This window comes from Macrotis lagotis, chromosome 2 (genome assembly GCF_037893015.1).
Source record: "Macrotis lagotis isolate mMagLag1 chromosome 2, bilby.v1.9.chrom.fasta, whole genome shotgun sequence".
NCBI classification, from domain to species: Eukaryota; Metazoa; Chordata; class Mammalia; order Peramelemorphia; family Peramelidae; genus Macrotis; species Macrotis lagotis.
In genome coordinates this window covers 66,219,005-66,291,093 of record NC_133659.1, presented here as the reverse complement: position 1 = coordinate 66,291,093, position 72,089 = coordinate 66,219,005, and the positions used below count along the sequence as shown (strand labels likewise).

General features: G+C 35.4%; 1 long non-coding RNA gene and 1 pseudogene across 1 annotated transcript; one reads left to right on the top strand and one right to left on the bottom strand.

The window, feature by feature from the left end:
- Positions 1-19,213: 19,213 nt before the first annotated feature.
- On the bottom strand, positions 19,214-49,979 carry LOC141511035 (uncharacterized). The gene is made up of 3 exons (XR_012475248.1): positions 49,649-49,979; positions 29,600-29,713; positions 19,214-19,628 (listed from the first exon to the last, which is right to left on the bottom strand). It is a non-coding gene; the product is annotated as an uncharacterized LOC141511035 (long non-coding RNA).
- Positions 43,328-43,846, top strand: LOC141511034 (small ribosomal subunit protein eS24 pseudogene; annotated as a pseudogene).
- Positions 49,980-72,089: the final 22,110 nt, after the last annotated feature.

Here is a 72,089-nt window from a genome sequence, read left to right as displayed (position 1 = left end):
TTATCATCATAGAAATAGTAATTGAATCCATGGTAACTAATGATATCACTAAATGAGATAGTATGACGTTAAAAGAGAAGAGGCCCCCATTGTCACTAAGCATGGCATGCATGAACGACTTGTCAGACAGCAAGGAGGGGAAAAAAATTTGAAGTAGGATGATAAAAACCTAGAAAGGAGAGAATCTCCTCAAGAAGAAAATGATCAATAGTGTTGAATGCTGAAGAGATATCAAGAAAGATGAGCATTGAGAAAAGTGGATTAGATTTGGTAGATAAGAGATCATTGACAACTTCAGAGAAGGCAACCGAAGATAGGTATCTAAATGTGATCCCTGATACTTTCTAGTTATTTGATAGATAGCAAATGACTCCAGTCATTTCTCTGAACCTCAGTTTTCTTATGTGTAAAATAGACATAATAAGAAAGGATATTAATGAAAATAAAATGAGTTAAGTATCTCATAGAGTTGTAGTAAGCAAAGTACCTTGTTAAAGTCTATAGAATGGGCAGCTAGGTGGTGCAGTGGATAGAGCACCGGCCCTGCAATCAGGAGGACCTGAGTTCAAATCCAGCCTCAGACACTTAATAATTACCTAGCTGTGTGGCCTTGGGCAAGCCACTTAACCCCATTTCCTTGTAAAAACTAAAAAAAAAGTCTATAGAAATGTGAATTAATAATAAACAATCAACAAACAGTACCTAAGCATCTATTGTATGTCAGTCACTATTCTAGGACTTAGAATAAAAAGTCTCTAAAAATGAATCAATAACTACCATTAAGGAGCATCTATTCAATTAGGGGAACATCATTTACATATACAAATATATGAAAAATAAATCTATTCAGAATAAACACAAAGTAAATAAATGTTGGTTAAATACTTGCTAGTTTGAAAGATAAGACACTAGCTGTTTGAGGGGAAAGAAAGATTTTATATAGAAGTCTGTGTAAGATAGAGAGAAGAGGGATCTGGAGTCAGGAAGATTTCAATTTAAACTTGACTTTAGTTACAAATTATGTAACCCTAGGTGAGTCATCTTTCCTCTGGAAGTCTAAATATAAGAATAAATTGGTGATAATAAAGCATTCAACTCCCAGAGTTCTTGAGAGGATTAAATGAGATAATATTTGTATAATATTTATTTTTGTACTTGGATTATAATAAACACTTTAATTGTCTGTTTCTTTCCCTCTCTCCCTCCTTTCCACCCACCTTCCTTCCTTCCTTTCTTATTCCCCTCCCTTTCTCTTTTTTCCTCCTTTCATCTTTTCTCCCTCCTTCTCTTCCTTCCATCCTCTTTCCCTTCCTTTCTTCCTTCTTTCTTTTCTATCTTCCATCCTCCTCTCCCACTCACCCTCCCTCCTTTCTTTCATTCTCCTTCCCTTCCCCTCTTTATTTCTTCTTTCCTTCTCTTTCTTCTCTCCCTCCCTCCCTCCTTCCCTTCCTTCCTTCCTTCCTTCCTTCCTTCCTTCCTTCCTTCCTTCCTCCCTCCCTCCCTCCCTCCCTCCCTCCCTCCCTTCCTTCCTTCCTTCCTTCCTTCCTTCCTTCCTTCCTTCCTTTCTTCCTTCCTTCCCTCCTTCCTTCTTCCTTTCTTCCTTCCATTGCTATTTTTTGAAGGAAGTTGGCATTTCTATTGGGCAAAGATATTGAAAGAGTACTTTCCAGGTTTAGGAAACAACCAGTGAAAAACCATGAAGATAAGTAGAGAGCCATGTATAAGGAACACAGAGAAGGCCATTTCCACTGGATTGCAGAGTACAGGAAGACCAGTGACATATAAAGAGGCTAGAAAACTAGATTTGGGGGCAAGTTCTTATACTTAGGATACTGTTACGATATAGCTTAAAATTGACTTATGAGTTAGTCTGCCAATATTACTCAAAATGATAGGCCAATGCAAGTTTTCAAATGAATGTGTTGTGATTGCATGGGCTAGTGATGCTATTTCATAGACCTTCTTGTAGTACCTCCCACACAAATAGTTGTGTGTCCCTTTATAAATTGATTACATTTCTTAATGATAGAAGTTTCTGGTTTATACTAATCCTGTGTGTAATAAAAGACTCCATGGGACGTTAACAAATATTCTAAGGTCATGAGGAGTTCTACCTCTAGCTATACAGATGGGAAGTGTGGGCAAACCAGTCTGGTCTAGTTGTTCTGGTGATGGAAAGAAGGAAAACTGATTGTGCCATACTGAAACATAGGTGGATTTCAGAATATCCTGAGAAAAATACATTGAAGACATGAGCTATTGCCATTGTGTTAGAGTTGATGGGAGTGATCATAAGCTTTGACTCCCTTTCCTTCTGGTATCGGGGTGCTGGATTCTTTAGTTTTTTTCAAGTGTCAGGGTAATTTGTATGACCTAATGCTTGTTACTGGAAGGATATTTGGGGATAATTTGCCCAGCCTCCAAAGGACTCAGTGGAAAATAGTGACTACATTGAGAGTATGCAGTCTAGTCAGGGGGAAAAAAAAGAAACAATGGAATCAAATCACTCTAATTTACTTGGGAGTAAAGGTTGGCGACTTTGGGTCAAAATGGATGATTCAGGAGATTTTCACAGACTTCTGAGGTTGCCTTTGGTATACTACTCTGGTGGGATCTTGGGATCCCTAAACCCCAAGAGAGACATTAATGAAATATTGCCTTTGGCTATGTCATTGCAATAGGTCATTCCTGAGGAAAATAGGGAAGTACAAAGAGCATAGTGAGAAAATAGTCAAGTGCATCCCTCCATTAACAATGTTTGTCTTGACAATCTTCCCAGCAAAGACCTCTGCTTTGTCATGACTTAGCATTTAGAGAAAGAGTTTCTATGAGTAACTCTTAGTATTTTCCCTTGAATGGTGTAGTATTGGTTTAATAATAATTGAAAGAATTATACCTCTCAACAAATACTGGGAGGAAATCAAATTACAGTCTCAAGGAGTTCTACTTTTCAATTTCAAGATCAATGTTATAACCAAGAGTAGGGGATAATTTTTCTCAGGTTAAAAGCAGTATCAATAAATTAACAATAAATAACAATTTATAAAAACATATAAGAACATACTAAAAACGTTTTTTTATTTTCTAGTTTAACACATCCTGATGTAAAAATCAATTATTAAAATTAAGAAAATAATTATATTGTGAAATTTTTCTTATAAAGTAGATGCAGGATAGTTATTCAAAAATCAAGAAGAGCACTGATTAATTCTCTACAGATTGATGAATTGTAAATCAACTCTGAAAGAGAAACAAAAAGACTCAGAGGTAACTTTATATAAAATGTCAATTGAAGTATAATTTTTTCCAGATAGTTTTTATAAAATTGATAATCAGTGATCAGATAATTCATCATATAAATAATGTTTATACTATAATAATGGAGTTAACTTGGTGGTTCCGTGAATAGAATATTATACCTATAATCAGGAAGACCTGAGTTCCCTTATGGCCTTAGATACTTAGTGACTAATGCTTGATGTGTGATCCTGGGCAAGTCATTTAATCCTGTTTACCTGAGTTTTCTCATCTGTAAAATGAGTTTGAGAAGGAAATGGTAAACAATCTGATATCTCTGCCAATAAAACCTCTAATGGGGTTACAAAAAGTCAGGCTCAATTGAGCAATAAGAAATCTTCAGAGTACCTTTATAGTTATCTCATTGCCTTTTAATTGTGTTTCAAATCAGAGTAAATGATTTCTCATTTCTTTTAGTTGTGTCTCTATTATTTCTGATTCTAACTAATCCCAGCATGAGCTTTGAAAATTCCATAATCATACTTCTTTCCATATAATGATTCAGGATACACATTTTTTCTTATTCATTCTGTACTTTTCTGCTTTTACACATCCAATCTATTACCAAGCCTTGTTGATCCTTTCTCCACCTCAGATGGATAGGCCAAGTCAATATAATAAAAATTCAAATATTACTTAATTAATCAAATACCTTACATAAATTCAGTTTCATACTAATCAAACTACCAAAGAATATTTTATAGAGTGATAAAAATAATAAAATACATCTGAAAGAACAAAAGATTAAGAATATTAAGAAAATCAATGAAAAAAATTGGAAGGAAAAATGGATTAGAAATGGTCTTAATTTCTAGCAAAACCAGTCTCAAACTGTATTACTAAATGCTAATCATCATAACAATTTGGTATTAGATAGAATGGTTGATCAATAAAATGGATTAAATGCACAATATATAGAAGTAAGTGAGCACAGCAGTTTAATGTGTGATAAACCTAAAGATCTCAGCTACTGGGGTAAGACTTCACTATTGGACAAAAACTGCTGAGAAAACTAGAGATAGTTTGACAGAAACGAAGCATAGATAAAATTCTCTCACTATATATATATATATATATATATATATATATATATATCTCAAAATAAACTGAAAATGGTCATATGATTTAGACGTAAAGTGTGTAAATTAAGGGATCATGTCAGCTCTATGGAGAGGGGAAGAATTCATGACCAAGCAAAAGATAGCTTCACAGGAGGTAAAAATAGATTATTTTGATTATACAAAATTTAAATGTTTTTTATAAACAAAACAATGCAGTCAAAATTAGAAGAAAACAAAAAACTGAGGAAAATTTGTAGCTCATTTCTCTGATAAATTTCTGTGATACAAAGAACAGCCAATTTTTTTTTTAAAATGGGAACCATTCTTCCATTGATGGATAGAAAAAGGATATGAGCAGAATGTTTTTAGAGTAAAAAATTAAAACTGTCAATAGTCATTGAAAAAAATGCCTAGAATCACTAATAATTAGATAAATGAAAATTAAAATAACTTTCAGATGCTACCTCACACTCATTAGACTGACCAAGAGGACAGAAAGGAAAATGACAAAAGATGGAGGGATGGAGGGAAAAATGGAGACACTAATGCACTGTTGGTAGAGTTATGATGTTTAAATGTGATGGAATAATATTGAATTCTATGAAATGATTAAGGGAATGGTTTCTGGAAATACCTTAGAAGATACATGAAATGATACAGAGTGAAGTGAACAGTACCAGAAGAGTAGTTAAGGCAATATTTGAAGGAAAATCAACTGTGAAAGACTTAGTAACTTTGATCAGTGTGATGATCCATCACAACTCTCACAGATTCTTTTTTTTTTGTTTGTTTTTTAGTTTTTGCAAGGCAAAGGGTTAAGTGGCTTGCCCAAGGCCACACATCTAGGTAATTAGTAAGTGTTTGAGGTTGGATTTGAACTCAGGTACTCCTGACTCCAGGGTCGGTGCTCTATCCACTGCACCACCTAGCTGCCCCTCACTGATTCTTGATATAAAATATTTGCTATCTCCAGAGGGCAAGTTGAAGCATTTTTTCCTTTCCTTAATTTTTCTTGCTTTTCCTCCCTACAATATGGCTTATGTGGAAATAAGTTTTGCATGACTGTATTTGAGTATCAGAGTTCTTGTCTTCTCAATGGATAGGGAAAGAGGTAGAGGGAGAACAAGAAACTGGAACAAAAAATAAGAATAAAATTAAAATTAAAAATTTTTTTATCCATATCTCTTGCATTTCTTGAGTATGAGCCTTTGCACAAATTGTTCCCCAAACCTGGACTTTATTCTTCCTCATTTATAGCTTTTAGAATTTTAGGTTTCCTTCAAAATTTAGCTCAGAAATTTCCATATATTCATATTTATTTCTATATCTTCCTTCTCCCTCAAATTACCTTGCATTATATTTTGAATATATATATATATATATATATATATATTCCTCAATATAATAATATAATGTATATTCTTTGTCAGCAGGAACTATTTAATTTCTGCCTTTCTATCTCCAGGACCTAGAATAATGCCTGGGACATAGGAGACCCAATGAATGCTTGTCGTTTGATGGTTTAGTTTCTGTGCTAGAGGTCTGTAGGCTAGCCTATCTTTCTGTAAATTTGAAAAGGGGAGAATCATAGAGGGGAGCTACTACTATTAATTTATTTCAATGACATAATCCTGTTCAACTTTAATTCCCTAGGTTTATATCCTAATTTATTTCATTTTGAGATCTAGATTTATCAGACTTCAGATTTTAATGAAATGTTTTAAGTCTGTTTTTATAGGAGGTTAGTGGATTTTTAGATTTTTATTTCAGGAGACACAAGTTCTTCACTTACTTTCTCCAAGTCTTAGCTTCTGCCCCCAATTCTGACTCAGAAATACAGAACATAAAACTAACAAACATTGAAAGTTATGCTGCAATCTTCATGTTCTACTTCTTGCTTACAGATTGACATGCTGCCTGACTCCCTCCCACCATCACTACTGCTAGAACTCTTTCAGACAGTCTTGGATCTTGTCCCAGAATTCTGGTTTAGGAAGAAGTTATAAGTCTTATTGTCACTGGCTTTTTTTCCTTTCAAAGGTTATTTCAATTAACTTCACATTTATTGTTAATACATTATGCTATATGAAGGTGATATAAAGACAAACAAACAAAAAAGGAAGAAGAAACTAAAATTATTCTCAAGAAATGTACAATATTATAGAGGACCCTATTTGAATTCATCTAATAATTCAGTCACTTATAATACCTGTATGTACCCAAATTGAGTATATCATCAAACATCTCTGGACCTCAGTTTCCTTATTTGTAAAATAAGAGCATTGGAATTACTGACTTTTGGGGTCTTTTCTAGCTTGATATCTATGATTCCTCAATAATTTGCTGAAGAAGAGGAATTTATTCAATGAAGACTTGAAGGCTGATGGGAGTTCTATGTATAGGAGAATAATAGTCTATGTTTGTCTAGGAAATAACACATGATATGCAACACTTCAAAATATTAGCTTCAGACAGTTTGGGTGCCAAGATGGAAGAGTGAAGAAAACATCCTCTGAAGCCAAAACATCCTCTGAAGTCCTAAATTCCCCTCTAAATAATTAGAAAACCACCTCAGAATTGATTAAGAAGCAGGGAAGCAGCACCCCCAGCTTAGCAGAGTGGTCTGTCACACTAAATTGGGTGGGGCGCAGGGTCTAAGAGCAACAATAGCAGCAGTCAGTCTTGTAGTAAGAGCATCTGCAGCAATGCTACAATTCTGGTACAATCCAGAAACATCATGGCCAAATTTCAGAGTTCACAGATCAAGGAGAAAGGATTAGAACCAGTCAAAAAGAAACCATTCAATTATCATGGAGCCACAGTCAGGATTACATAGGATTTGGCAGCTTCCATATTAAAGGGCTCAGAATAGGAAATAGCAGAAGGCAGAGGAACCACAAATCAACTATGCAGCAAAACTGAACATAATATTTTAGGGGGTGAAAGTTGACATTTAGTGAAATAGAAGATTTTCAAGCATTTCTAATTAAAGGATCAGAGTTGTATAAAAAATTTGAGGGCGGCTAGGTGTTGTAGTGGATAGAGCACCTGTCCTGGAGTTAGGAGTACCTGAGGTTAAATCCGGCCTCAGACACTTAATAATTTCCTAGCTGTGTGGCCTTGGGTAAGCTACTTAACCCTATTTACCATGCAAAAAACCTAAAAAAAAATTGACCTCCAAATGCAAGACTAAAGGAAAATAAACAAAAAAAAAAACCAAGAGAAAAAATAAGAAATTCATTGAGGTTAAACTATTTATATAGCTATATGACTTGATGTTTATAACTCAACTATTTTATTATTATAAGAGCAATTAAGAGGAGTACATGTAACAGAGGGAGTGGATGTAAGAAGACTTTGATGGAATGGTACCCCCAAAAAACAAAATAAAGGAAGGGGTAAGTTAAGGTAAAGAAAGGTAGGAGATTGAAAGGGGTAAATAATTCCACAGAAAAGAGAATAATGAATGGGGTAAATAATCCTACATAAAGAGAGATTATAATGGAGGGGAAGATCATGGGGAGTGGTGGGCAAAGTTTAAATTTGACTCTTATCAAAACTCGCCCAATGAGGGTATAACATATACACTCAGTTGGATATAGAAATCTTAATCTATAAGAAAGTAAAAAGGAATGGGGATAGTAGGAGAGGAGGGGAACTGATAAAAGGGAGAGTACATTGGAGAAGGCTGTGATCAGAAATAAAATACTTGTGAGATGGGCAATGTTGGTGGGTAAGAGAGAGAAGGGGGATAAGCACAGGAAAATAGCATGGAAGGAAGTACAGTTAATTATCACAACCATAAATGTGAATGGAATAAACTTACCCATAAAAAAGAAGTGGATTGCAGAATGGATTAAAAACCAGAATCCTATAATATATTGTTTACAAGAAGCACATTTGAACCAGAGAGATACACATGGGGTAAAGGTAAAGGACTGGAATAGAATCTATTATGTTTCAGTTGAAGCAAAGAAAGTAGAGGTAGCAATCATGAAATCAGACAAAACAAAAACAAAAATAGATCCAAATAAAAGATTTAAAGAAGGAAACTTCTTGCTGAAGGAAGCCATAGACAATGAAGCTATATCAATACTAAACAATATGAACCAAATGGTATAACATCTAAATTTTTGAAGAAGAATATGAATAGTTACTTGAGAAAATAAATAAAACTATCCTAGTGGGGAAACTCAATTTTTCTCCTCTCAGAAATAGATAAATCTAACCAAAAATAAACTAGAAAGAAGTTTAGGAGGTGAATGAAATTCTCTAAAAGTTAGATATGATAGCTCTCTGGAGAAAACCGAATGGGAATGAAAAAGAATATTCCTTTTTCTCATACTATATGGCATCTACACAAAAACTGATTTAAGTATTAGGAAATAAAAACCTTACAACCAAATGCTAAAATGCAGAATAGTAAATATATCCTTTTTATATTATAATGCAAAAAATTATATTCGGTAATGGACAATAGAGAGATTTATTAAAAATTAATTGGAAATTAAAACTCTAATCCTAAAAATCTAGTGGGTCAAAGATCAAATCATAGAAAAAAGAAATAATTTCATTAAAGGAAATGACAGCAATGAGACTGTATGGCATACAAACAAAGAGGTCTTTAGGGGAAAATTTAAATCTCTAATTATATCAATAAAATCAATAAAATAGAGTAAAATAGATCAATGAATTGAGCATACAAAATATTCTTAGCCATCACAGAACACTTTTGTATAAATAGATCTTTTCACTTTCCCTCCTTTTTTGGGGGGTGTGTTTTGGGATACAGATTTAGTGGTGGTATTGTTTCAGTCACATAGTTTCAAATTACTCCCCAGAATGATTGAATCAGTTCACAATTCCATCATCAGTGATGTGTCCCAGTTTTCTCACATCCCCTCCAATATCTAACATTTTCCTTTTTTGTGACATAAGCCATTCTGATAGGCATAAGATGGTATCTCATGGTTGTTTTAATTTACATTTCTGTGATCAATTGCATTTTTTCATGACTATAGATAGCTTTGATTTCTTTATCTGAAAACTATCTGTTCATATCCTTTTACTCTTTATCAATTCAGAAATAACATATTTTTATAAATTTGACTCATATATATTTAAGAAATGGGGCCTTTATAAGAGATACTTATTAGAAAATCGCACACTTTTCTGCTTTCCTTATACTTTTGTATGCACTGATTTTGTTTATGCAAACCTTTTAAATTTTGCATAATCAAATATGACTATACATAGTGAAGTGAAAAGAGCCAGGAGGACATTGTATACAGTAGCAGCAATATTGTTCATAATAGAACTGTGAATGACTTAGTTATTCTCAGAAATACAACAATTCAAGACAATCCTAAAAGACTAATGATAAATCATACTTTCCACCTAAAAAAAGAACCAATATTGAATAATACAGACTGAAGTGTGTGAATTTTCATTTTATCTTTTATTCATTTTCTTGTGCAAAATGACTAATATGGAAATATTATACATAATTGAACATATACAACATATCTGATTGCTTCTCATTTCAGATAAGGGGAAGGGGATAAAGGGAGGAAGGGATAAAATTTGGAGCTCAAAACTTTAAATAAAAGTATTTTTAAAAATTAGAAAAAAATATGGTAGAGATACCCTTCTGCTAGTTACTAGCCACAATATAGAGGATTTAAATATTTCATTGAAGGATTGGTATTGAATTTTCCAGATCAGTGTTGTCATAATTGAATAGGTTGCAGGTTGCCTTAGAAAACTTTACACATTAACATTGAACATGTTCTATTGTAATTTTATTTATTTTGTTAAGTATTTCCCAATTACACATACTTCTGGCTCCCTCAGCATACATTTGATGCCTCTGCTCCTCTGCCCCTACATTTCCTCTGTCTCTTCGCAGTGGGTTTCAGAATGATATTTTGTTTTTGGATTATGCTTTAGAACTAGTCCATTAGTCTTCCCCATTTTTTTAATCTAAATGCCACTTGGCAGGGTTTAAATTAGGTCTCTCTATATCACTGCCACCAGGGGATAACCAAATTGCAGATTCTTAGGATTTCTCTGATTTATTGGATAACTTTTGTTAGCTCTAACCAAAGAAAACCCTTTTGGTCAAATACACCCTTCATCAGTTTTAATTTAATTAATTAATTTAATAGTTAATTAATTAGCTGTTTCATGAGGGATTGTGACTCTTATGCAGAAATGAAGCCAGGTTTCATTCCACAGTGTTTTGTGCTTCTCCACCCACTTTGTTCTAACTGTAATTTACAGGCACTTTCCTTTGAAACAAACTCTCAGTGATGAAAACCTCAGGATGCCCAGGGCTAGGATCCAACATTAGGGTGCTGAATACATGGTAGGAGTTGTTTAATTACTTAAGTAATTACTTATGTAATGAAAGATCACCAAAATGAGTGGGTTGGCTAGCTGTTATCTAAAGTTCTTGTTAGTGTTAACATTCTGGGGTTTTCCCCTCTCCCACCTATTCATTCTACTCTTCCTTATCTCTATTACCACTACCAGCCCCCATCACTACCCCAGTTCTACTAACCAAAACCCAGTCAGTGAAATTTTACAGGCTAATATCATTGACTATTTACACCTGTTGGAATATTGTTGCGCCAAACCAAGAAGCTGGTGGCAAAGGTTTAGGAGCAGTACCGAGTGGCAAATAGAGAACCCACATTAGAGGCAGGATGATCTGGATTCAAGACCGTCCTCCAACATATTCTAGTTGAATCAAGGACAAATTGACTGACTTCTCAGTACCCCAGGTAACTCTGTAATATTAAACATTCTAGAAGAGTTTCTCACATGCATCAATGTAGGACTTTTCCACAATAGAAATTATATACAACAATAAAATCACACACCAACCAGCTTCTAGCACATTTCAAAAATTTTCTTAACTCTTTTTTCTATCTGAGATAAGTATAACTAATATTATTATTATTAATTCAATTTTGCAGACAAAAAATGAAAAGTTAAATGAATAATGGCTACAAATGTTAAATGATTCACCTTTATCAGACATCCAGTTCAGGGCAGAGATGGAATTTAAAGTGTGCTCTTCCTGACTCCAAGTCTAAAAGTACATGTAAAGGTAAAAAGAAATGTTATGGTTATTTAGACCAAACATTTCACATTACAGATATAAATCCTGATGCTCAATGACATTCAATCATTTGCCAACGTTTACAAGGTATATGTTGAAGATTTAAAATTTGAAATTCTCTGACTTCAAATCCAGTATTTTTTTTTTCATGTGGGTTATTTCTTTGAAGAAAAGGGGACTAATTTGTATCTAAAAGCACTTAAAGTAGACACAAGACATATCTCACCATCACAATGGTACAGAAAAAATGTAAAAGATTGATTAAATGGGACAGACTATCATTATCAAGTTTGAACAAGTGAAGTCAGAGCTCAGGTTGGACTGTGACAATGTCAAGTTCCCTCTGGGGCAAAGAGTCTATGTTTCTACCATCTTCGTTTCTTTATCTTTACTCAGGGAGACTATTTTGTGTTGCTTTATTGGGAACCCTGATATAAATAGTCTATTACATTCATTTATGGAATCAGTCCCAGCTGAGTTAGACTGTTTGGTAGTATAGCTTTTAATTATTAGCCTAGCACATCTTTCTGGAGATAGGGAACTGCTTATCAATGTCTAAACTACCTATCAGTGTTCTTGCAGGATTCCTTGCTGTTTCTGGCTGCACATATGTGTCAGAGAGTGCAGGCCAATGGCCAACACTCTTGGTGATTGAACTGAAGTCTTATCTTAGTAAGGTCTTTCCTCCTAAGTAGTTTGGAAATGACCTCACGTCATAGGACACATCTATCTTCCTCCTTTGCATCATATTTCCATAGTCACACCTTCTTTTTCCACTCTTCCAAGTCTTGGCCATCTTTCACTCTCTTGCCTTGAAGGTATGGTCAGATGACAGCATAATTATATAGGATGACCCTTCTGAACCTTATTAATGAAGTAGGAAAGATGGGGAAAGGGGGCTTGAGGGAGGGGATATGGCAAAGGGAGACCTGGTCCTCTAATACTGACTCCTGAAAAAAGAATATCTTTGGCCAAAACTAAGGTCTACCAGCCCTTCTTCCCACATCCTCTTAGGAAGAAAGAGAGGTAGGGCATCAGTTGGTTATGGTGTAGGAGTAGGAAGGTGGAGCTGTTTGATATGTGGGTAAGAGAGACTTGGCAAGGAAAGCTGAGGACAATGAGGGAAGCCCTACCCTAATGACTGTACAAAAGCTATATTTCATCAGCACCCAAATTACAACACCTACTGATGTTTTTCACATTTGAACTTTAACTTACCACATATAAGATTATTAATAAATGTAGAGTATAGTAAATATATACAGTAAATAAGTAAAAATATACAGTAAGTGAAGAGATAGCCATTGTTATTTTTTCCATGGGTTCTAGTACCAAGAAGCTCAGATAATTTAGGGTTACTCCTAGCAGGAGCTGGTATCCTTGTGAAGGGTAGTGAGGCCACATCATCTTGAACAGCCCTGTGTCAGCATCTCTCATGCTGCACAATCAATTCTGTGTGAGTTCTCCAAAAAATATTTTTTTTGGAAGGCATACACTTGACATTCTAACATTGTGGCCAATCCTTCATAATTTCACTCTCTGGAGTAGTTTGAATGCTTGACAGTTTATCTGGAGAAAGGCCCTCAGTGTCTGATATCTTATCCTGCCAGGTGATCTTTAGAATCTTCCTAAAACTATTTAAATGGAAGTGATTCAGTTGCTTGGCATGGTGCTGGTCGACCCTCCAGTTTTCACAGTTGGCACAATGGATCTATAGACTTTCAGTTAGCAGTCAATCTAATTTCTCTTCTCTCTCACAAGTTCTTTTGGGGCCTCCCAAATACTGAGCTAGCTCTGGCAAAGCATTTGTCAATCTCACTATCAATATATACCTCTCTAGAAAGTATACTGCTAAGGTAAATTAACTTATCCACAGTATTCAAAAATTCTCCATTTGCTATAACTTATGGTTCCCCATTTGAATGATGTTGTTGATTGATGGAGCACCTATGTTTTCTTGGTACTGAGCACAAGTAGTAGAGAAGTGATCCATACTTTGTTGCATTTCACCTTCAGAAACTACATTGAGACCACAATCTTCTACAATCAGAAAATCACGCACCAACACTAGCTCCACTTGGCTTATTGCCTTCTGTGGAAATTGACCACAATGCCATGGTCATCACCAATGAATGGCAAAAACATCATCTTAAAAATAAAGCAAGGAAGGACATAGCCTTTTTCACTTCATCGGTGGCCAGGAAATCACCAAATCATTGTCCACTACCTAGAACCAGGGCAAGTGTGCCATCATGAAATTGACATGAAATGGCTCTTGCCATTTTTCCTGGAGTTCTCAGGTAGCAAACATCTTATCCACTGTTCTTGATGCTTTCTGAAGTCAAACTGCCTCTCAGGTGGATCACTATCTTCCAGCTGAAGGATCAGTCTATTAAAGAAGACTCTGGCAAGTATCTTGCCAGCAATGACTAATAAAGAATATCTCTGTGATTGTCACAGTACAATCTATTTCCTTTACTTTTATAAGGTGAAAAATTTGAGCAATCTTTTGAATGAGCAATGGATCCCCCCCCCTGCCCACCTTGCAGATCTCAATAAGACTAGAATAAGCACTAGGTGCTTTACCATATAAAAGTAGCCCAATGGCATTCAGAAACCTCTTTTTCAGTGTCAACTTCAGCTAGTGAAGGGTTAACTTCAACTTGAGATGAACAGACAATGGCTACTGCATTGATTGATCATGGTCTGTTAAGAACACTATGGAAGCATTCAGTTCATTTCTCTAGGATCATGTCCTTATCTAATGAGTATGACTCCATTCTTACTAAGTTGTTGAGATGTAACATATGCTTTTGATCCATAAATAGCTTTCAGGGCATCATAAAAGCATTTTGGACTGTTGCTATCCACATAAAACTGAATTTCATCTGTCTTCTTGCTGAGCCAAGAATCCTGTCTTCTTCTAGGCATCAGTTGTACTTTAATTCTGATGGAATTAAAGATGCCTCCTTAAAAATGGATAAACTATTCTGCTGGCCAGTGTTCTGGCTCAGATGAGGAAAATGCAGTGCTGTATACCAGATCTCTGAAAGCTATTCACTTCTTTTCTGCTCCATTGTTGCCAATTATATGTTGACCCAATTTTTCCTACAAGTTAGAAACAAACTGTTCCCACCCAGAGAAGCACTCTAATCTACTTACATTAATTATTCTGGAAGTCATTTTGCCTTAGGGACACCAACTTGGTTGTATGTGAATATTTAGCTTAGAGAGAATGAGTCTATGATCAGTTCAGCACTCTGCACCACACATTGCCTTTGTCTCACATCTAGACTATCTCTTCTCTTACAATCACATAGTTTATTAGATACCAATGTTTTCTGTGAGGGTCCATCCAGGAAGTTTGCCTTTAGAATGGAAGACAGTGTTTGTGATGAGGTTATGAGATGCACAAGTTTTCAGTAGTAAGTGACCATTGCTGTTGCTATTTCCAATTTCAATACTCCCAAGGACTCCCTGCCACATCTGAACCTATACTAGCATTAAAGTCATCCAGAATTATAACCTTATCATTTTTTGGTACATTGATTATAAAGGTCTCCAGGTCTTTATAAATTTTTTCTTTGACCTCTTTAGGGTTCATCATGATGAGAGCAAAAGCACTGATAATAGTGGCATGGCATTTTCCTGCAAGTGGCAATCACATTGTCGTGAGCCTTTTGTTCACTTCTTTTGGTAGTCATACAGCTTATTGGCTAGATTAGTTATGAAAAACCTACCTCAGCTTCATGATACTCCCCTTCACTGCAGTAACTCCAGGAAAAAGTATATCCATCTCCAACTTTAGTAAATTGATCTTAATTTGCCAGCCTTGTTTCCCTCAGGGCTGCTTTTTGCAAATGATACCTTTTAAGTTCTCTTGCAACAAAAGCTATGTGTATTTTAGGTCTATTGGATCTTGTGTTGCTTATGTATGCACATTCCATGAACCGATGGTGAGAAGAATCTCTTTTGAGAAAGTTTTGCACATTTTTTGTGTTCTTTTGTACTTGTATATTTTCAGTCCAAAGTGGAATCCCTACTTCCAATAGTAATCAGGCCATGGGTGGGTAAGCAGACAAATTGAGGGCACCTTTTCTAGCCCCTTCTCACACAAGGAGGTGAGCAGTGCCATCCTTAAAAAGCTGCTCAGATATTCAGGGGGCCATCAAATCTCACTGCTGCTTTCAGCGAGGGGAAAACCCTATGTCTTGGACCATTTGTGTATAGGGTTGTGACTACAGCTCCCAGTGTATCTGCACCTGCTGCTTCATCACTTGTTTGTTGCCAGAGGACTTTTAGAGTCATAACTGAGAGTCAGGTGGACATCAAAGGTGGAAAGCAGTTCTGAAAAGTGTTTGGCATCCCTCAGAATTGAGGTAGTAGTCTTCCTTGAATACACCTTAGGTCCTATGCCATTAGTAATAGCTAGAGAAACTACCATCTAAAGAAGATTCCTCTTCAATTTGTACTCTATGCAATATATGGTGGCAAATACCTTTGGTGAGCATTTACCTATGCCTGTTGGGTTGATTTACTTGAAAATTGTTGAGCAAAATTATTTCTGGGGTTATATCTTTCAGGAAATATTATATGGTTTTGACATAATTGGAGGAAGAAAACATTTAAAGTTAACATTTTGCTGCATTTCATCAAGTTGTTTTTATTATTGAGTTCTCCCCCCCCCCCCCCCATAAATGATATATATAGAGAATCAAAGAAGTGGACAGTGATGAATCAATCTTTCCAAAGATGCTATCACTTAATGGCATCTCAGTTGAAAAAGGCCCCTTCCAACCATTATAGAATGTCCACAAATTCTACCTTCTTCCCCATCCTCTTCCATGTTGGGGGAGGTACCACTCAAACAAATTGATGGGTTCTTCTCATGGGTGAGACTCCTATTGTACTGATAACAATTATAATAATGACAAGAAACATAGCATATTAGAGAGTTGACCTCAACATCAGAAGAGCTAGGGTTCAGGTCCTATTTCTGATAATGAGTGACTATTGCTTAAGTTCTCAGTACTTATAAGGAATTCTCTTTAAGATATTGGCCAATTGTTGATCTTCATTGGTAGATGGAATTTTTTCAACCTGAAAATTTCCTATATCACTGAAATAACTGACTCAGATGGTCTCCACTATAAACAAAAAAAGTATAGTTGTATGCTGACACCAAAGCAAATTATGGTTTGTAAAGCATTTTAGATACATCATATCATTTGGTTCTAAAGTCAAGTTAAGCCAATAAGCATTTTTAAGAGCTTATTTCTGTGATGAAGAAAGGATGATTTTTATTCTTATAGATATAAATTCATTTTATAGTAGGAGAAATTAAAGATCAGAGAAATTATGTGGCAATTATGCAATTGTATAATAAATACAATATAGAACTGAGCCATGAACCCAGATCATCTGTTTTCCCAGTCCATTAGTAATATTCTACTGAATCAGTAAATTCTACTGAATCAGAATCATGAAGTTCTATAAAATGAGTGGTAAAATTATTGTCCCCATTTTATAGATGACGAAACATGGAGTGTGAGGTTTCACTGATTATGCACATCTGTTATCAATGGAAAACTTGAGATTAATGCGACAAAGGAAGATAATTTCCTCTCTCCTTCCACCCACCCTTGCCAGTAAATTCTTTCCCATGTGGAGTTAATAAGTTTCAGATGTTTCTCTTGGATATATAGCTGCAGTCCTTGCCCATTGATGTCTCTTCTCTAAGTCAGGCTTGATATTAATTTAGAACATTCAAACACCTTAAACTTATAAATTAAGGAAATTAAACTATTTATTGTACTAAAGCCTAAGGCTAAGGAGAAGATACTATACAAGGACCTTGAGGCAACTTGACTCTGATTTTGGCTTTGCTACTTACTACCAATGTGATTCCCAAGATCCTCTCTCTTTATCTCAATTTCAGCTCTAAGCAGAGCTATGAATCCCAGTTGTCACTTATGCACAGATTCATTTTCCTTATCTATCATATAGGGAAGGGAATGGGAATGAATTGAATGCCTATATATTATCAGTTTTGTGGCACTGTGCTAAATAAAGTGCTTTACAAATATGTCATTTGACTCTCTCTGTAACTTTGTGAAGAGGTGCTATTATTCCCATTTTATAGTTGAGGAAACATATTAAGTATAACACACCTGGAGTCTGAGGATAGATTTGAACTCAGGTCTCCCTGACTCTAGTCTCAGTGTTCTACACCTTGATGTCTAGGAATATAAGGACAACAAAATCTGTTCAGCCTCCTCCCAGAATACTTAAGATGATCCAGTGAACTAATAGATGTTAATGTGAATGACTTCAACTTTGGGAAATTCAAACCTTATAGAATCTTTATTATTTAAGAAAACAAAGAAAAGGTATCAAAGGCTAGAAGAGGGACTACAACAACTTGGGGTCCTCAGAAAGGAAAGCGTTGGTTACCAAAAATACTTTTATGTCAGACACCCTAGAAAAACTGAGTGATTAAAGCAGAGCAACAAAAACTGATTGAGAAGAATTTACACAACAACCCCCCTCACTTTAATCCAAATTACATGCACATCATATTACCTCCTTGATGTCACGGTCTTCTTCAAGTTGAAGCACATCTACCTACCTAAACTTGGGAAGAAAAGAACCATCTCAATGATGAATAATTTTCAATAATGAAAACTGTGAGAAAAATCCCATAGTGAAGGAAATAAATAGTATTATAGCAAATTCTTCATTGGTTCATAAAACACCAATGGAACAAATGTCAGAGACAATCCCATGAACAATCAGAGGGTTAAATGAAAAAAATATATAAATACTTTTGAGGGAAATCAACAAATCTTGCAAATTTGGAACAAAATAAATAAGAAACAGTAGCAATCCAAAAGAGTAATTCAGCATTTGACAAACCTAAGAATATAAATTACTGGGGAAACGACTTCTTTTTGATGAGAAATACTGAGAAATCTGGGAAATAACTTGATAGAAATTGAGTAAGATAAACATTTTATATCATATGCTAAAATAAGCAAAAGATGGGTACAAAGGACTAGGAAGAGAACATTTAACCAAACTAAAACCTTGAATTGTCCATTCTGATCTTTGAAACTAAACTATTGATAGTGTTCTATAAGGACTCATTCCTACTTTGTAGGACAAAGACTCTGACCATTCCGTTGCTCTGACCTCCTTACCACCCAAAGAGAAGATCAGAGAAGGCAAAATATACCATTTTGACTACACAAAAAAATTTAAAAATGTTTCTTACATGAATAAAATCAAGTACTGAAGAATATTTTAAGTTATAAAGTAGAAAAATATTTGTATGAAATATCACCACTAAAAATTTGATATCCAAAATATTAAAGGTTAGGATACAAATATTAATCAATAAGAGCCATTTTGCAATTTCTATTAATAAAATACAAACCAATACATTAAAAAAAATTTATTTATTTAAAGCAATGGGGTTAAGTGACTTGCCCAAGATCACATAGCTAGGCAATTATGAAGTGTCTGAGGTCGGATTTGAACTCAGGTCCTTCTGACTCCAGGGCTGGTACTCCATCCACTATACCACCTAGCTGCCCCAAAACTAAAACTTTTTAAAAGAACTAATACAAAGTATAAAAGAATGTCATTAATAATAAAAAATGCAAAATTAAGGAATTCTTAGAATTTATCTTATACTATAAAAATTTATAAAGATCACAAAAACTGGAGATAGTCAATAATGGAAAAATGTAGAAAGTCAGTCATTCTAGTATAGTATCAATGAAGTTGCAAAATGGACCTTCAATTTTTTTTATTAATTTGTAATTCTGCCAAAATGTTTAAAATTTTCATACAAGATAACCTCAAAGTTGTAGTGTAGTTTTAACTGCACTGAGACTTAGAGGTACCCTGTAATTTTACCCAACAATCCTTCTACTGGACAGAAAGTCAAAGACAGAAATAAAGGAGATATAGAAACATAGAGGAACAGATATATACATGTGTAGATAATATAGAGATACAGATATCTATTTTAGTGTAGATTTATATATACATACATACATATGTATTTGAAAGCTGTCTTTGCTTATTTATTTTTCTTTGTCACAATCTTCGGAAAGGTGGGATAAAACTTGCCTCCTCCTCTGAAAAGACAATAATGCAATAGAAAAAGACATTAATAAAACACTTTAAAAGGATTTGTTATTTTGGTAGATTCTGATTTAAAAAGAACTTCAACAGTTGTCTAGTCAACTCCATGGCTCTTTAGCTTACCTGACAAGGGAACAGCCAACTTCTTAAAGACCAGTGGGAAAGAAGACCACTTCTGAAGATGACCCATTCCCCTTTCAGGTAGCTCTACTTAGGAATGTATCACAGCACTCACAGATCTCAAGATCTGATTGATAAAATTTTCAATGTGAGCCTTTACACCTAGGAAATCAACCAACTTTATAAATTGATGCTTGATTTATTGATATATTATTTAGACTTAAGTGAAAGATGAAAAAATGTTAATAATGCAAATTGACATAAGTACTTTTTTCCCCTTGAGAGAGTCAACTGTTAAACATTTATCAGTACACCACTGGCTCTAATTGTGAGTAGTTTCATAGTTGGAAAGGAGGTTGTGAAGAGAGGCTAAGGGGTGACTAGTGTAGAAATGAAACTAGTACATTTCTAGTCTACATCTAAAGATGTTGTAACTAAGGGCCAAAAGGTTAGTATCAGAGAGGGGTTAAGGGAAGAAATTTAATTCTGAGGAGGGAAGGATTGGATGATAGTAATCAATTTAAAGAGCTGTTCATCCCTCCTAAGCTGATTTCCCCCTGCAGAATTTTGGTCCACAGGGGTCTAAGTAGCTTTTTCAGTACCCTTTGAAACCGATTCTGTCAAAATATAGGAAGCAAATAAAATTTCCTTTTTGATGTTATCAAAATTCTAAAGTAGAGATTTTCCTCAAGATTCCCATCAATACCACCCCCAGCAACTCTTTCTGTCCTGTTGGTGAGAATCAAATATTTTACTGGTTGATTCCTATATAAAATGGCTAAAATATCATTTTTACAGGAAGATCTAAATTTTAGTGCCTTCTCTTGATTGGTTATCTCCAGTTTTTTTAATCTATAGTTTTGTTTGTACATTTTATTTTGCATATCGATTCCCTCATTAGATGATGAGCTACTTGAGGGTGTCTTTTGCCTTTATATCCCAAGCTCTTAGTACATTGTCTCTCACATAGTAAACACTTAAATGTTTATTACTTATCTGATTGCAACTTCCGCTGATTGGAAGATAAAATTCCCACTTCGGAAAATTGGCATGACTAGAGTGATCCATGTTATTTAAATGTCATATATAAAGGAAACAATGTGGAACAGACAAAAGAACAAGGGATATTGATTGTCTGGGCTCAAATTGTTTGTCTGTGACTTACTATTTTTGTAACCCTGGTCAAATCGATTCTGTGAGCCTCAGTTTCCTCAATTCTTATAAAGAGAGAGATGAACCAAGTGATGTTTTAGGAATCCTTATCCAATAAATCTTTCCTGATTCTGATTTGTTTTGTCAAAATAGAAAGACCCCATCATTTGGCAATTTAATAAATCTCTTCAGGTGGTCTCACTATAATCAACATAACAGATTCAGGAAGCTAATTAAACTATTCTTTTTCTATAACTTGATGTCTCAGAGAAATAATGGTTACTCATGGATCACAGTGCTAGAGAATACATGGAATTAATGCAAAGAGCCTGAGATTCAGTGCATGCTAAGACAGGACTCTGGGAAGCTTAGGAAGTCCTTTGGTGATACCTACACCTCTCTCTTTAGTGAGGTATGAGGTTCTGCTGCACGTACACAGCTATCCCCACCCACAGGAAGAGGTGAGTTCATATTGGAGTTTTACCCTAAGGCTGGCTTCTCATTAAAACTAATATTGATAATATGCAAGACTGAGGTGTGGTTGCAAACTCTGACAGCAAGCAATGGTAGCTGGCATGCTCAGATACTTTCATTCTCCTTTACTGACTGGGATTAAGATGATGGGGAATGAATGCTGTAAATGACTTGCACTATCATTTTTATCCAGGACTTATATTAGATATTACCAAATGTCTCCTTTTCCCTTCTATCCTCTATGTTCTCTTGGTTATTGTCCAGAATGTTTCACCAAGATTTATAAGCAGGATAATTGCAATGAGAAAAGATAAACAATTCTTCCCCAGACCATTCCAACTTTTTTCTATCCCCATCCTTTTCTCAATTTAAACATTGTTTTCCATAGTTCAAAAGAATCCTACACCTTCATCTTTCCCTATGCTCACCCTAAACATTCCTTTCAAAGGGAAGAGAGGTAGAAAAGGAATATAGGCACTATCTTAATAGATCCTCACAATACCTTGAGAAGTAGCACTAGAATCTGCATTTTGTAGTTAAAATCATGATAGACAGAAGTCATTTGACTTGCCCAAGATCACATAACTAGTTAATGTCTGAGGTCATATTTTGAGCTTAAGTTTTTCTGACTATAGTTCAGGGCTTTATATGCTGTGCCTTCTAACTGCCTCATGTGGAGAAGATAAATCCTTTGATATCATCTCCCACCCTTTCCTTCTTTCATCCAGTGTCCTTTGCAAGGACAACCACTTTTCATATGTCCTTGATTTGATCCTCCTCATCTTCTCCAGCAAATTACAACTCCGATTATCCCCTTTCTCTTTCTAATCTTCATTTTTCTCTCTATCTATTGAATTTTTCCATAATGCTTCAAAATGGGGTGTAGGATGTGTTCAAGGAAGACTAGTACCTCCGGTGTGAGAGTGGCTGAGCCTTTTTCAGGGCTAAAATCTACCTTTTATGTCCACCTAAGTCATCTAACTCCCTGGTGGCTCCAAGAAGTTGTAACATGCACACCCCAGGAGTAAACCAGGTTGAGGGTAACCAAGGGAGTTTCAAACTCATCAGTGAGTTGTCGGGGTGTCTACCCCAAACATGTGAAGTCTTCCACCAGTGGAATGGGAAGATGAGAACACTTTATTCCAACAGCCATGAAGGCAGCTGAAGCAGGTGCTGTGGAGTGCTTAGAACTTAGATAGTGAAGACTTCAAGGTGATGCATTGCATCTACAGCCATCATCAGTTGTCTTGACTCTCATTTGTCAATGGACCATGATGACTTTGGAAGAGAGAGTAAGGTCAATGACTTTGTGCAACTCTACCTCACTTAAGTCCAATTTATGCACACATCAAAAGACATCACCCATACCACTTTATCATTCCTCCTGTGGCAACAGACCATTGACGAAACAGCAGGTACAGAGTCACTGGGAACTATAATCACAACCCTACACACAGGTGGCCCAGGTCATACGGTTGTCTCCTCATTGGAATCAGCAGTGGGATTCAGAAGCCCCTGGGTGTCTGAGCTGCCTTTTAAGGATCACACTACTCATCTCCAGGGGTGAAAAAGGGGCTAGAAAAGATGCCCTAAATTTGTCTGATTACCCAACCCTGACCTGATTACTATAGCAAAAGGGGAATCCCACATCATAGTCAAGACACACACACACACATAAAAAACTACAAAAATTTCCTCAAAGAAGATTCCATTCACTATCAGAGCACTCTTCAACACAAAATCCAATACTCCTTAAAGAAGAACATCTCTTGTTAGAGAAGAACTTAGCAGGTATCATATCTGAATAGCAAACCTGAGTGAAATAAGGCTGGCAAGTGAAGGTCAGTTTACTGAAACTGGAGCTGGATACAGGTTTTCGTGAAATGGTCACAGTGAAGGAGAGTGCCATGAAGTTGAGGTAGGTTTTGCAATCAAAACTAATCTAGCTTGAATGCTTACTAAAAGGAGTGAATGACAGGGTCGTGAAAATGAGACTGCCACTTTCAGGAAAATGCCAGGCCACCAACATCAGTGCCTATACTCCTATCATGACAAACCCTAATGAGGTCAAGGAAAAGTTCCATGAAGACCTGGAGACCCTTATCATCAGTGTACCAAAGGAAGATGAGTTTGCAATTCTGTTTGACTTTAATGCTAGCATGGTCTCAGATTATCAGACATGGTAAGGAATCATTGAGAGGAATAGAGTTGGAAAAAGCAACAACAATGGTCACCTACCATTGAAGAATTGTACATCTCATGATCTTCCCATCATACTCACACTATACTCCATTTATCTAAATGCAATAAAACTTTCTGGATGCACACTTATAGCAAAGATTGGCATCTAATAGACTATGTGATTATAAGGAGAAGAGACAGCAGGGTGTGAGAGTGACAAAGGCAATGTGTGGTGCAGAGTGCTGGACTGATCACAGACTCATCTTCTTCAAGCTAAATATCCACATTCAACTGAAGCAGTGTCCCCAAGGCCAAATGACTACTAGAAGAATTAATGTCAAGAGATTAGAGTGTCTCTCTGAGAGGGAACAGTTTGTTGCTAACTTGGAGGGAAAACTGAGCCATCACACAATTGACAACAGTATAGCAGAAAAAGTAAAGTTTTCAGAGATCTGGTGTACAGTACTGGAGTTATTCATCTGGGCCAAAACAGTGTGAGCAGTTCTCAATTTCTATTACTGGATCTTCATTCAGGTCATACCTACTAAGCTTGAGGGTCCCACAAAGCTCTTTCTCTGGTTCTATTATCTTTTCCCTTTATACCATTTCATTTGATTACTTCAATTCCTATGGATTCAATTATTATCTCAATGCTGATGATGCTCAGATCTACTTATCTAATTTTAACCTCTCGAACTTTGATCTTTGATCTCGAACTTTGATGTCTATTAGTCATCATCAACTAGATGCCCCATAGACATATTACATAAGTTCAGCTGAACTCATTCTTCTTTGTCCTCAAATTCCACCTTCTTCCTGATTTCCCTAATACTGTTAAAGCTGTCACTGTCCTCCCAATCACCCAGGTTTGAAATTTAGATGTCATTCATGACTCTTCACTCTATCACCTCCCATAGTTACCAAGTCATATTTATTTTATCTTTATAATATTTCTCATAAATGACTTCTCTTCTCTGACACTATTACCAGACTATTACTACATCAGCTCATGCCTAGATTACCATACTTAGGCTTGCTCTTTAAGTCTCTGAATTTTAGTCCATCCTTTACTCAGTTGTCAAAGTGGTCTTTTGACTATCTTCACCTTTCAAACAAAAGGTTGATAGAACTATTGTGCTGACTTCATTGTTGTATACTTGTGAAACCTGCAGAGTTTGGTTAAGAAATTGAATTGCTTCCATTTGAATTGTTTTAGCAAGACTTTGTAGATCACTTTACAAAAAAGAATACAGACCCTGAAATCCTTTCTTGAACTGATCTGTCAAGCATTCAAATTCTACTCTACAGAACTCTGATCAACTGGCCACATAGCCCAAATGCCAAATATATGTTTTCCTAAAATACTATTTACAGAGAGCTCACAAGAGGCAAGTATTCACATGGAGATCAGAAGAAGCAATATAAGGACACTCTCAATATCACTCTGAAGAACACTGGAATTGATTGTGAGATATGGGAGGACCCACATCAAAGGTGCTATGCTCTATGAGCAAAGCAGAATTGCAATAGTTCAAAAAAATGTGAAATGCACAAATTTAGAGACATCTTCACTCCAAATGTTCATAAGGACTTTTTGTGCCCAACATGTGGTAGAGCCTTCCAACCATGTATTGATCTAATTACCAACAGCTAATACAGTATAACCACTGTACCTTGCTACCAACATAATGATGTCATTTTGGTCCTCTGTGAGAATGAAGGACTACAACTAACTCAGCGAAATATGACTCCCTATCACCCCAGGTTCAATTATAAATTTCTTTGTTTTTTAAAGCCCTTCATAATCTTCCCCACTGGCTATCTCTCTGAATATATTTCACTATATTCATTCCTTTGAACTTGGCAGAATAGTGACTCTGGTCTCCTTGCTATTCACCTCACACAACACTCTATCTTCAGACTGTTCATTTCTGCTGGCTGTCCTCCATGCCTGAAATTTTCTCCCTTCCTATCTCTGTCTCCTGGTTTCCATGGCTTTCTTCTTTAGCTTTCTTCAAATCCCAGCCCAAATCCCAAATTCTAAAAGGACTTTTCCTGATTCCTTTTAATTCTGGTACCTTTTCCTCTGTTAATTATATCCAAATGATCATTTTTTGTAACTTGTTTGTACATAGTTGACTGTAATTTATCTCCCCATTAGATCCCAAGTTCCCTGAGAGCAGTGATCCTTTTTAACCTTTATTTCCAACCCCATTGCATAACATAGTACCTGTAATATGGTAGATGCTTAATAAATGTTTATTCATGGACAGACTACTGACTGTCTGTACAATTTTTTTTCTTTAGGAGGATAGGAGAAAAGGGAGCCTTTCCTTTAAAACTTTAATTTATATGAAGTTTTTTTTTCTTAAACCAAGACAATATTTTGCCCCTCTGCACATTTTTTTCTATTATTTCTAGTTTTGCCTTCTTTGAATAAGAGAACAAAACTAATTTATCTTCCCTTCAGTAACTTGGAGACAAGTATCTTGACCCTTCCAAATGTTTTCTCTCCAGGCTAAAAATCTCTACCTCATTTCCACCAGCCATCATCTAGAATGATCTCTAGGTCTTTCCCCATTTTGTGTAACCACCTCTAAGATACTTGGGTTTATTAATGACCATTCTTGTAAAGATATGAGTATCACTTCTAGAAGTTCCAGAACAGAATGAATCAGGCCTATTAATCTTAAATTTTGTTTGTTATTTTTCCGTAATTCCAACGTAAACAAATTATTTGTTTAAAAAAATCCTACATTTTGGGCCACTTATCATACTGTTGTGTCATGATGAGCTTTAGTCATCTTAAACCTCCTGCTTACTTTTCAAACCTATTGCTATTTAGCTTATTTAGCGATACCACACAATCTTATGATTATGAAATTATTTTTTTCAAAATAAGTGAAAGGTAATAGTTATCTTTGTTAAATTTATTATTATAAAATTGTGTCCAAGTTTTTAGTCTACCTATGTCTTTATGGATCCTAAATTGCACTGTTGTTTATGTCATCTTGTCTGTAAGAATAGTATTAGAGTTTGTCAAATGCTTTACTAAAATTTAGATAAATTATATCATTCTTTGGACTTAATAGTCTAGTTCTCCAATCACAAAAGAAAATGAGGTTAACTTAGGATGACCTTTTATAGATATTATCTCTTTAATCATCTTGGCTCCCAATTAACAATATTTATACTGTCTTTTTCAGATGATACATCATTCTCCTTGACAGAGAAAAGGAACACAAGATGAGAAGAGAACGGTTTTGTCTTTTCATCATCCACATCTAGTGGTGGTCCTTTTTTTAGTGTTGTTCCTAAAGAGTGAGACAGAGACCAGAATTTGATAAGGTTGGAGATCTTTATTCCCAGGGACTGTCTGGAGATAAAGAATGCCCAAATCAGACAGCACCTGAGTGTTCAGGGGCTAGGGTTTTTATAGTGTTTTGAGGGGGGTATTGAGAGCAAGCAAGATACAGAGAAGCAAACACAGCAGTTAGATTATATTATCTTGACATATACATATGTAAACATAGGGTTCCATATAGATAGGTGTGAAAAGGGGTCAGGGTCTTTGTGTAATATTTGAACATATTTTATGAGATGGTGGGAGTCATGTATTCATGGGCTTCCCACAAGTTGGAGGGAGTGAACTTTACTATCTTATGGTTCCAGCTGCATCTGGGGAAGGGGAGGCAGTCCTGGGAGGAAGCAGGAATCTTACAGATAAATCAAGATAATTAGGCTAACAAGGGTGCTTTGTAAATCTTTAGACAATTTTATGGTATATCCATGACCCCTTGGGTCCTATCAGACTATTTTCAGACCCAAAGGCGCCCAGCCAAAGTTACATTTCTAAGGAATTTCTCAGGGCCCAGAAGGATGTCAGGGACCCCTTTCTATACAAGACTTTCATAAACATTGATATTGTACTTCATTAGGAGCTAGGTAAGTTTCAATTTTGTCATTTAGTAGCTATGTAGCTTTGGGCAAATCATTTAATCAATCCTTTTGAGTCTCAAATAATTTTATAAATTAAGAGTTTTTTACGTGATCAGGAATTCTTAACCTTTGGTTATGAACCCTTTTGGTCACACAAATTCATATCGTTAAGCAATTGAATAAAATGCTAAATTTCAATTGTTGTTCATTTTTCAGTCATATTTAGTTCTTTATGGCCTTATTTGGGGTTTTCTTGGAAAAGATACTGAAATAGTTTGTCATTTCTACTCGAGCTTATTTTACAAGTGAGAAAACTGAGACAAGGGTTAAGTGACTTGCCCAGGGTCACACAGTTAGAACATGACTGAAGTTTGATTTGAACACAGAAGGATGAATTATCCTGCCTTCAGGTCTGGTTCTCTATTCATTGAGTCATCTAGCTAATTTCAAATTTCAATTGGGGCTAAGTGAAAATAAAGATAGAATTATTTATTCAATCTTATTTCTATTCAATCATCTAAAGATTGATCCATACATTCCTTGGGGATTCTGATTAAGTATTTCTGGAATTAATGATCTCTAAGATCATTTCTTAGCTTTAACAGTTTTTAAATTAAAATCCCTCACAAAACATATTAAGCATGCATTATGTGTGTGCATATATATATATATATATATATATATATATATATATATATATATTATACATATGTATGTAACAAGTTTTAAAACTGAAAGAAATAGCTCCCCTCCCCTCTGATGGAGTCAGGGAATAGTGTAGAAGAAAAAGTGGAGGGATTTAAAAAAGAGTAAAGATGGCAGGAATATATATTTGGGAATGAATTAAATAATTAACACTGCCCAGGACATGAAACTACTAGGAATAATGGCAATTATGCATGTATCAGGAACAAGGAAGGTAAAATGCATTTTAGGTATGAATTTCAGGGTAATGGAAATTTTTTTCTGGAAAAGGTCATTTGGATATTTATAACATCATTCTCCAGCTATATTTGATAAAATATTTAATTAATTCATCCATAAAATGTTTCTAGATTTATTGAATTTAGAGAAGTATTTGTAATTGCTGTGGCAGCACTAGACCAAATGATTTCACCAGCTTTATAACAAGATGTTTCTTACCCCTGATTTATTTATTCATTTCCCCTCTGCTGGCTCACTTCCTCAACTCTCTCAGCTGAGTTACAAGAGGACTCAGTCAAGCCCTAGACAGTGTAGCATCCTTCCCAATTTATGCCCCTTTCAGACAAGCATAGCATGCATTGAACTCATTCTTCTCTCATCTATATCCCAGGCACACTTTTTTTGTAAGGCAATGGCTTGCCCAAGGCCACACAGCTAGGTAATTATTAAGTGTCTGAGGATGGATTTGACTCAGATACTCCTGACTCCAGGGCTTGGTGCTCTATCTACTGTGCCTCCTAGCTGCCCCCCAGGCACATATTTTTCCTAAAAATGTCATCACTATAAAGTTATCATTTTTTTAACTGAAGGAAGGAAAGCTTCTCATACTGAAGGTGTCATACAACCCTATTTATTGCAATCCAAATTATTAATGGAGTCATTCAGTGATTACAATACTTGTTAATGTTCATTTTCATGCCTAGAGGATTAAAAAAACCCAAAAACATTGCTCAATATGCTATCTTTAATGCAATTTGGCAGAACAAAATGAAATAGAATCCTGCAGAAGGAGGAAAATGATCTGAACCAATTTCCAGTCTCTAGACCAGAGACATCAGTTGAAACTGAGATTAAAATGTAATTGGGAAATTTTTGACAAAAACATAAAAATCAGCAGACTATAAATAATTTTAATATGTGGTTTTCTGGGTCAATATGCAATCTTCAGAGATCCTTAAGTATATAAGGTTTAGGGGGCTCCCATTTCTATTTGAGTTTAGTACCTCCGCTTTAGACCATATATTTTCCAAACCATTCAAGACAACTATTTTAACCCAAGTCTGTATTAGCTGATTTTCAATCCATAAATGCTTTCTTCACTGTCACCAAAATCTGTGTCCATCATTGTTCCTCTCCTCATGAGAATTAGTCGATAGTCACATTTCCATCTTACCTACTCCAACTAATGAAAATTGGATCATTATCATCCTTCTCTTCAGTAGAATCAACTGAATCACTATCTTCCCAGTGATTGATTGATTCTGTTATTGCTCCATCTCCAAACTGCCTGTATGACAAAAGAACAAGGCATCAGTTCCTCAGTAGGTGAGACACTTGAAAGGTTGTCCCTGCCTCCTTTTAAGAGCTATTATTTTATCCTCCAATGATATTAGGTAACTCAGTGGCATGATGAAATAATCCAATCCTTGCTGTGTTTCTTTGAACTGAGAAAACCCTAGCTTCTAAAAATAGTTTCTTGTGAAACCAGATACAAGTATAAACTTATTATAATAAATACACCCTCCAGGCTCTTGATTTCTTTCCTTTCTTCCCTCACACATTTTACGTCATTCTTTTCTTTCCTCTTTGACTGTTCTTTCCTTTTGCAAGACAGATGCTATGACATGGAACTAAAGAATTCATTACTGACTTAAAAATGGAGTGGAAAATATATGATTTCTTATGCATAAATTATAAGGACTTCAGGAATATATATCACAAAATGATTTGCATTCAAATAGCCAATGGATGAGTAGAAAATTCAGCTCATGGTTTGACTTCCTTGACTACAATATTGATGAATGGGGAAGAGGGTAGCAGTTCAGCAATTTGCCTGAATTTTTTTTTACTATGAACTGATTCATTTGTATATTGAATTTTTTTTTAGGTTTTTGCTAGGCAATGGGGTTAAGTGGCTTGCCCAAGGCCACACAGCTAGGTCATTATTTAGTGTTTGATGTCAGATTTGAACTCAGGTACTCCTGACTCCAGGGCCAGCGCTCCATGCACTGTGCCACCTAGCTGCACCTGTATATTGAATTAATTAGATGTAGAGATAGTAAGAATGCTTATTCAAATTCTAATTGCCAAAATATTTTGAGACTGGACCCTGTTAATCTACAGCAAATATGTAAGTGAAATATCCCCAATAACTAGTCTGTTAGCTAGAAGCATTCCCAGTGATATACATACTCTTCAAGTATGGGGGGGGTGGTTGGTGGAAGGGGCATATGTTCCTAAATAGTCCTTTCCCATTGACCAAACTGAGTGTCACATGCACAGTATGTATAGAACACCTGTGATATGTGTTAATCTGTTACTAACTTATAATGGTTTCTATCTGATAAAACTTTCTATTAATTTTAATTGTCTATAAGTAGAGTGACCTATAAGGAAGGGATACTATAGAAGAAAGGAACATGTAGATTTGGGTTAAACTAGGTAGCTTCTTTTCTGACACCAAAATTCTTGAAACACTATGTAGGGTCTTACCTAGGGTCTTAAGATGTTGTATTATTTTTTCTTCATTTTGAAGAGAACTAGTGACATCATAGGTAATATCTTGACTTGTCTGTTAACTGGATTTAAGTGAGGTAGAATTGTAGAAAACTGACTCTCTCCCACAATCACTGAAGTCCAGTAGTCAAACAAAAGTCAGAATGAATGGCAATGGTCTGGGATACAAGTGGATGACTTTGGAATCTTTGATGTCTGACCAAGGTCATAGGATCTACTTCAGTCACTTTTATGGCCATTGGAACAAATTGTTATCATCTGGTTATTCTGCCATTGGAAGTCTTCACATATTTCACACCCCATTACCTCACTGATAGTTTTGATGACTATTGATTACTTTAGAAGCATTTATCATTTGTCTAAGTGGAATTACATGGAGGAGTTTGGATCCTACTGATATGTGTTGTACGAACTCAACTCTAATTCTTATTTAGTCATAAATTTGTCCCCTTTTCATAGATCGAAAGAGTATTTCCTTGGTCTATTAATTTATCTATGATATTGCCCTTTATGCATAAATTCTGTGCCCATTTTGACCTTACTTTGGATATCAGACAATTTCTAGAGGGAAGTCTTAGAAGAATCCATGCAAGAAATAAAAATAGACTAATTGTTGATCCCATCAAAGGTAGGAAGATGAATTAGATGATTTTGATCTCCTCCTAGATTTTATTCTATTGATTTGTTCAGCATGTGATAAAAGTGATTTTTAAATTTTTTTTTGTGGCACAGTATAATGAATGGTGATATGGAATCAGAGCACATGGATTCAAAATCTACCTCGAATGCTTACTGCTTGTGTGATCTTGGGCATGTCATTCAATCTCCTTAGGTCTTTGACTTATACTATGAAAGGAATGGTCTCTGAGGTCCTTTCTAACTACAAAATTGTAATGCTTTGAGTATAGACAGAAAACTCCCTGAGTCTAAGTTCAAACTTCTTATTGAATTCTTCACTGTCTCTGCCCACCAAACTACTAGAGTAATACTTTTTCAGGGTCTTTAAAGAGATTTACTCTTTGTTTGTAAAATTCTCCCCTGAAATTTCTGTCTTAATTTTTTCCTTGCTTCCAGTTTTAGTTGACTTCAGTGAAGATGGAATAAGGCCAAAGAGAGATAAAGATTGAACTTTTATCAGCTGGCTTGTCACTGTATTTAAAACTTTTTATCAGAACACACCACTAGGCTTTTAGACAAGGAAGTAACCTTTAAAAGGCTGAAAAAACTTCAAATTCTTCAAGGAAATGAAAAAGAAGTATAATGAAGTTGCATCCAATTTAGCAAACATTTTCCCTTTCCTCAAAGATCTGAATTTATTTTCTTATTCTAATCAACTTGTAACATTTAGTTTTTTAATACAACAAAAATCCATTTTATAAGTTAAATGCTAATATGTAAAACATATTAAGAACCTATGAGTTTACTAATGTGGAAATTCTCTCCATTGCTTCCCTGCAAGAACCAATATATAACTTCACATCTAAATATTAAGGAGTTAGTTGAGGTTCAGAAGAGTAAAGAGGATTTGACCATGGTCAGATAACTGATAATCAGAGGTCAGATTTGAGCCCAGACTACAGCAGCAATATGTTATCCACTATCACTGCTTTTATTTGGAACATTTGAGTAAGATAGGGACTGGACCAGTGATTTCATTGGTAAAGGTGATTTGTAGGTAAAAAAATCTCTTCTAGCTGCAGCTAGGTGGTACAGGAAATAGAGTACTATGTATAGATTTAGAAAGAAAGAGTCGAATTCAAATCCAACCTCAAACAGTTCTTAGCAGTGTGAATCTGAACAAGTCGATTTTTTTGTATCTGTATTGGTTTCTTCAATGGCAAAATGGATTTCCTATCAGCTTCTACTTCCCAGCATTGTTTTGAGGATCAAATGTGATATCTGTAAGATGCTTAGTACTAGGGCTTCTGGGGCAGAGCCAAGATGGCAGTGTGAAATTAGTAAGCTCTCAGAGCTTTTCCCTACAGAATGCTAAATGGAGCATATACAGATTAAAGCTACAGATCCCACCCTATCCCTAAAAAATGATCAAAACAAGGTTTCAACTATAGACTAGTGGAGGATCTCCATGAGAGGTCTGTCTCGTTGGGGGGGGGGGGGAATAAATCCCAGCTAGGCAGAGAGCAGGAAAGCCAGCAGGAAACTTTTAGCCACAGAGCAGCCCAGATTTCAGTGGTTAGACAGCAGCACAGGTCCAGAAAGCTAGACAGCAAGACAACAGGGAGGGTCCCAAGCCCAGACTAAGCCTTAACCCTGTGAACATTAGGGCAAAAGACAAGATGGGGTTGGGAACAAACCACTGCATATGAAGAACCTGGACATAAAGGAAGAAATAAACCTCTGAATTGGCAAAGCCTGGGCTGTATAGGCAACATTTTGACCAGCAATAAGCCAGGGACCACATCCCAGATCCAATACAAAAAGCTTGGGTCTATATTCCCTATGCCCCAGGAGCAGAACTCAACATCAAAATGAGCAAAAAAAATATAGAGCAGTGATAATAGCAAGCTACTATGCAGATAGGGATGGTAAAAATGCCATCTCTGAAGAAGAAAGCAAGGACAACTTACAAAGTTTCAAAGGAGACTATGAATTGGACTCAGATCTGAAACCTCATGAAAGAGCTTAAAAAATAATTTAAAAACCAAAGTAGAGAGGAAGAAGAAAAATCAAAAAAATAAATGAGAACCATGCAGGAAAGTTATGAAAAGTGACCAAAGAAATCATCTCCTTTAAAAGCAGAAAAAACCAACTGGAAAAAGAATGTAACTCTTCAAAAAATAAAATTGACCAACTGGAAAAGGAATATATCTCATCTAAAACTCAAATTGTCCAACTCATCAAAAAGTAAAATTAATCATCTAACTGAAGGAAATAAAACATTAAAAATTAGAATTGGACAAATGGAAACTAATGAATCTATGTGACACCAAGATTCTATCAAACAAAATTAAAAGACTGAAAAAAATTGTAGAAAATATAATTTAACTTTTAGAAAAAAACAAACAACCTGTAAAAAGCGATCCAGGAAAGATAATTTGCAAATTATTGTCTACCAGAAAGCCCAGATCAAAAAAAGAGCCTGAAAAATATCTTTTGTTCAGTTATCAAGGAAAAACTATCCAATTATACTAGATCAAGAAGACAAAATAGCCTAGAACACCTCCAGAAAGAGACCCCAAGGATAAAAACTCCAAAGACTATCATAGCCAAATTCCATAATTCTCAAAGAAGAAAATTTTTCGAGCAGTTAAAAATAAGCAATTTAAATACAAAAGCTCAATCAAAACTACACAGGACTTATCAGCTTCAACATTAAATGATTGAAGGGTCTGTAATATGATATTTTGGAGGGAAAAAGAACCTTGGATTACAAACAAGAATATACTACCTTGCAAAATTCAGCATATTCTGCAGGGGAAAAGATGGAAGTTCAATGACATAGAGAACTTCCAAAATTTCCTGATAAAAAGACTAGAACTGAACAGAAAATTTGATCTTCAAATAAAGAGACTCAAGAGATGCATAAAAAGGTAAGTGGAAAGGGGGAAAAAAACCAAACATTAGTCAAGAACATTAAAATTTATATAATCCTACAAGGGAAAATAACACTTTAACTATTGAGAATTGTATTTTTCTTAAGATAGTTAAAGTTAAAGGGTTGAAATGATTATACTTAGAGGTTATGGGTATGATTGGTTCTTGTCCTTCATTATTGTTGAAGATCAAAATCACATCACTAAGTTTGAGACAAATTACAATACATCCAACTGTGGCTGATCAGACTAATATGAGTTCAGAATGCTCTAGCACAGGTCAGGCACAAATAGTCCAGGTAAACACCTGGGATGTATACTCTAAATTTATGTATCTCACATTTTCTTTGAGCTACTTTAATTCTGCCTTGTTCATATTGCTCATCACATTCTCTGATGAGGGCACCCTTTGTGGAGTGCTCCTGTGTCAGTGTCTTCCATGCCTTACAATCAATGCTAAAGTTCTTAAGAGAAACCTTCAGGGTGTCCCACTACTTAGAGTGCTTAGAAGCTCCATACATAATTAAATCAGAAGAGACTGTATTAAATACCTAGAGGTTTAAAGCACAATAGCCATAGAGGTAGAATATACTTAGAAGGGTTGGACATAATGAGATTAGGAAGTTATTTTATCTTAATCCATACTTTAATTAATGAGGGTTTTAGTACCATGACTGGGATGCTGAAGGGGCAGTAGAAAGGATGATACTTTGGTTGGGGAGGGCTGTAGGATTATGGTTGGGATGGAGATGGAGGGAGAGTATACTTAGAGGAATTGGACACAAAACATAATGAAGAGAATGACTTTGCCTGAATCTTTGGCTACAATTCCAGGAAGTATGCTTGAATGGGGATACAAATGGTTCATGAAATAATTTGACTTTGGATGACGCTTTGACTCATGAGGATTATGTGTGGAGGGTACTTGAAAAGGAGATAAGGAATAAAATGATTACAATTTGACGTGATTCATAACTCTTGAGAAGTGTATTTCTAATGAGACAAAAGAGGGAAGGGTACCTACTATGAGACAATGCTGCTTATTGATCAATCAATAAACCTTTGATTGATTGTACTTTTATGGTATTTCTATCAGGTCAGATAAAAGACAAAGGGGATGTAAGTACAAGACATGGGTTAAAACAATAAAAATATAAAAAGATGGACTATACTAGGAGAAGGCTAGGCATTAGTGGATGAATAACAAGGTAAAGAGGAACAAAGACTAATTATGGTAGAAGGAAAGAAAGGAGGGTGTGACCACTGATTAAATCCTACTCTATAGATTTGGCAGAGAGAGAGAGACAGAGAGAGACAGAGAGAGACAGAGAGAGACAGAGAGAGACAGACACACACACACACACACACACACACACACACACAGAGAGAGAGAGAGAGAGAGAGAGAGAGAGAGAGAGAAACATTCATTCCACCTCACAGGGAAGTAAGGAGAAAAGGAAAAGAAAAGGGAAGAAGAGACTGATAAAAGGAAGGATGAAGGTATAAATGAAAGTAAACAAGGTTAAAATTTAATAGAAAAGCTAAAGGGGAAAGGGAACAAAATATTGATGAGGTGGAATAAGAGAAAAGGAAAGAGAAAACATCAAATAGTGAAAGATAGCATGGGGAGGAATAAAGATTTAGTAATTTTAACTGTAAATGTGAATGGAATGAGCTCTCCCATAAAATGGAAGGAAATAGCAGAATGGATTAAAAATCATAATCCTACAATATGCTGTTTACAAGAAGCACATTTGAAGCAAAGAGATATACAGAGGGTGAAGGTAACGCTCTAGAGAAATATAAAGTATGCTTCAACAGAAGTAAAAAAAAGTCGGGGGTAGTGATTTTGATTTCAGACAAAGCAAAAGCAAAATTGATCTCACTAAAAGGGATAAGGAAGGAAACTACATCTTAAAAGTCACCATAGGCAATAAAGTTATATCATTATTAAACATGTATGCACTTAGTGAAATGGCATCCAGATTCTTAGAGGAGAAGCTGAATGAATTACAAAGAGACATAGCAGAATTTTAATAATGGGGGAACTCAACCTCCTTCTCTTAAAACCAGATTAAATCTAACCACAACTAAGCAAGAAGGAAGTTAAGAAGGTGAATAAAATCTTAGAAGACTTAGATATTATAGACCTCTGGAAAAAACTGAATGAGGATAGAAAAGAATATACTTTTTTTCTCTGTAGTACATGGTATCCATACCAAAACTGACCATGAACTAGGGCATTAAAAAAAAAACTTTACATTCAAAGCAGAAAGGCAAAAATAATGAATACTTTTTAGATCATGATGCAATAAAAATTACATATAACAATAGTTCATGGAAAGATAAGCCAAAAATTAATTGAAAACTAAATAACTTCATTCTTTTTTAGATTTTTCAAGGCAATGGGGTCAAGTGGCTTGCCCAAAGCCATACGGCTAGGTAATTATTAAGTGTCTGAGGTTGGATCTGAACCCAGGTACTCCTGACTCCAAGGCCGGTGCTCTATCCACTTTGCCATCTAGCTGCTCCCAAATAACTTCATTTTAAAGAGTGAAATCAAACAACAAATCATAGAAATAATCATTTCATCCAAGAAAATAATAACAATGAGATATCATACCAAAATTTATGACATGCTGCCAAAGCAAGTTTTAAGGGAAATTTTAAATCTCTAAATGTTTATATGAATAAAATAGAGAAAGAGAAGATCAGTAGATTGGGTATGAAACTGAAAAAGCTAGAAAAAAAATTAAAGGTCCCCAATTAAATACCAGATTAGAATTTTTGAAAATGAAAGGAAAGCAAGAAAACTATCTATCCAATAAATAAAACTAAGTGTTGATTTTAAGGCAAAAAAAGCAATAAAATAGATAAACCTTTGGTTAATCAGGAAAAAAGGAAGAATACCAAATAACCAGTATCAAAAATGAAAAGGGTGAATTCACCACCAATGAGGAGGAAATTAAAGAGATAATTCAGTTATTTTGCAATCAATTTGATAACCTGAGTGAAATAGCTGAATATTTACAAAAATACAAACTGCCTAGATTTGCAGAAGAGGAAATAAAATACTTAATCCCATTTCAGTAAAAGAATTTGAACAATAAGCTCCCTAAGAAAAAGTGTCCAGGTTAAGATGGATTTACAAGTGAATCCTACCAAACATTTATGGAACAATTAATTTCAATTCTACAACAACTATTTTAAAATATAGGAGAAGAAAGAGTTCTGTTAAATTCCTTTTATGATACCAAGATGCTGATACCTAACCTTGGAAAAGTTAAAAAAAATTCTAGCCCAATCTCCTAATAAACATCGATGCAAAAAATCTTAAATAAAACTTTAGCAAAGATATTACAGCAAGTTATCACTAGGATAATGCACCATGATCAAGTAGGATTTATACCAGATGGAGGGATGGTTCAGTATTAGGAAAACATTCAACATAATTGAACATATAAATAACAAAACTAACAATAATCATATACTTATCTCAATAGATTCTGAAAAAGCCTTTGACAAAATACAAATCCATTTCTATTAAAAACATAAGAGACTATAGGAATGAATGTTTTCTTTAAAAATAAGCAGAATCTATCCGAAACTATCCATAAATGTTGTAGGTAATGGGAATAAACTAGGAGCATTTCCAATAAGATCAGAGATGAAAACAAGGATACCCATTATTACCATTATTATTCAATATAGTATTAGAAATATTAGCTTTAGGAATAAGAAAAAAGAAATTGATGACATTAGAATTGTCAATGAGGAAGCAAAACTTTCACTCTTTGTAGATGATATGATAGTATACTTCGAGAACCCAAGAAAATCATCTGAAAAACAACTTGAAACAATTAGCAAAGCAGCAGGATAAAAAATAAACCCACATAAATCATCAGCATTTCTATAAATGAGCAATAAAACCCAATGGCAAGAGATAGAAAGGGAAATTCCATTAAAGCAACCGCAGACCACCAAAATACTTGGAAATCTACCTCCCAAGATAAACTCAGAAACTGCATGAACACAATTACAAAACAATTTTCACATAAATAAAGGCAGATCTGTTAAATTGGAAAAATATTAATTGCTCATAGATTGAACTATTATAATAAAAATGAAAAATCCTACCCAAATAAAATTACATATTCAATGGCATACCAATCAAACTGTCAAATAACTATTTTACCCAGTTAGAGAAAAAAAAAGTAACAAAAATTCATCTGGAGTAACAAATATCAAGAGAACTGATTAAAAAAAAAGTAAAGTAATACGGTCTAGCATCTGGAATGCTGTCCAGATCTAAAACTATACTAGCAGTAGTCATCAAAACATTTTCATGGAAAGAGAAACCAAAATGTTACTGGTTAAGAAACAGAGTAATGGACCAGTAGATTAGGATAGGTACAAAAGAAACAGTAGTAAATGACTATAGTAATTTATTACTGTTTGACAAACCCAAAGATATTAAATTCTGCAATAAGAAGTCATAAATTAACAAAAATTGTTGGGAAAACTGGAAAACAATATGGCAAAAACTACCCTATCTCATACCCTATACTAAAATGAGGTCAAAATGGGTAAAGGATTTAGAAATAAAGGACAATGCCACAGACCAATTAACAGATCAAGAAATACCCTGTCAAATCTATGGGAAGGGGAGAAATTTATGACCAAACAAGAAATAGAGTATATTATAGATTGCAAAATGGGTGATTTTGACTATATTAAACTAAAAATTTTTCCACTAAAATAAAAACAATGCAGCCAAGAATGGAAAGAAAACAGAAAGCCGAGAAACAATTTTCACCACTAGGGGTTCTAATAAAGGTGTCATTTTTAAAATATAGAGAATTGAATCAAATTTATAAAATTACAAGTCATTTTTCAATATGAGCAGGCAGTTTTCAAATGAAGAAAATAAAACTATATACAATCATATGAAAAAATGCTCCAAATAATTACTTATTAGAGAAATGCAAATTAAAATAATTGTGAGATACTACTTCACACCTAACAGATTGACTAAGATGACAACAAAAAAGGGAAAACAATCAATGTTGGAGGGGTTGTGGGAGGAGTGGGACATTCATTAATGTATTGTTGGTGGCGTTTTGAACTAATCCAACCATTCTGGGTAATAGATGATAATGTCACAGAATTATGCAATCTCTGCAATGGAAGAGACTTCAAAGACCATCAAATCTAACCCATTTTGAATTGTACTGTCACTAGAGTAATTGATTATTGGTTACTAAGTGAAACAGTGACTCTCTTGAGCCCATTTGACTGAGGATCAGGCGTATTACATTTAATACATTGCCCACTATTCTCCAGCACCCTTAAGGGGGATTGTCTCATCTCTGTACTTGGTATAAGTCCCCACCAATTATGCTCCCTCAATATTAGGGGATCCAAATTCTAGTTCCATTTAACTATTTAATAATAAATTAGCCTGGGGGTAGTTAGGTGGTGCAGTGAATAGAGCACCAGAGTCAGGAGGACCTGAGTTCAAATCCAGCATCTGACATTTAATAATTATCTAGCTGTGTGACTTTGAGCAAGTGCATTGCAAATAATAATAATAATAATAAATTAGACTTTAAAATAAATGTTAACTTGAAAGGTACAGTGAGAACAAACATATCTCATACCTGGAAGCAGGTGCTAGGTTATTTATGAGGTGTTATAAAGCATTTTGCAACCATAATCTTGTTTGAACCTCATAATTATCCAGTATGGTAATATAATTTCCATTTCACAGATGAGAAAAACCAAAATTTAGAAAAGGGGGATTAGGCTCACAGTTCCTAAGGAGCATTGTTCTTCTACATTCCCTATCTAACCTTTTCACTCACACCCAGGGCTAGTTTCACCTGTCCTGACTTCTCAGTAGTTCTTTCCTAGTCTGATTATTATAACATCCAGCCTGAAAATCTGAACTCCAAGATCCCCAAGCTTTGAGGTTCCAGTTCTAGAACTCCATTCCTTGAACCTAGAACTGAAAAAGGTAAATTTCACCATCACAGAGCCTAAGGAAAGGGGAGGATCCCTTCAAGCCCGTCTCTAATTCCTGTATGGTGTCCACATTGGTTCACCATATTGCCATTTGGCAGTTTTAAAGACAGTCATTTTTGGACACACTATAAATGGAGAGAGGGTATTCCCAACCAAGTGGCAGATCAGCATGTAGAATGTCTCCACATTTTCCAATCCTCCCAGAAATAGATCCCTGACTTTTCCCTTAAGAGTGACTCCACCTATATGTACATACAAGCTTCCATTTTAAGGTCTCTTGCATCAGCCAACTTACTATTTACCTTGGAAAGTAGTCTGTTCCACTTTTGGACAATTCTGATTGCTTGGAATTTTTATTTCTAGTTAGGAATATGCTTTAACACCTTAGCTTCCTTTCCACCGGCAGACGACTAAAGTGGACATTGGGTTTAATCATTGTTTCAGATAATTTTGGGGAAATATTTTTAGGGAATATAATAGAAGGTGATGCTAGTATATCTGTGTCAGTTATTTAAAACAATTGTAAAATTTAAAACAATAATATAAAAATTATTTTTGTGTCAATCCTTTGTATTAAAGTGATTTAGTATTAGATACAAATAAGGATATATATACATATAAATGTAAAATCATTTATATATATATGTATATGCTTCTATTTATCAGTTCTTTCTGAGGTGGAAGAAAGAAAAAGAGGAAAAAAGAAAATTATATGATAACTTTAATATATTTTTTAAAAGGAATAGCAAGTAGTACATAATAGATTTATAATTTCATGTGCAATTAACTTTTTAATCATACTGTATTATGGAAATACTTGTTATTACATAAATTAAAAATAAATTAATAAGAAAAATAAAATAAAATAATATCAATAGCCATTAAAGAAAAAAATGTAAAGTAAAATTGAGATTTATTCTCTTCTAATCAAGTCTCTTTGACAATTCATGTTCCTCACTTTTTTCCATAATCATGTTTGGTAATTGGAGGTTCTGTTAATATACACAGACCTCAATATTTGTCATTCAGCGGTGGAAAAATCAATGGTTTGCTCAAGGCATCATTATTCATTCAAAATATTGTAGATTATGCTTTGATGGGCAATGTTATGTTAGTGGAAAATGTGTTACACTTGATATTAGCTTAAATCAACTTGAATTTATTTATTGCTTACTATGCCAAGCACTGGAGTTACAAAGAAAGGCGAAAAATAGTCCCTGATCTCAAGGAACTCAGAGATTAATGGGGGTGGAACATATAAACAATCATGTATGACAAAGATAAAGGCAGGGTAAATTGAAGCATTCTCAGTAAGAAAGCACTGAGGTTAAGAAAGAATGAGAAAGATGTATATAGTGAGACTTGATCTGAAATTTGAAGAAAACTAGGGAAGCCAGGAGATTGAGATGAGGAAGGAGAGCACTGTAATCATGAGGAGCAGTCAAGAAAACTTAATTTTAAATTCTACCTTGAACACTAGCTTTCATTTTGCTTTTCTAAGCTTTGGTTTTCTCCTCATTATATAGAGATCATAATACCATACCTAATATACTAGATCATTAATGAAGTTCAAATGAGATTATGATTGTACAATGCTTTATAAATCCTAAACCACTATATCATGGAAGGAAGAAAGACAATTGGTCAGAGGCTCTGGATCTAAAGACTAGTACTTTTTATCTTCCACCTATATGATACTGGGCAAATTATAATAATCTATAACCTATAATAAACAGTAACCTGGGACTGTAAAATGAGAGGGTTTTATTTAAATTTATGATCCAATAAATGCCAACTGTTGTGATTAAAATCAAGGAACTTAAGACATAGAAGGAACCATGGGGATCATCTAATTCAGCCTCCTGATTTTATATGTGAATAAACTGAAAATAGACTTGTGACAATTAGGTGTTGGCACAGACAAGATCTTATGGCATAGATCATTGCTTGCTTCAATATACTGTCTTACTCCTGAGTCAGAGTGAGAGAAATAAGGGAGAGTTAAGAAATTGACCCAAGGATTAAATTATTCCATCCTCATGATCATATCAGAGAAACTCTTTGGACATCTCAAACTGGATATCACACAGACATCTTAAACTCAACATAGCCAAAATGAAATTCATTATGTTTTCCCCAAAATCCATTTCTCTCCTATTTTCCTTATTACTATCAAGGGTACCACCATCTTTCCAGTCACCCAGGTTCATGACCTACATGTCATTCTTGACTCTATCCTTTTACTTCTGTTGCCAAGGTCTATTGATTTTTACCTTTGTAATATCTTTTGTTTATTCCTCCTTTTTTTTCAGATGCTACCACTCTTCTAGGCAGAACCTCACTAACCTCAAACCTTGACTATTGGTAATGCCTTTTGATTGTCCTTGCCTCAAGACTCTCCTGATACTAGTATAGACTAATGTAGGGCAGTTGTCAAATTAGTCAAATTTATTCTCCCTAAAGCAAAGGACTTACTATTTCACACCCCCAACCTCAAACAATAAACCCCAGTGGATTCCAATCACCTCTAAAATCAAATATGAAATCTCATTTGGCATTCAAAGACCTTAACTTTCCTACCTTTACAGTTTTCTTATGCTTTACTTTCTTCCCTTCTTCCAGCTCCCCACTGTGTACTCTGCGATCCAGTTATATTAATTTCTTTAATGTTCCTCAAACAAAATTCTCTACTTCCAGATCCCTGGCATTCTCATTGGCTATTCCCCATTCTTGAGATTCTCTCATACCTTAATCTCTATTTCCTGGATCCTCTGGGCTTTCAACAAATTTTTGAAATCTTGCCTTTCCCTCTCCTGCTGCTCGAGGAGCCGGCCGCCACCATGAATGACACAGTAACCATCAGAACCAGGAAGTTCATGACAAACAGACTTCTTCAGCGAAAACAGATGGTTATAGATGTCCTTCATCCTGGCAAAGCCACAGTATCTAAGACTGAAATCTGAGAAAAACTGACCAAGATGTATAAGACAACTCCAGATGTCATTTTTGTCTTTGGATTCAGAACCCATTTTGGTGGTGGCAAAACAACAGGCTTTGGCATGATTTATGATTCCCTTGATTATGCAAAGAAAAATGAACCAAAGCACAGACTTGCAAGGCATGGTCTGTATGAGAAGAAAAAGACATCAAGAAAGCAGCGAAAGGAATGCAAGAACAGAATGAAGAAAGTGAGAGGCACTGCAAAGGCAAATGTTGGTGCTGGCAAAAAGTGAGCTGGAGATTTCATAACAGAAGGACTAAAAGACACTGTGGATGTTTATCTGTGAAGATAATTTGGATTTTTTCATCAGAGCATAAATAAACTGTTAAAATTCTTTAAAAAAATTTTGAAATCTTTTGTAATTCTCTTTAATGCTAGCTCCTTTTTTCTTTTGTTTATCTCCAGTTTATACTGAACATATCTTTTTTGTACATAGATGCTTATATATCATCTTCTCCATTATAAGGTAAACTCCCTGAGGGCAGCAAGTTGCTTTTCTTTATATTTCCAGTGCTAGCCTGTGCTCACTGACTTGATTATAAATTAAATAGTAAAAATCCAAGTCTTGTTATTTGGGAAGCTCAATGGTTCCCACTAAACCAGATCATTCATTTCTATTAGGAGAAAGGGCAATGCAATAGGATTAATCAATGTTTTTTGTACTCAGAAAACCTAGGTTCAAGACTTGACTTATTAGCTATGAGATCTTATTTGATCTCATTTGACATTTCTGAGGTTCAGATTCCCCATCTATAAAATGAGACTGTTATACTAGGATGCTATACCCATGGTCCCTTCTGGTTATAACATTCTGATTGTTGTGGTTTGACCACAACTATGTAATTATAATATTAGCTGACCTTTATGTGGTGATATATGGTTCACAAAACATTTTCCTCTGAATATTAGTCATCTCTGCTCTAATGTGTAAAAAACTAGAAGCATTCTTCTAACACCTTCAAAAGAAAATGGGAATCTAGTATAAGAGCCAGAAACTTTAAGTGATGAGATAGAAGTCTTATGCTAACTATTACAAGAATGTAGGGATAACTCCAGACCATACTTCTAAGAAAAGAGATGAAGCTAACCAACAGTTTAAATGATTTAAAGGTTGCAAAACATTTTCCATAATAATCTAGTTAGGTAGTTGAAGTGTTATTACCATTTGTAGATAATGAAATTATATCTTAGGAGACTTAGCAGAGAATGAACTAAAGTTCTTTCAGTCATAAAGTGCTCTTAACCATTACCTTAAATTATCATTCCTATCCTGAAAAATTAAATTACTTATATTCGGGGGGGGGAATAGATAAAGCAAAAAAAAATCTTGATCTAAGAACTTAAAAGGAAAAAAAGAAAAGAAACAAAATAAAATCAGAGAGCAAATATCAAAACAAATGAACAAATTGTGAAATATGAATATGATAGAATGTCACAAAGAAATTATGAAATGAATGGTTTCAAAGAATCATAGTATAAATTGAGCAGAGTGAAGTGGGAAGAACTAGAGGAACAATTTACTTAAAGACAACCACATCATAAGAAAAACAACTTCGAAAAATTTTAGAATTTTGGCCAACAGAAAAGATATACATTTTTGAACATGGTCATTGTATGAATGAATTTGTTTTGGTGAACTATGCTTATATCTCACAGAGCTTTTATGTTCTCTCTGTATTCTTAATGGAGAATAGTTTTGGGAGGGGAGGAATTTATCAATAGTAAAGTCAAAAAGAGAATTTTTGAAATATTTTTTTAAAATTTATAGAAGGAAGCTAGTAAAGAATCATAAACAAGCAGAGAAGTTTTGAAATTTATTTGTGCAATCTATTATATAATTTTTTTGGGGGGTTTGCAAGGCAAATGGGGTTAAGTAGCTTGCCCAAGGCCACACAGCTAGGTAATTATTAAGTGTCTGAGACTGGATTTGAACCCAGGTACTCCTGACTCCAGGGCCAGTGCTCTATCCACTGTGCCACCTAGCTGCCCCTATTATATAATTTTTTAAAAAAGCAATCAGTATGAAATGGAATTTGTGATTTTATATACAATCCTCCTTTGTGCTCTGTTTATATTAAAATGCTCATTTTTTAGTGCTTTAAGTTAAGAATAAAATATTTTAAACTGCATGTATAAGACAATTTAGCTTTACAAAATACTTTCAACAAACCAAAGAAGTTTGTGACACAAGTAGTTTTTAAAAATTTTACACTTTAGAATATTGATGTCCAGGAAGTTAAGATTTATCCATGTATACAAAACTAGTAAGTATTAGAGCTGGGATAGTTTTTAAGAAAATCATGTTGGGGGCAGCTAGGTAGCACAGTAGATAGAGCACTGACCCTGGAGTCAGGAGGACCTGAGTTCAAATTTGACCTCAAACACTGAATAATTGCCTAGCTGTGTGATCTTGGCCAAGTCACTCTTAACCCCATTGTAATTTTAAATAAACAATTTAATCTGCTTTCATTTTCCTCACTATTGGAATGAGGAGCATTGTTCTCTAGCAAACTCCAGAGACTTATTGTTAATGAGTGACCCCAAGGAGGGCTACATAAGGAAAACAGGGAATGAGTCTGTGGCCACATTCCCAAGTCCTTGGATTGGAATGTGTGACTGACGTTTTAAGTTCTTCCTTATGACTCCATCATTCTGTCCTTGGTTTTGGCAGCCTTTTGATAGAGTCTTTAGGGTTCAATTTATGCCACTTGGGGAAACAAAGAGGAGATCTTTTGTGACTTCAGCTCCATAGGAATGTGAGAGAAGACACCCTTAGGGGCAAGAGTCAACGTAGGAGAAAGGATTCCCTTCTATGAGACTTTCCATCAGAACACCTAGGGAAAGATTGATATGAATGTGCAAATGCCAGAGTTGCTGATTCTGGAGAAATTTCTGACTGGATTCCTTAGAGACAGAGAACTTGAGTAAAGTCAGAACATCAAGGGAACATGGAGGAAGGGATGACTATGGAGGATCTGACATTAATAACTGAGGAGAAATTTTTGTCTTTCCAAGACTTTTTTGTCCCCCCAAGAAAGCATAGAGGAAAAAGAAAAGAAAACAATGATCTCTTATATTTTGACAGATTGCTGTATTAAGGAGTAGATACTTTCCCCTAAGAATGACTTTAGCTTTGTTATTTACATTTTGGAATTATTAAATTTAAGGAAAAGGAGGAACAGTAAAAAAAAAGAAACATTCATGATAATGTCATTATATATTTAAATAGAATAGCAAGTTGTACATAATAGATTTGCAATTTCATTTGCAATCTTTTAAAAAAATTATAGTTATATAAATGTTTGTCTTGTTCCAAAAATTAAAAAATAAGTCACATACACACACACACACACACACACACACACACACACACACACACAATTCGAGGGTGAGGCTATGGAATTGACCTAGAAATATGGGGGGTCACTTGAATTTTTCTCAAGATAGCCCAGTCAGATATGTTAGGAGTATATTGGTAAATGGGTTAATTTGCAACTCTTTCTCTGAAAAAGAAATGCACATATGAAAACCTTTTAAGTTTAATCTCTAATAGTGGTTCTCTCACCATTTTCTACAAGTTTAAATAATCAACAAAGCAATAAAAGCATTTGACAATTTCAAAGCATAATTGCTTATAATGAAAATTTAACAATTAGATATTTGAGCTCTTGCAAAAAGGGAAATCTTTATTTTCCTTTAATATGCCTTCTCTAAACTGTAAATATTTTCATAATTAAGAATGTCTGTCCTGGGCAGCTAGGTGGCACAGTGGATAAAGCACCAGCCCTGGAATCAGGAGTACCTGAGTTCAAATCCGGCCTCAGACACCTAATAATTACCTAGCTGTGTGGCCTTGGGCAAGCCACTTAAGCCCATTGCCTTGCAAAAACCAAAAACCAAAAACCAAACAAACAAAAAAAAAAGAATGTCTGTCCTAAAGTTGAACTTCTTTCCAATTTCATTAGGATTTTCCCTATCATGAATATTCATTATGTCCAAAGTTTTTTGTCCGGTATGAATAATCTTATGTTTGTTAAGATTTCCCCTTTAACTGGAAGTTTTCTTAGTCATTACTGTTTAGAGGATTTTTTTTTTAGCACAAATCCTCTGATGCTTAATAAAGTGTCCTTTCTGCTTAGAAGTTTTCCCATTATTGTTATACAACAAAGGATTTTCTCCACTATGAAGTCTTTCATGTAAAGTAAAGGTTGGATTTTTGGCTAAAAGGTATGCCATTCAAAGAGTTTCATTCAAAGAGCTTTTCTCCAATAGGAATTAATCAATAGTTAAAGTGAGAATTGCTGTCCCTGTCATTATAGTCAAAGCAATTCATTCTAATATAAACTATCTCATGCTCATTGAAATTTACAATCTGGTTGAAAGTTTTTCCATCTCATTAAATTCAAAGGGTTTATTTTCCATATTTTAAGTTTGATTTTTAGTAAGACCCAAGTATTGCTAAGACTGAAAAGCAGCAAAAAGTTTGTTCCTAAAAGGACTTAAAACATTTAATTAGGTCTTAAAATCCATTAATATTCTTTCCAAGAATACCTTATATGTTCTTCCTGTGTGAATGCTATATTGTCAAAAAAAAAAAAGACAAAAATTTGCCCTCAATGCACTACACTTGCAGACAATTAAATCATCAGAAATTTTACTGTGAACAATTATCACTTATTTGGATCATTTAGAATATTACAATTTAGATTGATTTTCAAGCTTCGCATCATGTTTCTAAACTTATCCCAGAGTTGAGTCCCAGGGACCATCTTTTGCTAATATTTCTTTGGATGATATTCCAAAGAAAATACCTTTCTTTCAAAACGTGTTTCTGGTTTCAAATACAGTCCTCCTAATAATTCAATAGTAAGTTCATCTCTGATCATGGAAACTAGAAATCCAATATAGAAAAATTCCTGTAATTATCCTATTTTTAGTTTAATCATCTCTCTACTACCATATGCTATTTCTCTAGTAAACTCACTCAACTATTACTTAGCAAAATATATATTAAAATTTTCTTCTTGAAGAGAAATGATCTAAAATTATTTTCTTGCCTGATGTTGGGAGATATTCAAAATTCAGACTGTCAGACCTGTCAGAATTCAGACTATTTTGAATTTATATTATTTAAATATTTCAAAGGAAGTAATCTGAAAATTTAAAGAAGTTAGCTTTGAATGAGGGATTTCAAGGTTGAGAATATACCTTAAATTATTATCCGAAATGATCAAACATTTTCATAGCTAGATTATAATTAAGTTCAAAAACAAATGAATGAATGAATAAATAGATAAATAAATCAATAAATAAAGCGAACTCTGGAATCAACCTAAAGTCCAACAACAAACTGATATACTGTTATAATGGAATAATATGATTTTTATTAGGTTTTTCAAGTATACATAAAATGTAAATGAAATCTTGAAAGACCTACATAAAACAAAGGAGAAAAAAAGTAGAAACAGAAAAATGATATACATATTTAATATACACACATGTATGTAATGGCCAATTAAAAAAGTACTGATGAAGATTCTGTAAGTTACCAAAATTTTATCTTGTCATTATGCATTGTAATTTTTATATCCAATTGTAAGAAAGTTTGAGCTGGTGAAAAAATAAAATATATAGGAAAATAAAGCAAAATAAAGGGGATTAGACTAGATAACTGATGTGTAGAACTCTTTTTGGTTTGCAAAACACTTTATAAGTACTATTTCATTCTAGTCTTAAGAAAAGCAGACAGTGCTGTAGTTTAGATGTTATTTTTAACCCCGTCTGGAAATTGAAGCATAGAGAATTAAGTGACTGATTCATAATCAAAGAAATGGAATCACAGAATTTGAAATGTCTTGTGGACCATTGCTCAAAAAAATAAACTACTGGCCAGGGACAGAGTACACTTAAAAAGATTAGTCAAATATGATTGTTTGATGTCTTGCAAATACAACAAAGGGTTTTAAATTGAAAATGATGAGAGCCTTCCAACCAAGATGGAGGAGAGAAGACAGGCACAGTTCTAAAGTCTCCTGATCTTTTCCCTATCTATCACATGAAACAAACCTCTTAAAAGAAATATGACCTACAAAACTCAGAAAGAAAAGCCAGGAGAAAGAACATCTACCTCAGGATTTGTCTTCGGCAGTAGCATTGGTCAAATTTGGGCAGGTGAGTCTGGGCTCAGAGGGAGGATCAGTCCCGGATCAACCAGATTAGCAGATGAAGTGGAGCCTGGAGTCTGAGGGCCCGAGAGCCGGACCTGCTGGATCAATGGTGGGGCTGGACCACGGGGGCATGAGTCAGCTAGAGAGCAGAGATGCTGGTGTTGGTGCTGTCACTCTGGAGCTTGCAGACAGGGCTGGGGGGAGAGTTCCAGTGCAGGAGAGCTGTGGATACCATCCCTGGGCTCCTCTGGTATGAGGAACTCTGAGTCCCATTACAGCTCAGACCTCTTCCAGAACAAACAAATGCAAACTACTTTGGCCTCAGGCCCACATGTGTGAGCACAAGAACCAGCCCAGCTGAGGAATGACCTCAGGCCAGGGTAAAGCCCACCACTGATTGAAGGCAAAAGAATTCAATAGCTCCAACTCCTCCCTTCAAGTAAAAGGAGAAGGCCTCAATCAAGGTCACAGAGACTCCAGAGAAAGCAACCAGTTCCTCCTACTGGCCAGACAGAGAAACTACACTCAGTGAGTAAAGCCTTTAGTGATCCCAAGCCCCTGTGAACCAGCCCCTCCCCAACTCAAGGTCATAGTAAAATGAAGAAGGGTCAGCGGAAAGGTGGATCCATAGAAAAATTCTTGGAAGGGAAGGACCCTAACTCAGAAAGACCTAGAACCTCTGAGGAGAATACAATCTGGTCTTCAGCACAGAAAGACTTCCTTGAAGAAATAAGGAAGGAACTTAAAAATTTGGGAGAGACAATTAATACCTTGCAACAAGAAAACAAAACTATAGAAAGTACAATTGAACAAATACAAAAGGAGAATAAATCTCTCATATCATGAATTGGACAATTACAAAATGAGAATAATTCTCTCACATCATCAATTGGACAAATACAAAATGAGAATAATTCTGTCAGATCCTCAATTAGGCAAATGCAAAAAGAAAATAATTCTCTCAAAACTTCAATTTGTCAAATGGAAAGCTCTTTCAAAAGTAGAATTGACCAATTGGAAAAGGAGTTGCAAAAGGTTAATGAAGAAAACTCCTCCCCCCCAAAAAAAGAATGGAGTCTACAGAAACTAATGACTCCATGAAACAGCAAGAGTCAGTTAAACAAAATCAAAAGATAGAAAAAATAGAAGAAAATGTAAAATACCTCATCAACAAAAGCACTGACCTCGAGAATAGATCAAGGAGGGGCAACCTGAAAATTATAGGACTTCCTGAAAACATTGAAGAGAAAAAAAAAGCCTGGACTTAATATTACAGGATCTAGTGATGGAAAACTGCCCTGATATCATGGAATTGGAGGGCAAAGTAGTTATTGAAAGAATACATCTATCCCCACAAGAAAAAGATCCTAAAATGAAAACACCAAGGAATGTTGTGGCCAAATTCCAGAACTATCAGATAAAAGAGAAAATCCTGCAAGCAGCTAGAAAGAAACAATGTAAATATCAAGGAGCCACAGTAAGGATCACACAGGACCTGGATGCATCAACATTAAGGAATCAAAGGGCCTGGAACAAGATATTTCAAAGAGCAAGGGAGCTTGGAATGCAGCCAAGAATCTACTTTCCCGCAAAGCTGAGCCTTCTCTTCCAGGGAAAAAGATGGACGTTTAACAAAATGGAAGAATTCCAAAAATTTCTGATGAAAAGACAAAGCTAAACAGAAAATTTGGACATGAAACAGGAGGTTCAAGAGACAAATGAAAAGGTAAAAGAAAAAGGGGGGCTGGCAAAAGGAAAAAAAAGTGCTATCCAGTAAGTTGAAACTGGCTATATCCCAGCATGGGGAAAAAAAGATTCTCATAAATCTTGAGAACTGTAACTCTAACAGAGAGAATATACCTAGCCAGAAATGATGGACATTTATGACCTATCCATGAGACTGCTATCTAATGGGATATAACTGGCTTTAACCCCACTTGGGAGAAAGACTCTAATAACTCTCAGGAATTTTGACTCTATTTGATAGAATATACTGAACTAGAAGGGACAGACACTCAGAATTTTCTATGACTTAGATAGAATGATCTAAAAAAATACTACCTCCTTTAAAAATGGGGACAGGAAAGAGACAGTAAGAGGGAGGGGATTGAATGGGGTAAATCTCATTACACTAAGAGGTACAAAAAAACCTATTGGTAATAGAGGGGAAGAAGGGAGCAGAGGAGAAACACCTGAATCATCTTCTCATCAGACTTGGCTTAAAGTCAACCTACACATACTCAGTTAACTTATAAAACATCTAACCTTTTAAGTATTAAAAGGGGAAAAGGGGAGGGGGGATGGAGAAAGGGAAGGGGAGTGGGGGGGAAGGGGAATTAACAAAAGGAAGGGAAGGGAAAAGGGAAAAAGGGAAAGGGGAAAGAAAGGGGAGGGTGTGATGTAGGAGGGGAAACACACTGAATGGGGGTGGTATTCAGAAACAAAATACAGGGGAATATGGATAAAGTGGGGGAAAAAAAGAGAAAAATATAGAGGGAAGATAGCACAGAGGGCAATAAAGGATTAGTAATCACAACTTTGAAAAATAAAAAAAATGATGAGAGATAAAAACTGCCTATATCTACCAAACTAGACACCACAGAGAGCAGTTTTATTATAGGATAATAAGAAGATTTAAGATACGCAAAATTTCACTAGAAACAAAGGCTAAGAGTTTCCTGACCTAGCAACCCAGGGAACACCAAGTGCAACTTAGAAGATCAGCCAGGAAACCTCTGCCAGAGAGAGTGGGAGCCATTATGACCCTCAGCACAGCCCAGATCCCAGGAAACTGAAGCAGGCCCCAAGAGCTGCCCAGCAGGGAGCTGCCCATCAACTGCTCCCAGAGCGCTCAGACCATGGAAAGTAAAGGATTGAGGGGAGACTGTTGGGGTATCTCCTCCGACCCTGGGACAGGACTCTTGTGCTTTGTCCATATTCAGAACCTGGTTGCAGTCTGGGGGGGGGCCCTATTGCTAAAGAGCAGATAACTTCCTCCAGGGCAGAGGGTTGTGCTTATGGTCATCCATAGACCAAAGCACAGCCCAGGAGAAGAGTCAGAGCCTCACATAGGACCTCAAAGGAACTGAGGTCCTTGTGGGGTGTCCCAATGATACTCAAAAAATCAGGAAGCACCCCAAAATCAGGCACAGGCTGCAGAAATGAATAAACAGAAAAAAAGGAACCAGACCACAGACAATTACTTAGGTCCCATGGAGGACCAAAACAGACACCCAGAAGATGGCAAAGTACAAGCTTCTGCATCTAAATCTTCAAGAAACATAGAAGTTGGTCTCAGGTTATTTCAGAGCTCAAAAAAGATTTTGAAAATCAAGTAAGTGAGGTAGAAGAAAAATTGGGAAGAGAAATGAGGGACATGCAGAAAAAACATTAAAACCAAGTTAACAGCTTAGTCAAGGAGATCTAAAAAATTCTGAAGAAATTAACACACTATAAACTAGTTTAGGTCAAATGGAAAAACAGTTCAAAAAATTAATAAGGAGAAAAAAATACCTTAAAAAAGCCAAATTTGCCAGATAGAAAAGGAGATAAAAAAGCTCTCTGAAGCAAACAAATCTTTCAAATGTAGAATGGAACTAAAGGAAGATGATGACTTTGCAAGGAATCAAGACCCAATAAAGTAATATCAAAAGAATGAAAAACTAGAAGAAAATGTGAATTATCTCATTGAAAAAAAAACAATGGATCTGGAAAAAACAGATTCAGAGGAGATAATTTAAAAATTATTGGGCTACCTGAAAGTCAAGATCAGGAAAAGAATTTTTAAAGAATTTCTACAGGAAAATTGCCCTGATATCCTGGAAGCAGAGGGCAAAATAAAAATCGAGAGAATCCATTCATCTTCTACTGAAAGAAATCCAAAAAAAACCCAACCCCCAGGAATATCATAGACAAGTTCCCGAACTCCAAAGTCAAAGAGAAATTATTACAAGCAGTCAGAACAAAACAATTCAAATATCATGGAGCTACAGTCAGTATCACACAGGATTTAGCAGTATCCACAATAAGGGCTTGCAGGGCTTAGAATATAATATTCCAGGAGGCAAAAGAGCTTAGATTGCAATTAAGAGTCAACTACCCAGAAAAACCACACATTCTCTTCCAGGGGAAAAGATAGACTTTCAATGGAACAGAGAAATTTCAAATTTTCCTACTGAAACAGCCAGAGCTGAACAGAAAGTTTAATCTTCATATACAGGACTCAGGTGAAGCATAGAAAAGGAGGATGAGAAGGGTAAATTATGAGGGATTTAATGATGATGAACTGCATGTATTCCTGCATGGGAAGATGATACAAATAATACTCGTATAAACCTTTTTTTATTTTTTATAGCAGTTAGAAGGAGCTTTTATAGTCAAGACATAGGAGAGAGCTGAATTTGAAGGTATAATATATTGTAAAAATGGAGTCAATAGGCGAAAAGGAAATGTACTAGGAAAAGGAAAGGAGAGGTAGAATAGACTAAGATATTTCATGTAAGAATCAAGAAATAGTTTTTGCAATGGTATGGAAGGCGGGGTAAGGGGAAATGAGGGAGCCTTTATTCTTATTGGAAATGGCTCAGAAAGGAAATAATTATATATACAACAGGGAATAGAAATCTAGAAGAAAAAGGAGAGAAAGAGGATGGAAGAAAGGGGATGGGGAAGGGAGGGGGGAGGTAGGGGATAGAGGAGAGAGTAGATTGTGGCAGAGGATAGTCAAATATAACATATTTTCTTTTTTTACTTTTTTGCACAGTGGTGGGATTGGATGGCCTGTCTGGGACCATGGGGCTGGGTGGTTGCTGGGTCTCTGGGGTGGGATGTGGGCATGGGGCTGTCCACTGTGCCACTCAGCTGTCCCACAAAACACTTTTGAAGAGGGAAAGAATGAAAAGAGAGAGAAAATATAATAATTGATAGTAGGGAGAAATGGATGGAGGGAATTACAATAAGAAACATCAACTGTAGAAAAATATGGAAGTAACTTCTCTGTTAGACTTACGATAAAGAATGCGATCCACCTCAGAGACAGAACTGATGGTATTGGAACACAGACTGAAGCACAATTTTTTTTTTGTCTTTCTTTCACTTTATTCCTTGTGAGGTTTTTTATTTTTGTGGAGGGGGGGGGGTTATGCTTACTCTTACAACAAGACTATTTTTTTGTAATATATAAATAAATAAATGTAAATTAAAAATTTTAAAAAGTGACTTAAAAAAAAGACTGAGAAAGCAGTCAATAACAAAAACCGTGCCTTAAATCCCAATTCTCAATTACCCAAAGTTCAGGTAACACAAAAGATAAATTAAAAGTCCTAAGACCAGGAAAAAAATTAAACTCACTAGTTATTGATCATGGATGATATGCCAGTTCTTTGCTGGAGCTGACTGAGATCAATGAATAGGATATGATTATTAATTTTCAAAATTTGAAGTTACGTTTTTTTCTCAAACAGAAACAAGGAGGAAAATGTTTTTAATTATCTTGATTTGTAAGAATCATTTACTTAACTGAACTGACTTCACTAAGGATATTTGGCAGAAAAAATAGTGTCATTTAAGTGAACTTTCATAGAGGAAATTAATAATTTTGGGGATTTTTATAGATAACAATTGTACAATCAATATTCCAGTTCTGTGACTGTAAAAGAATGAACAATTAGCATTATTGTACTTTATAATGAGTGCTGAAGTGGAAAGATGTTTCAGTTTAATGACTATAATCTATACAAACATAAGAAATATTTTTAATAAAAGATCATGTTGGGGCAGCTAGATGGTGCAGTGGATAGAGTACTGGCCTTAGAGTCAGGAGCACCTGAGTTCAAATCCGGCCTCAGACACTTAATAATTACCTATCCATGTGGCCTTAGGCAAGCCACTTAACCCAATTGCCTTGAAAAAAAAAGATAATGTCAGATACAATAACAGCATAGCAATAAATTTATTAGGAAAAAGAAGTAGGGAATTATGCAACTCCATTTGCTGAATCATGATTGAATATATGAGTGTGGCAGAAAATCAACAAAAGTATTCTTTCAGAAAATTGATTATGTGGAATTTACAGTAGAGTATTGCATTTTTATTATTATTTGTGAATTGTGCACTATATTTCCTTTATGTAAATGAAATTTATAATAAACCTACATAAATGTCTAATTTTCAGAATGATTTGTTATATATTTACTGAATAAGATTCATTAGAAATGTGACTGTGAATGTATATACATTATTAAAAACAAAATGAAACAAATACACCAGGAAGGTGAGGAGGGGAGTAGACTTGGGATAATATTATACATTAAGAAAATATGCTTATGCAGAAAAATCCAGAAATTGGAGGAAGCAAATGTAGGGGAGAACATCTGAATGAAATTTAATAAAACAAAAATAAACAAAAAAATCGTTATAGAAACATACCACAAATGATTTGAACAGAAAGAGAAAATAATAGATGAGTTTGGGAAACATTATAGAGACATACATATGTGGGATGCCTATTCTACCAAGATATTTTTGAATGTTCTCTACTCTCTCTCTATCTCTCTCTCTTTCCCCCTCCCTCTCCCTCTCCCTCTCCCCTCTCCATCTCCTCCCTTCCCCTCCCCTCCCTCTCCCCCTCCCCCTCCCCTCATCCCTCTCTCTCTCCAAAAGAAAAGCAACTGAAAACATCGACTAAAATCTTTTAAAGAAATTCAGTCCATAAAAAGATTGGAATGTCTCAAAAATGAAATTCTGAAAACTCAAAGGGAAATAATTCTAAGACTTTGTTATAGGCACAGTGAGAGCTCAATGACAAGAATAGGATTTTAAAATTGATGGGCAAATAATGGAAGAAAGGGCAAATGATGGTAGATGAATATTAAGGTATGGCATGAGACTTGAAAGAATAGAGTGGGAAGTGCTAAAGCTTGGAATGTGCTGAATTTAGTTGGGGACAACAAAAATGAAGGTTCCTCTTCACTTTTTTTATTTTTATTTTTATTTTTTGCAAGGCAAGTGGGGTTAAGTGGCTTGCCCAAGGCCACACAGATAGGTAATTATTAAGTGTCTGAGACCATATTTGAACACAGATACTTCCGGACTCCAAGGCCGGTGCTTTATCCACTGCACCACCTAGCCACCCTCCTCTTCACTTTATTGGGGAGGGGAATAAAAGAATTAAAAAGATATTGGGTGCTGAAGGTGGATAAGATAATATCTAGTGATTAAGAGAAAACAGAGATGTTTTATACTCTGCCAAGTAAGCTTCACATTGGAAAGAATAGTTCAAAAATACTAATTGGGAGTTGTTGATATTTAGTATGATCAAGGAGATAGCAAGAGAACATCTATTTGCCTTTGGTGAATTCAGGTGAACTGGAACCCCTAACCTTATTTCTTCTGATACTGCCAGAAATATCAGATGTGATTATTGAGATCCAATCGGTGATATCTACAAGAACAGAGAGAAGAGGAAGAACAAACAGGAAAGTTACTATAGGTTTGGAGAAGGACAAATAGCCCAATTTTAAAGAAAAGGGAAAAAAAGAGAATAGTATGCAAACAAAGGTGATGAGTTTGAATTCCAATTCTTTGAACAATTCTAGAAAGAATCACTTAAAAGATGATTAATGACCATCAGTCAAAAAATAAATGAAAAGATATTTATCCAAAGGCCTACTATTTTCCGAGTATTATGCAAGGCCTTTGAGTACTTGAGTACAAAGATTGAAACAAATCCTACTTGCAAGGAATTTATATTCTAATGGTGGATATTAATGAATCCAAAAAGGTACAATGCCAACACAAATAGTAAGTGTATAAATAAAAAATTATTAAATATAATGGTAATTTTGGAGAGAGAACAGTTCAGTTGGAAGAGAAGAACATGAAAAGTTTTGTGAAGTTGGTGTTGAAAATAAGAAAAGCATTCTGTGAAGCAGAAGTAAAGAGGGGATGTATGACAAGCACATAGAAGACCCAATAAAAAGGTATGGAGAAGGGAAATGGAGTATCATGTGGAAAGGCCAGACTGCCTGAATCACAGATTATGGAAGAAGGAGTAATATCCATTAGACTGGAAAGATGGGTTAGGGTTAGATTATGTAGGCTTTGAAAATAAAACAGAAGAGTTTTAGATGTAAAAGGAAGCAAGTAGATTTGATTCTAGAACAGTCTCTCTACTTTCTCTGTAGAACCTTCACAATCTGGCTCATGCCATTTGAACCTTATTTTTTTATTGCTTCCTTAATATAGACTCTGATCCAACTAAATGTCTTCTTGCTTCTCAAAAATGATGCTCTATTTCCAGTAGTGGGATTTAGCTGGTTTGCACCAGTTCGGCAGAACCAAAATTTAATTTTATGTTGAGTTTGGTGAACTGATTGTTAAAATGACATTCTCTCTAAAGGGGGCATTTGGGCAGTTGTTCAATGTGGAAATCACAAATTTATATCCTGTTAAGTCCCTGTTCAGATGCCAATATGTTGAGGACCAGTTCAGATGTCATATGTTGAGTCCCCTTTGTGGACTCCCTATATACTAATAGGAATCTACTCCATAATAACTGATCATCCATCAAAAGTAAATGCATTACTTCCTGGGGCACCCTATTTCATACTGTTATAATTGTTAGGAACTTTTCCTTATATCAAGTCAAAAATCTATTTCTTCCTTTCTCTCTCCCCCTATTAAATAGAGCAGGACAAGTCTGAGGTTCTACTATATGATGGAGCATGGGTGATTTTATCTAATAAGGAAACTGTATGATTTTCTAGAAAATGAAAAGGCAAATCCCTGGATTTTTTATGTGTAATTTGTTTTTTTTTTGTTTTTTTCTTCTTTATGTTGGGAAAGTACAATAGTGCCAGCAAGCTAACTTGGCAAATTTCTATGTGATGCATCACCAACTGATAAATTACCTGGCCATATTCCCAACTGATATGAGACACCATAAACATTTACTCTTCTTTAGACTAAATCTACCCAGTACTTTCCAGTAGTATTCATCAGGAATGGTCTCCAGGCCTTTTATTATCCTGGTTACCTCTTTAAGACACACTCCAATTTATCCAAGTCAGACCTAAAACATGATATTTCAAACTAAGCACAAATGATTTGTCCAGACACAGTGTGACATGAGTATCACTTCTCTCAGGCACCTTGTTAAACCAGAGGCCTGGTGGTTCACTGGATGGAGAACTGGATTTGAATTCAAATCTGACTTGTTTCTTCCCTCCCTCCCTCCCTTCCTTCCTTCCTTCCTTCCTTCCTTCCTTCCTTCCTTCCTTCCTTCCTTCCTTCCTTCCTTCCTTCCTTCCTTCCTTTCCTCCTTCCTTCCCTCCTCCCTCTCTTCCTTCCTTCCTCTCTCCCTCCCTCCCTTCCTTCCTCCCTCTTTCCCTCCTTCCTTCCTTCCTTCCTTCCTTCCTTCCTTCCTTCCTTCCTTCCTTCCTTCTGTCATCTGAGATTATATTCACTTTGTTGGATTCTATGTCATAGAATTGATTTATAGTGGCCTTTCATTCTATTTGAAAACCTCCAGATAACTTCCATAGAAATAATTTTTTAGTCATGATTTTTCTGGTCTGTACTTGTGCCATTTATGTTCTTCACTTAAGTTTTGGACTTTACATTTATCTCAATTACATTCCATCTTATTAGAATCAGTCTTTCATTCTAGCCTATTGAAATCTGTTTGGTTCTGTAATTCTATCATCCAACATGTTCAAATTGAGATAACATCTGTTCAAATTGAGATAACATGAAAATTGATAATTATACTCTTTACTTTCTTCCAAGTTATTGATGAAATTATTGAATTGCATAAGATTGAGGACAGTTTCCTAGGACATTCCACTAAAAAATTCCATTCAAACTGAAATACAGGTATTATTGAGTACACCTTGCATTGAGTCATTAAACTACTTTCCATATCTACTTCTCATCTAGTCCGAATCATTTCAATTTGTCCACAGGTGTAACATGAGAAATTGTCAAATTCTTTCTTGAAATCAAAACTATAAGGAGCAGCTAGGTGGTGCAGCTAGGTGGCCCTGGAATCAGGAGGATCTGAATTCAAATTTGACCACAGACATGTAATACTTAGCTGTGTGACCTTTGACAAGTCATTTAACCCATTGCCTTGCAAAACCCAAAAAATAAAAAATAAATCAGTTATAAAAAGATGTCAATGCATAACAAAGTATCATAAGATGACTATCTAAATACTAATTGATACTTTTTGAAAATTTTCATCTGCATAGAACAGAAACTTCTATATGTTCAGAAAATAATGTAATTGCCTATATTATCCAAGAAACATTGTTACAGCACCACCCATCTTTCTGTGATAATTCAGTAGCTATGGACTACCAAAATGAGTGTTTTTCTTTATTTGAAGCAATCAATCAATCAATCAACAAACATCTATTAAACTGGGTTAAGTTAACCTCTGGGTTAAGTATTGAAGGTAGAAATAAAAAAAGATGAAACAATCCATAATATTTATGGTTTTTCAGTCTAAGGGGATAGACAATAAATACAGATATATGTATTAAAATATAAGAACAAATACTAATAAATAAAAAGTAGTTTGGATGGGAAGGCACTAACAGTTGATGGTGGAGGACGTCAGGAAAGGCTTCATGAAGAAGACAGAGATCAAGTTGGGTCTTGAAAGAAGAAAGCTCTAGATAATAAGGAAGAAGACCATACCATAAATGGGCTCAATGAGTACAAAGGCACAGAGATGAGAGTATCGTATATAAAGAACAGTAAGGAGATCAGTTTAACTGGATCATATGATGATGGAAACAGGGATAGTGTCAAGGATAGTGTCCAAAGAGGATGGAAAGATAGGATGGGGTTGGCTAATTAAAGGATTTGAAAATTAACACAGTAGTTTTAAAAAAAAAACTTTGAGGTAAGAGGAAGTCCAAAACCTTTATTTTATGCATTCTGGAATTTTTTTACCTCAGTGTTGGTATACAAAGCATTAATGAGCATGTTTTCATTTATATTCAATTTCATTATAATCAAAATAGTAGGATGATTGCCTCAGAAGCCAGAGAATTATTTCTTGTTTAACAGGACTGTTGCTTGTGTTCAGAAGCATCTTCTATCTTTAGAAGGAAAATATTCAGGAATCTGTAAATCAGTCAGTCAATCAACATTAATTTAAATCAAATAATGCTTACTATATACTAAATCTGAAAGCATGCTGGGAATACAAGTATAGGCAAAAAGAAAGATAATCTCTGTCCTGAAATAACTCACATTCTAATGGGGGCAAATAATTCATAAAAGGGATCTAAAAAGCAGAGGGAAGAGTACATGGGAAAAGAGGAGACAGAGGGAGGCAAGTTCAAACACAGAAAACTGGAAGAGAAACAAATCTGGTGAGTGGGGAATAACCAGAGAAGGGTGAAGGAGTGAATGTGGAATTGGTTTGGAAATTACTCATAATGATGTCCTAACAGAGTTTACATTCTAATGGAGGAGACAACATGTACAACTATGTACATAAATTCAAACTATCTACAGTGCAAACTATCTTAGTGAGAAGTAGAGAGGTGCTAGTAGTGGAAAAGGATTAGGAAAAGTCTTGCAGAAATTGGGAATGAAGTCAGACAAATCAGGAGCTGGTGTTGGGAAGAGATGACACTAAAAGTATGGAGGACTCAATGTGGGGTAAGAGTGGCCATTCTCATACTGTGGTAGAGAAAAGTGAGCAGGGGTGTTTTTATTTCTTTTCATTAAAAAAAAATGAAGTCCAAATTCTCTCCTTCTCTTCAGTCCCTCCTTTCCCATTGAGGAGGCAAGCAGGCAAACTAGGTTGTCTTTTGTCTTAATTCCTACCTATCTTTCAATAATGAATGGGTGTTGCCTCAGACAAACAGATCTGGAAATGAACTTATCTTTAAAAGACTATGCTCTACCATTGTGTCCAGGAGCATTACCAGTCTTGACTTATGTCTTACTGCTGTACTCCCATGACTGGAAGAGAGAGTGAGGCTGATGACTTTGTACAGCTCTGCTCATTTAAAACCAATCCACTTACAAGTCAAGGCATCACCCTCTTGATGTCATCTGTGCTTTTCAAAAACTAAGCATGAACAACAACTACTAAGCAAGCAATATGATACCCATTGTACATGTGAAGTCATGTAAAACATTTTCATATTAGTCATGTTAGAAAAAGAAAGTGAAAAACATGCTTCAATCGCCATTCACAGTTTATCAATTCTCTTTCTGGAGGTGGATTAACATTTTTTATCATGACTCCTTTGGAATTGTCTTAGATCACTGTTTTGATCAGGGTAGCTAAGTCTTTCACAGTTGATCATGATCACAATGTTGTTATTACAGTGTACGATGTTTTTCTGGTTCTATTCACTTTGCTTTTTAAGTTCATATAGTATTTCATCACAATCTTATACCATGATGTTCAATTATTTCCTATTTGATGGGATCCCTTCAATTTACAATTCTTTGCAACCACAAAAATAGATGCTATAAATATTTTTGTGCATATATGACCTTTTCCTTTTCCTTTGGTTTCTTAAAGATTCAGATCTAGTTGTGGTATTGCTGGATCAAAGAAAAGGAACAGTTTTATAGTCCTTTGGGCATAGTTCCAAAATATTCCTCTAGAAGGATTGGTTTAGTTCACAATTCCATCAAGAATGAACTAGTGACATTATATTTCCACGTGCCCTCCAGCATTTGTAATTTTCCTTTTCTGTACCATTTTAGTCAAAATGATAGGTACAAGATGTCAACTCAAAGTCTTTTTAGTTTGTATTCTCTAATTATTAATTTTTTGGAGCATTTTTTTCATTTGACTATTGATAGCATTGATTTCTTCTTCTGAGAATCGCTTGTTCATAATCATTGACTATCAGTTAGATGATGGCTCTTATTTTTTAAAAATCTGACTTAGTTCCGTATATATTTGAGTAATTAGATCTTTATCAGAGAAACTGAGCAGAGGCATATTGTGGACAAAAGTGTCAACATGTATTGTACAGAAAGAAGGGTTAGAGAAAAATTATTAACTTTGCTGGCTATTATAAAGACCTGAATGTCTGTTTATCTGTTTCAGTTTCTACAGACTGACTAGCATTGTGGTAGCTACTGGTCAAGGAAGTGACTGACAAAGCTCAGAAGGATTGTGAGGCTTCAAAAGAGGAGGGCGGCATTAATGAAGCTCCCATTATGTCAGAGTCTATGCAAGTATTTTACGAATATTATCTTATATGGTCCTCATCACACTAAAAAGGAAGGTACTACTATGATATGCATTTTATACTTGAGGAAACAGAGTGAGAGAGAGAAGTTAAGTAACTTGCCTCAGATCTAAAATTATATTTGAGCTCAGGTCTTCCCTGTTGCTCTGCCCACTGTATCATCTACAGGCCAATATTCTAGCAACTTTGTCAACTACAAAAAACAAGTTTTTTTTTATCCTATTATGCAATAGAATGTAGAATATTGAATATGAAGGAATAAATATATAGTCCCAGTCGAATTTGACTATTTCTAGTTGAATCTCATAGAACAAGAGGAGAAGATAATAATAATTCACATTTAAGACAACATTTTAAGTTTTGTGAAGCAAGGTTTTCTAATGACAAAGTAACTCCATTGCAAGACACTGTGATCAATGTGGGCAGCAGGAAGAGAAGGATAAAGAAATCTCTCCCCACCGACCCACAAATGAAGAACAATTCCTTTTCAAGTAATGGGTTCTTCTTCCATACAAGGCTTTAACTATTGCCAGGGTTCATATTTCAAATGAACCTTCCTTACTATTTTTTAACTATTTCTCTAGAAATACTTTTTTTTTAAGAGTCATGAAGTTTGTAACTGAGCATTTGGACAGTTCAAGTGATTAGTTTCTGATAAATGTCATCAAGTTTGACCAGAGAATTTCACAACTCATGAAGGGAGTAGAATATAAAGGGGCGGGGGTGTGAAATGTAAAATGCCATTTAAGGCCTTTACATCTTGCTTTCTCTGCATTCTAACTGTTCCATTCTATAATTTCATTATCTGATCTTAAATGAAATAAATTGATCAGGAGTCTCCTGATTAAGTCCCTCCTTCTCTTTTCTATATAAGTATTCTGAATTTGCCATCTATGGATGCATTTTGTATCCCCAGTGAGTACATAGATGAGTAGATAATGAATCAAGAAATTTTTCAGGTGACAAATACTTGACAAATGCAAACATCTGCCTACGTAGTATCAGGGAGCAGAAAATAACTCTTTAGATGTTGACTCAAGATCCCACTGAGAAAATTAATAAGAATAGGAAAAGAATGTTAGCTGGTCTGATATAGAAGTATCACCATCAGATGAAAATCAGGAAGATGGTTATTTCTTTTTTTACAGTTGTGAAGGAGATGGTCAAATACAGACCATATATGTCACAGAAGGCAATGTACCTTTGTGGGCATAGAATTGACTTTCATTCTAGCACCAGAATTCACAGGTCCATGCTGAGCTTTGAAAAATTAGATTGAGACAGGGTTTGTGATCATCCCACTATCCACAAACGGGATCTACTTAGGTCTCCTAAGGTGTTTTATTTTCCCATTCTTAAGACTTCATTTAGAGGTAAAGATGAAAACTGAGAATGTAGATTGAAGTGCTATTTTAGATAGTGGAGCACAAAAGCTCTTGTATTCATCATTTTTTGAGAAACAAAGAATGATCTATAGAGGGAATAAGGGTCAGCTAACTGGGCCTAAGATTAAGTAAATGAGCTAGGGTATTATAGTAAACTTGCTAGTTACTCAATCTCTGTTGGCTAGAATTCTTGTAAACACTCCTGATGATCTCAATTTTACTTTTATTTTCACAATGTTGTTCTCTATTGCAACAAAGGATCTCCAGAAAAGTACATTTATGGTCTCAACTATGTGGTGGATATAAAAGGGAGGTTGAAAAGAAAGACTAAGAAAATGAGTAGGTACTAGCGAACAGACATCCAGAAACTGATTTCTTAGGAAGTGGAAGTCATCAAAAGGGCTCATGATGGATATCAAATTCATAATTTGGCATCATAACTGAATTGGCTTTTGAAGATTAAGGAAAGACAAAAAGAAACAAAGGGAAATTAGTGTTGTGAGAATTAAGAAAAAGCTGTTAACAGTTCATACAAAGAAAAAAAATCCTGAAGTTTTTGTTGGTGTCTATCTTCAGACACTTAATTCACTGTGTCCTTTTGCCATCTCCAGCCTCCCACCCCCCCCCACCCCCCCACAACCTCCCTTCAACCTATTTCTTGCTACTGAGTGCTGTTTGATGCCTTGGGACAACTCTTAGGTTGAACATCTGTGAATAATGATAACCTACTTGTACAAAATCCCCAATGACATATATTCCTATCTCAACATTTTCTCCTTATTCTATTGGTTCTTGTTCAAATCCTTCTTGGCCCTACATTGATTGTTAAACTTGTTCCTCTTTTTTCTCAACCCAACCCTACCAATGGTCCCCTCTAAAGCTATGCATCTCTTCTATTATGTTCCCTGGAATGCCTACTCCTTAAGTCATAAACTAATTTTCATAGTAAACCTTTTCCTTTTCAAATGCTTCCATTTTCTTGCACTCACTGAAACCTGATGTTACACAGCTTCACTGACCACTCTATCCAAGAATGATTGAACTTTCATTCATGTACCAAAATTCGCTGGCCCATGTTTAGGGAGTCTGAAGATCCCTTGCTCCCCATTGCCACTTTTAAATTCTCCCTCTATCAACATTACTGAGTAACTTTATTGGGCATTCATGCAATCTATATTTATCATGCAATCAAGATTCTAATGGTTGATTTACTGTCTTCTAGGACACACTCCTTTCCTTTTCAATGAGTTCTGTGCCTGCCTCACAGTCTTTCCTCCTCAATCACTGCCCTTATACATGAGGTCTCAACATATGTATTGATGCTTTCTCAAACTCCCTTAACTTCTCAGTTCTCCATTTGACTCATTTCCCATTACTGACACTCCTGAACATTTTAGCTATACACAAGGCATACCCTTGATCTTGTCATCACCCAGAAATGCACTACTTTCATGTTTATTTATCCTATTTCTTCTTTTACCTTAAAATAATTCCCAAACCTGTTCTTCATCTTTGCTATGATTTCCAGTCCCTCAGTTACTCAATTCCTTCCTAGGTCATCACCCCTCCATTTGCTATGTTCTCTTCTGTGCCTATCTCAATCGCTTGGTGAAACAATTTACCTCTTTACTGTTCTCTTCTCTTGAGTCCTTTGTCCCCCTATCCTCCTTAAGATTTTGCCCTGCCAAGCCTCAGCCCTAGATCATGTCTACTACATGCTATTTTCTCTCCAACACATGTGCTGCTGAATAAAGTAGGAGAAAAAAATCACAAAACCATGCTGATTGGGTCCACTACAAATTTATGCTACATAATCTGAACTGGGACCTCTCTGCAGCAAATTACTTTTTTATATAACTATATTTGCTTCATTTTCCTATTCACCACAATGGCTTTTCTATACCTTTTAATTCTTTGACAAACCTCCCATTATTCTCCCACCCTCTCAACTGAAATATTTGTCTCCTATTTTACTGAGAAAAAATGAGGTCATTTATTGAGACCTTTCTCTTCTCTCCTCATTTCATACAATTCATTGCCTTTTTCTCCTTCACCATTGTATCACATGAAGAGGTAGAACTTTCTTCACAAGCAGATTGCCCTTTCATCTCAACTCTTTCACTTGTCTTAAATCTCCCTGATTAGTAGATGATTCTCTGCCTATAAAAATGCCTGTTTCTCTTCCATTCTCAAAAAATCCACTTGAACTAGCCATGTCTACAAGTTATTATCCTATATGCTCTCTTCTTTCTCTGACCTTCTTGAGAAGACTATAGAATCGATGTCTCCTGTCCCTTTCCTTTTATTCTTTTCTCATTTCTTTTCAATGTAGGTTCTGACCTCATCTTTCTACTGAAATTATTCTTTCCACATTTTCTCAATCTTTACACTTCTTGACCTCTCTGTAGCCTTCAATACCTTCAATCACCTTCTTCTATATACTCTATTCTCTCTAAACTTTTATGACATTGATTTTTCTGGTTCTCTCTGTCTGGCTAAACCCTTCTCATCTCCATTGCTGTTTCCTTATCTCCTGCTAACCGTGGGAGTTCTCCAGTGTGCCATCAGAGCTCTATCCTGAACCCTCTTCTCTTCTGTCTCTATATTTTTTCATTTGGTAATCTCATCTGTTGGGAGCCAGGGTCTCTAAGCTGCTTGACAAAGTCACAGCAAGAAGATTCAAGGCTGTCACACCACCTGGTGGAACAACATTACCTTCTTCAATATACATACATACATATACATACATATATATATATATATGTATGTATATATGGATTCCATGCATACCAGTATTTATAGGTCTATTATTGATTGCAATACTTACTCATCCTAATAGTGGAATGACTAAAAAGGAAGGATTCCAGAGAAATTTCTTGAATAAAACAGATTGTAAACTCTGTCCAAAGACAGGCTTGCCTCTCCCTGAGGCATACAAAAGGCTTCAACATTATGAAAACTCTGGAAAACCACACTGGGAATTCCAAGGAGATGTCAGAATATATATAGAGAAAACAGATACAAGATGGGTCAGATAGAATTCCAGGGAAATTAACAGTTTTGCCCCCTTTACCATACATAGGAATATATGAAAAAGATGGTGAAGGAATAGTTAGTACAGGTGACAGATATGTGAACTCTAACAGCCTTAATTTCGTGGGAAAGAATAAAAAAGTCACAGTAACCATGGTTTCTACCAACAAGGCCTGAAAGGAAAATTGGTTATTGTAAGAGTTAACAGATAGGGGCGGCTAGGTGGCACTGTGGATAAAGCACCAGCCCCAGAGTCAGGAGTACCTGGGTTCAAATCCGGTCTCAGACACTTAATAATCACCTAGCTGTGTGGCCTTGGGCAAGCCACTTAACCCCATTTGCCATGAAAAAACCTAAAAAAAAAAAGAGTTAACGGATAGGTGGACAAGCATAACGACCCTCACTATAGATTGTTAAGGAGTTTATCAAAGAACATTACTTATACAGAAAATATAAAAAACTTCCCATTAAATGAATTGCCTAATTAATAACTTTAAATGAATTAATAATTTTACAATGCAAAAATAAACTAGGTAGCAGATAGTTTGAGGTCATCATGGTCTGAGTGGGGATAAAATATCAATTAACTATATGATTATTAATTAAACTTATAATCACATGATTAAACTTGTAACCACATGAAATATATGCTTGATGATGAAAATTGTATACTTTTGTAACCAAGGAAATGATCTTAGCTTGCTTGATACATACATGATTCTGAGACTATAAAAATAAATCTGAGCAGCAGTCAACCTGTTCCTGCCTTTAACCCCTGTGTTGACTCAACTCATTTCGCCGACTCCATCCCTCCTGTCAGGTTCCAAGGACCCCATGGAGGCTGGACCCCCTCACTCATCCAGTCCCATAAATTCAAGTATCATCTCTTTGAAAATGATCCTCAGATTATTTGCTCAACCCTAATACTTCTTCTAATCTCCAATCTTCTCCAGTTGCTTATTGAATATTTTACCTGAATGTTTTGTAAACAGTTTAAACCCAACATCCCCCAAAGTCCTTCTTTCTTCCTAATTTCCTTCTTACCATCAAGATTAGCCCCATTATCCCAGTTACTCCCAACCTGGGTGTCATTCTTGACTCCTCAACTCTCTCACTATTGGCTCCTCACCCATATTTAAACTGTTGCAAAGGTTTACCTATTACATTCATAACATCTCTTATATACATCACCACCTCTCCTCTGATGCTGCCACTACCCTAATTCAGTTTCTTTTTACCTCATATCTGAACTATTGCAATAGTCTTCTGGCAGGTGTCCCTACCTGAGATCTCTTTCCATTCAAGTTCAATTCATACTCAGATATCCAAATGATCTTGTTAAAGAACAAGTCTGACCATATCACCTACCTAGTCAATTAAATGTAGTGACTCCTTATTGCCTCCAGGATCAAATATAAAATCCTCTATTTGGTTTTTGTTTTGTTTTTAGCTTTTTTGCAAGGCAAATGGGGTTAAGTGGCTTGCCCAAGGCCACACAGCTAGGTGATTATTAAGTGTCTGAGACCGGGTTTGAACCCGGGTACTCCTGACTCCAAGCCAATGCTTTATCCACTACGCCACCTAGCCACTCCTCTCTATTTGGTTTTTAATGACTTCCACAACCTGGTCCCTTCATACCTTCTTATGCTTGTAGAGTTGTTTTGGTACCCAAATACAAGACTCTACTATTAACTCTAATAAATTTCATTTTATTAGATTCAATTTAGTGTTTTAGCCTGTAAAAATTCTGTTGGATCCTGACTTTCACTTATCATTTAATCAAATCAGCCAACAAACATCTATCAAGTACGTGACACTAAATTCAAGGCTTGGCATAGAAGGAAAGAGAAAAGACATCCCCTTCTCTGAAGGAGTTCCCAATCTAATGGAAAAGAAAGTGAGCAAACAACTTTGTACAAACAAGATAGAAACAGAATAAATTCAGAGTTAATCTGAGAGGGAAGAAACTAGGATTAAGGATGAGAAAAGATTCTTGTAAAATATAGAGCTTTAGGGGTGGCTAGGTGGCATAGTGGATAAAGCACCGGCCTTGGAGCAGGAGTACCCGGGTTCAAATCCGGTCTCAGACACTTAATAATCACCTAGCTGTGTGGCCTTGGGCAAGTCACTTAACCCCATTTACCTTGCAAAAAACCTAAAAAATATAGAGCTTTAATTCAGACTTAAAGGAAGAGAAAAGGTAGAGAAAAGATAAAGAAAATTTCCAAGCATGGCACACAGCTAGTAAAAATGTATAAAGTCAGAAGATGAAGTGCCTTGTTCAAAGAAAGCAAGGAGACCAGATCCCAGGAGGGTAAAGGCCAGGGTTGGAGTAGAGGAGAAGGTAAAAAGAGGAAAGTATAAGAAGACTGGTAAAGCATCCAGAAAAAAAAAAGCTGATAAATAGAAGTATGCATACAATGATTTTCCATATATATATATATATATCTGTTCTAATGGTAGCCTTCTTTAGATTGTGGGGAGAAAAACGGGGAAAAAGAAATTACATGGTAACTTTATTATATATTTAAAAGAATAACAAGTTGTACATAACAGACTTGCAATTTCATGTCTGATCACCTTTTTATTATACTATTGTTATAGAAATGTTTGATTTTATTTCATAAATTAAAAATTAAATTTGTTTTATTAAGTTTGTATGTATATTTAATTTTAATTTTATTAAAATTAATTAAATTAAAAATTATACACATATCTATCTATCTATCTATTTATATATATATATATACATAATTTAAAATGAAGATTGGAAAGGAAGAAGGAAACCAGCTTATGAAGGGCTTTGAATTCCACAAACAGCTTTCGGTAAGAAATGAATGAGCGAGGTCAGGTAATTCCTATTACTGGAAGTCCTCAAACAAAAGTTACAATAGCCATTTGTAAGAGCCACTGTGGATGGGATTCCTCTTCAGGTACAGATTGCATTCCATGACCCTTCAAAACTTTTCCAATGTTGAAATTCTGTTCTATGTGAAATTGTGTTTTCCTCTCACTTTATGGGCAGAGCAGGCTTAGTCTGTTAATCAAACACCTAAAGTGGCCCAATGCAAGACTCTAAACTATTGTGATGTAGGCACTGGGATACTTCTTTGCATTTCTCTCCTACCCATGCCCATAGATATCTGGTAAAATCTGCCTTTTGGAAATCCAGGAGAAGGAAGAGGAGTAGGGCAAGTAATGAAGAAGCTTGGAAGCATCTCCTGCTCTGATTCATCTCCCCTCTTCCTCCATTCTCTTGCTGAGAAGATGATTCACTTTCTCAGTCATCTACCACAAGCATGTGGGAAAGTTGTCAACAATATAGCTTTGGGTTATGATATCCTTTTCCTTGTTTTGTTCATGTTTTTTGCTTTAAACATTAGGGGGAAATATTAGTATTAAAGTAAAAACTAATAAAATTCAACTCATTCAAATAAGTTCAGTGCTGGGTTGGAGCAGAGTAGGGGTGGTGGTGAAGAGGTCTATTTCCAGTTCCAAGTTTTTCCAGTTTCTTCCAAAAGATCTGTTTTATCTCTTCCTCACTACCTAACCATGTTCTTGTTAAAATCTTTTTCAGTCATGTCAGACTTTTCATGACACCCTTTGAAGTTTGCTTGGTTAAGATGCTGGAGTAGTTTGCCTTTTCCTCCTCCTACTCATTTTATACTTGAGAAACTGAAGGAATAATCTCAATTATAAGAAACTTTGTAAGTCTGGGGGAGGTTTAAATCTATGCAGGCCTTCTTACAGCTAATCTCTTTACTGGGAAGCCCCACAGTTACCATTCACAATCACCTTCAGTGTTAGCAAGAGCCCACTGCAGAATAAGCACAGGAGAAATCCCTAATCATTACCTTCCCAGCTCTGGAGCCACAACTATTGACATGACTCCTCACTCTGGGAGGATAAGTGAAGTGAGGTCCTAGGTTGACATATCAAAACCAAAAAGCCAGCACTTGCCATTCCATTTAGGATTGTCTGGAAATTGACTCTAACTTTATCCATTGTTCAGTTTTCAACAGAAAAGGAATATCCCCACAAGGTCCCTTTTTGTTGCTGAGTTGATTGGTCAGTGACTCTCTGTTACCCCATTGTCCAAAATACATTAGCTTCAGCTGTAGTGTTTGACCTTCCAGTGAATAGTCTGAATTAATATTTTAAAGATGTCCTAGCTGTCCAAAAGTTTTCTTCAGCACCACAATTTGAAAGGATTAATTCTTGTTCTGAGCAATATATATGTCCTACCCAACTGCTAAAATGTCATTGGATGCAATCTTACTAATAATGAAATCCAATTTTACCTCCAAACTAGCTCCTTTCTAACTCTTCTCGAGAAAGTCGATAGAACTTTGGAGAGAGTACTGAGCCAAGGTCTGAGTTCAAATTTGATCCCAAATACTTACTAACTTTGTGATCCTGAGTAAGACAGAACCTCAGACTCAGTTTCTTCAACTGCATATCTAGGGACAATAATAACACTTACCTTCCAGGGTTATTGTGAGGTTCAAATGAGATGTTTATCTGTAAAGTATTTGGCATGGTATTTGCCTGCCACACAATAAGTGTTTGTCTTTTTCCTTATCTTTATTTATATCAAACCTATTTTTCTTCCAGGTCTTCTCAATGTTATTAAACCTTCTCCTTACTTAGACCACTCTTCCTTATGGATTCTTTCTTGATACCTACATCATAGCATTTTCTCCAACATTTTAAATTCTTCCCTTCCATAGAAAATTGACTTTCTTCTT